The sequence below is a fragment of the Monodelphis domestica genome, chromosome 2, assembly GCF_027887165.1.
Source record: "Monodelphis domestica isolate mMonDom1 chromosome 2, mMonDom1.pri, whole genome shotgun sequence".
Classification (NCBI taxonomy): Eukaryota; Metazoa; Chordata; class Mammalia; order Didelphimorphia; family Didelphidae; genus Monodelphis; species Monodelphis domestica.
In genome coordinates, this window is record NC_077228.1 from 324,593,361 (window position 1) to 324,659,605 (window position 66,245).

The 66,245-nt window shown below is 37.1% G+C and overlaps 2 protein-coding genes across 3 annotated transcripts; one reads left to right on the forward strand and one right to left on the reverse strand.

The window, feature by feature from the left end:
* The first annotated feature begins 2,888 nt into the window (after positions 1–2,888).
* Positions 2,889–19,467, forward strand: DDX43 (DEAD-box helicase 43). The gene is made up of 16 exons (XM_007484197.2): positions 2,889–3,339; positions 6,079–6,134; positions 8,062–8,191; positions 11,054–11,167; positions 12,226–12,307; positions 13,017–13,173; positions 13,270–13,388; positions 14,077–14,187; positions 14,295–14,436; positions 15,005–15,105; positions 16,093–16,180; positions 16,744–16,871; positions 17,080–17,189; positions 18,260–18,398; positions 18,676–18,763; positions 19,030–19,467. The coding sequence occupies exons 1-16, from the start codon at positions 3,072–3,074 to the stop codon at positions 19,141–19,143; spliced, it is 1,947 nt and encodes a 648-aa protein (XP_007484259.1). The 5' UTR covers positions 2,889–3,071; the 3' UTR covers positions 19,144–19,467.
* Positions 9,945–48,998, reverse strand: CGAS (cyclic GMP-AMP synthase). 2 transcript variants are annotated; one of them, XM_007484196.3, is made up of 6 exons: positions 48,219–48,997; positions 41,089–41,308; positions 29,792–30,034; positions 24,510–24,612; positions 23,334–23,517; positions 9,945–10,100 (listed from the first exon to the last, which is right to left on the reverse strand). In XM_007484196.3, exons 1-6 carry the CDS (start codon positions 48,858–48,860, stop codon positions 10,080–10,082), a joined length of 1,413 nt encoding a protein of 470 aa, XP_007484258.1. In that variant the 5' UTR covers positions 48,861–48,997; the 3' UTR covers positions 9,945–10,079. The 2 variants fall into 2 exon arrangements, with proteins under 2 accessions (XP_007484258.1, XP_001373479.1); XM_001373442.4 differs by lacking the exon at positions 9,945–10,100 and having other exon boundaries at positions 23,150–23,517; positions 48,219–48,998.
* Between the last annotated feature and the right edge of the window lie 17,247 nt (positions 48,999–66,245).

Below are 66,245 nucleotides of genomic sequence, written 5' to 3' on the forward strand. Positions count from 1 at the left end.
AACTACATGTAAATTATACTTCATATGGGAAGAAAAAAATGGAAATGTCTTTTCCTCAAGGACCTTACATTTTACTAGGAAGGTAAATCTTGTTCATAATCACATAGGATAAAAGATCATTTAAGAAGGGAAAGAGTATTCACAACTGATGACTAGAGCAAACATTTGAGACAGTTCACAAAGGAGTTAGCTCCTGAGCTGAGCCTTGATAGAATAAGAAATGGAGTTAAAGATGGACCTCTTTACAAGTGTCCACATGTTATGCAAATGCATGGAGGTGGGAGATGAAGTGTCAAATCTAGGAAACAACTAGTAGTACAGTCTGAAACTCAGAACTCCTAGAGGGAACTACTATGAAATAAGTTTAGAAAAATAGGTTGGCATTACATTGTAAAAGGTCTTTTTTTTTTCAGTTAAAATTTTCATTAAAAAAATATTTGTCCATGTTTACATGATTCATTTTCTTTCCCTCCCCTTTTTCCTCCCCCCCTCCCCAAGCTGGCATGCAATTCCACTGTGTTATACAAATGTTACCTTTTGATACCTATTTTCACATTATTCATTTTTACCATAGAGCAATCTTTTAAAATCAAACCCCTAAATCAGATACCCATGTAAATAAGTGATAATTCATAAATTATAAGTTTTTCTTTTGCATTTCTACTCCCATAGTTCTTTCTCTAAATTTGGATAGTATTCTTTCTCATAAATCCCTCAGGAATGTCCTGAATTATTATATTGCGACTAGTAGTAAAGTCCATTACATTGGATTGTTCCAATGTTTCACTTTCAGTGTACAATGTTCTCCTCACTCTACTCATTTCACTCTGCATCTTGAAGGTTTTTCCAATTCATATAGAAATCCTCTAGTTCCTCATTCCTTACAGCACAATAGTATTCTATCACCATTATATATCACAATTTGTTCAGCCATTCCCCAATCAATGGACACCCCCTTATTTTCCATTTTTTTCCACCAAGAAGAGTGTAGCTATGAATATTTTTGTGCAGTTTTCATTATTATCTCTTTGGGGTACAATCCCAGTAGTGGTATTGCTGGATCAAAGAGTATGCATTATTTTAAAGCCCTTTGTGCATAATTCCGAATTACTTTCCAGAATGATTGGATTAACTCACAACTCCACCAGCAATGCATTAGTGTTCCACTTTTGCCACAACCCCTCCAACATTTACTATTTTCCTTTAGTGTCATATTGGCCAATCTGCTAGATGTGAGGTGGTACCTCAGCATTGTTTTGATTTGCATTTCTCTAATAATAAGGGATTTAGAATAGTAAAGGGTCTTTTTAAAAGGAGGAGTAAAGAGGAAAGAGGGATAATTTTTCCCTGAATCTTTCTCTTTCACTTCATCTCACCCAGTTCTTCTCATTTCTAAATATACCAAATATGATCATTTCAGTTTTTAACACGTGAGCCTGGGTGACAACAGGGTATTCAAGTAGAAATCTCTTGTAGGCAGCTGAAGGTTTAGGAATGGCCCTCTAATAAGAGGATAACAATCCAGAAAAAGAAGTATGGAAATAGAAACACAGAAGAAAAACATTTGCTTGATCACATGGTTCAATTGGGGATATGACTGGGGATATAGACTCTAAACGATCACTCTATTGCAAATGTTAATAATATGGAAATAGGTCTTGATCAATGATACATGTAAAACCTAATGGAATTGCTTGTTGGCTATGGGAGGAGGAAGGGAGGAGACTGGGGAAAAAACATGAATCATGTAACCATGGAAAAATATTCTAAATTAAATAAAATAAATTTTTAAAAAAAGAGGATAATACTTGTTGATAGTCACCTAAAAGTCAAAAGCATAAAAGATGCCACTGAAATAATGTATATGGATAAACTGTTGGACAAAATTTCTTCAATGTTGTTAATATACACAGATGGTATTTGGGAGGAGGGAATCCTACCCACAAAGTTCTTTTTGAACTTCAGTAACTAATTCAATTCTATTCAAGACATAAGTAAAAGCTGAAATTATTATTCTGTAGAGATAAAATAAGCAAGTCCCTTACAAACCCAGAGAGATATTTTTCTACCTGACCCTTTTCAGAAAAGATCAAAGGCCATTTATACATTCACTTAGAGTATTCTCCTGGAGAGACACAGATACTTTTGATATAAAGAGTTTCAATCCTCAATAATAATAGTTAATAAACATTATTTTAAGGTTCCCTTTCCCTTACTCTACCTTCCCAAAGGGGAATAGTATAAAAAAAGGGAAAATAGAGGTACATTTGTTTCACTCATTTTCCTCCTCACTCTAACCCCAGCATAACTGTGAGGAAAGCAGTGCTCAAGGGATGTGCCCCTAAGAGTACCAAAATAATTACACTTGTCATCAATATTCTAAGAAACTGGGGTTCCCACTTCAAGCCAAGATTAGATTCCATTCTTTCCAATTGTTTTCTTATATTTGTAAATAATACTTTGGAGATGCAGGAAAGGTTGTTGGAAGGAAGAAAAAGGATCTGCTGAATAGACCATTAAGAAGTGTGGTGATGGAGAAAACAAGACAGGCCACTTACACTAAGTGTTTCCTGCTCTGTGGAAATCCTATTCACATACCTCATTTTATAGGGCCTCTATAGGAAGAAAGGAAAACCCTAAAAGTCTCTTTAGTCAGAGCTGTTATCATCAAACATTATCATTATCTGGTTCCAGATACACAGGTTAGAACTCTTAACTGCAGAAGAGAGGTTCTAATGCGCCTGCCCCACACCTTACAGGACAACTTTTAAGGGCCACCGAAGTCTTCAAGAGAGGGGATTGGCCATGCCCCCAAAGCACCGCCCTTCCTCACCCTCCAGCCAATCGTTTTCTCGAGCGGCATCCAGGCCTCAGAGGGGCGGAGCCAGTCTCGGGTATGTAAGCGCAGGGCCTCGTGTCGGCAGGGCCCCGCTCACTGCTGGACAGAGTTTCAGTTCTCCGGCTCCTCCACCTCTGGGAGGGCTCCGACCATCAACGACGGGAGAAACCCCACGCCCCGCCTTCTAACTGCTCCACCGCCTCGCCTGCCCTCCACCCCCCTGCCCTCCACGATGTCCACCAAAGAAACCCACAGTAACTGCGCCTCCCGCAACCCAAGTGCCGCCTCTCGGGGCCCGGCCCCTGACAAGAAGACTCCCACAGCGCCCCCTCGGGCGGCAGGCGGCAGTGCAAGGGGGCGGGGTAGCGGCAGCAGCGGCACCGCCCGCGGAGGCTCCCGTGGGCCCTCAGGAGTCCTAGAGTACCGGGCCCGAAGCTCCTGTTTCAGAGAAGCGCCGCTCTGTTTTAAACTCGACAGCTCTGTCGTCGGGGCGGTCATAGGTAAGGAGCAGGAAGGCAAGGACTGGTTTTTTTATCCTCATCCTCTGGTTTGGTGGTTTCCTTGGTTTCCTTCCCTAGCTCGGGTCATGTACAGTAGGCTCGTAACATGCCTTCGTTGATTGAAATGGAATTGACTTGGAAAGGGTTTGCTTTGACTTACGGCGCCAGGCATGCTGCAGGAGCGTAATAAAAATGCTCGTTGACTTGGCGTGATAGGCACAGCTCAAAAAAGGTGTGGCCGCCCTCCCCCATTTACCCCCACCATCCCCAATGCTGTGAACCCGCGATTCCCTTGACTCCTTTCTTGGGCCAGGGCCCCACTTCCTCTTGGGATGACCCAAACTTTAAGTTATCCCCCGTCTGTGCCTTGGGAGCATTCCTCTCTTCCCAGACCCTTTTACTAATTCTCTCCCACTTCTTTAGGGTGGGAAGGGAAGAGAGAAGGGAGATGCATACCCAGGTGAGTGGAGAAGACTCCATCTCCTCTTTTTAAGACAAGGCCTATAAACCTTTGAGGCTGGCATACTTACTGGTCCTTGTTGTGTGTAAACTTTGAGCCTGGTACTCTTACAGGACCCTCTTGCCAAAGGAGTACCTTCCTCAGAGGTTGGGCTTAATTGGTCATCATCTGAGCCTTTCCACAAAGGTCTTATATTCTTATTTTTACACACAGAAGGTGTTGGCTGTTAACAGAAAATGGTGTTTGCACACCCCAGGTGGTTTTTCTCTCTTAAACCTAGAGACTTAAAATCTGCGGGCCTTGAAAAGGAATTGTTCAGTTGTAGGTAAAATGTTATCAAGCAGGGGAAGATCTGGTTTGGTCAAGGAGCCAAAGATGAAATGACTGAGGAAACAAAGGTTGCATCTTTTGAACATACCCATTTATTAAGCAATGTGTGCAAATCACCTAAAAAATCAGAACTGGACCCCTTCTTCACCTTAGGGTCAGACCCCAAATATGAAGAGAGACTTTAATACATGAAAAGCAGTCACGTAAGACCAATTAGTTAAAAAAGAAACAATACATTAGGATCTGATTTCTAAGTGGAAGAAAGGTTAGGACCTTTCTAAGTTGGGAATAGGAGAGTGAACAGGTACAATTCCAGGAATTCAGGAAAAGCAATATCTCACTCCTCAAGTATCTATAAACAATCAAAGGAACATGGAAACAATAACTGACTGATCGATATGAGGCCAGATTTCAAGAAGAATGTATGAGTTGTTTGAGATGCACAGTTATTAGAAAACTCCTTACATCAATCTTAGGTTCCATTTGCAAATCTGATCAATATAACCTAGGTCTCTGGTTAAGGGTCTCAAACAGCAGGTATAAATAAATGGTCTGGTTTCCCAGTCATGTAGAGATAGGTTCAAACAATGCAGTAAGATTTTCTCCAAATTCCCAGAATTGAATAACCTTTTCTCACAAGATAGAATTTGAAATAGGCTCATAATTGAATAGAAAAGGAACTGAGCTAGCTCCAGAACTGAGTTACAAGATGCACTGTGGTTCACTCAGTTCTCACAATTAACCTCTTGCTGTCTTACTCCCCCTCAATACAGCTCATTTCCTTACCACCAATGTGACTTTGGACAAGGCATATAATCTCTTACCCTCAGCCTCATTATCTTAAGAGAGAGAAAGAGACCATTAGACTAAACAAGCTCTAATTTTTTTTTTCAACAAAAATTTAATTCTCTCCTACATCTCTCCTATTCTTCTGCCATTGAGGAAGCAAGAAAAACAAAACTTACAAACATGTATATAGTCAAGAAAAACAAATTCTCACATTGACAAGTGTCCAAAAACATCTGCATTCTGAGTCGAAGTGGTAGACAAGATCCAAATCTATGATCTTCTGGATAGGAAAAACAAAAATAAAAATCTTTCTATTTTAGTAGGGTAATCTAGTATCTTTACCAATCCAATCCAACTAGCATTTATTAAGCCCAACAATTGAAGAAGGCACTCTTTAGGCAATAGGAATACAGATTATAATTTTCATTGCATTATGAGCTGAGAAAAATTGCATTTCTGCTTTTCTGTATTTGGTTGTGAAGTTGTTATGCACTAGATATGTGGTCATTTTTTGTGTGTGTACTATATGCTGCTGAAAAGAAAGTATATTCCTTTTTATCCCTATTCAGTTTTCTTTAGATAACTATTTAAGTTTAACTTTTCTAAAATTTCATTCATTTCCTTTACTTCTTTCTCATTTATTTTTTGGTTTGATTTATCTAGTTCTATTAGGGAAAGATTGAAGTCCCCCACTTGTATAGTTTTACTGTGTATTTCTTCCTTAACCTCCTTTAGTTTCTCCTTTAAAAATCTGGATGCCATACCGTTTGGTGTATATTAACAATAGGGATACATAAAGAAAAGTTCCTGTATTTATAGAACTTAATTCTTCAGGGCTAAGGGAAGGGGAGGAGAACATACAATATGTAAACCAACCAGAACAGCAGTCAATTCCACAAATTCCTCAAGTTTGATCTTTATTTCAATTAGTCCTGTTTTGAGACATCAGAGCAATGTTTGTTCATTCTTCTCTTAAAAAAAAAATAGCTTGTATGGGCAAAGTACTCAGTTAGGCATAAAGGTGGAGGTGGGAAGAAGGATAAGGTAGAGAATTCCTGGAGTTTAGTATAGTACTCTCATACACCTGATATTTAACCCAACAAATTGTTCAAACCATATCCATCATACTTATTTTATATAACTTATAAATGTTTTAACAGGTCGGGGTGGAACAAAAATAAAGGAAATTCAAGAATCAACAGGTTCTAAAATTCAGGTAAATGCTAATTTTGATCAACTTGAAGTGAAAGCTCTGAAACTAGCCATGAGATTTCATGAAATCTAATCATCATAGGTATTTGAAATGTGGATTACCACATTGACATAAAGTTGCTGGTGAGCCTTGAGCAAAGTATAAACTGGCATCCTCAAATTCTACTTTTATGTCTGGCTTTGCTGCTTTTAATAATTTGTAATGCAATTCCTTACATTTTTATAGCAGTCTGTAGGCTTCATATTGCCTTCATATACATTATTTCATTGTGTTCTTCATAGGTATCCTATGAATCAGAAAAAATTCAACTCATTTATAGGTAAAACTTAAAAATTTGCCTAAGGTCATAGGATTAGCAACTACATGAAAAAATGCTCCAAGTCACTAATAATAAGAGAAGTGCAAATCAAAACAGCTCTAATATCAACTATCCTGCAAGTTGGAAGAAATTACAAAAAATTACAGTAGTCAGGATTGGAGGGGTTATGGGAAGATAGGGACACTAATATATAGTCTTTGAAATGGTACAACCATTTTGGAAAACAATTTGGAAATATGCAAACAAGTGACTAAAATATTCATACCCTTTGAACCAGAGACTTCATTACTGACCATGTACCTCAAGGAAGCCATTGATAAGAAAAAAGGCCCCATATACTCCAGAACATTTATAGTAATGCTTTTTGTGATAGCCAAGAATTGGAAACAAAATAGATGTCTTTCAGTTGGGAAATGGCTAAACAAATTGTGGCATATGAATGCAGTGGAGTAGTGGTGTTAAGGAATGATGCATATGATAAAGCCTGGAAAGATCTATATGAACTGATAAAGTGAAATATGCAGAACCAAAAAAACACTGTACATAGGAACAACAGCAATGTAAATGGAAATACCAGTGATGTACCAAAAAATAAAAAGTAAATGTACAAAATTATAAAGATCAACTAGGAATTGAATAAAGAAATATTAGAAGACTTCCCCAACCTGCTCCTTTGTGGAGATGGGAGTTCCAAGATGTTACACATTCCACATATTTTTTAACTTTCTCAATGTTTTTTTCAGTTGTGTTGACTTTATTTTTCTGTTGGAAAAAAATATTCTTTTTGTCATATGGGATCATTCTTGAGGGGAAAGTCAGGGGCAAAATACATGGAATAAGGTCCTATGGTGATATAAAAAAACAAAACATCAATAAAAACATTTTTTAAGATTATAGGTTTAGTTAGGTCCTCTGCCTCAGTGACACATTGCATTTCTTGGAGGATGAGCAGTGGTCCAACTTTGGAGAAGAGATTTGGATGATCTCTTTTCCCTTTATCCTATCTTAAAAGATAAAGGCCCTTTGAGAAAACTTTTATCCTTGTCTTTTTGTTATTGCCTTTTCAACTGAATTTGATATTCTTATCCTAATTGACAGTTTTATTATCCAGATACTCTTTTAAAAATTCTGTTAACATTTGCTTTATTAGAGGGTTTAGATCTTATTCTAGGATCTACCCTGAGTAGCTAGCTACCTTGTTCACTATTAGTTACATCCCTTATGAAATTAGAAGGTAGATCCAGGAGATGAGCCAAACAGTTTCTTCAGCTTGATAATCCATATTATTAACACCTCAATTATATTTACTTAAATGGGGCAGCTAGGTGGCTCAGCAGATTGAGAGCCAGGCCCAGAGAGAGGAGGTCCTGGGTTCAAATTTGGCCTCAGACATTTCCTAGCTGTGTGACCGTGGGCAAGTCGCTTAACCCCCATTGCCTAGCCCTTACCACTCTTCTGCCTTGGAATCAATACACATTAATTCCAATATGGAAGGTAAGGGTTTATAAAAAAAATTTTAAAGTATATTTACTTAAAAGTTTTACCATTCCAAGTCTGGAGATTTGTGGATATAATAAAACTATGATTATTGATGTCTTTTTGTATTTTTAGATAATAAAAGGAGATTCCGAGTCAGAAACCAGAATATATGGCAACAAGGAGAACCAGAAATCAGCTAAGCTAATGATAGAGGAAATAGTAAAAAAAATAGAAAAGTATTCTAAAGAGGACACAAAAATCGGTGAATAATCTTATTTTATACTGCAAATGTGTGTATGTATATTTTTTATAATCTGTACCTTCCATCTTAGAATCAATACTATGTATTTGTTCCAAGACAGAAGAGAGGTAAGGGCTAGGCATGAGAGTTAAATGACTTGACCAGGGTCACATAGCTAGGCAGTGTCTGAGGCCAGATTTGAATCTAGGATCTCCTTTTTCTAGGCCTGATTGTCAGTACACTGAGCCACCCAGCTGCCCCCATAAAAATATATTTATAAAACAACTACTCTAGCAGAATCTTTTATGCAAAAGCCATTAAGTGAATTTTTACTTGTCACTGAACATTAACAGCCATAACATTTACTCTTCCCTTTCAACACTCCTCTTTTTTTTTTCAGTTTAAAAATATTTTATTACAAACTTCACAAACATTGACAGACACAAATACCTAAGTATCTATTAAATAAGATTCTAAAAGAAACTAGACTGATGTTATTTAGATTTTTCCTCATTTATACCTTTTCTGGTTTATGTTGGGGGGTATAATAAAAATTTTCCATGATCATCCCCATACTGCCATGCCTTCCTTTCAGGCCTTTCTTCATCTCTTATCATTGACATTCTTCTTTATTCCCTTCAACTTTCTTCTTCTCAAAAAGAAAAGTAAAAGCCCTCTATTGTAACACATATGATCACACACAAACTCATAAGATACTTCATTTGAGACCTCTATTTCATCACCTTTCTTCTAGGAAATGGGAGGCAAGATTCCTTTCCAATCTTCTGGAGTAGTAATTGGGCATTGCATCAATCAGAGGTCTTGAGTTTATCAGTCATTTTCCTTTGAGGTCTCCTCTTGTAATGAATCTCTCTAGTCTCCCAGATTTTCCTTTTGACTGGCCTGTACCACTTGCCTCAGGGGTGAGGGAACAAATATTTAGATGTCTGCTGTATGCTAGTCACTGTGCTATGTGCTTAACAGATATTACCTCACTCAATCCTCACAACTAGCCTGTGAAATAGGTGATCTTGTCCCCATTTTACAGTTGAGGAAAATGAGGTAGCATGACTGCAAGTACCAGAAGTCAAATTTTAATCCTAACTCCACTGTGCCACTTAGCTTCCTATCATGAAAAACATGACATTTGTCACTTTGTAATTGCATCCACAACTCCTCCCCTAAATTCTGATTTGAGCATATTGACTTGGTCTTAATAATGTTAATGACCAGGAAGCAAAGGAAGCACAACTAAATTCATGTGATACATAAACTTGTAAAATTATATGTAATATAAACTACTCTTTAATACAATTTAATCATTTGTTCAATAAGAATTAATTGCATGATACATAGTACTGCTTTATGCTTTTAGAGGATAGAAAAGTAGAAATATGTTCTGTGATTATTTCCTGGGTTTATGTTCTGCCTTTGAGCTAATCACCTGAATGACCTCAGGCTAATCATGTAGGCTACCTGAGCTCAGTTCCCCAAGAAGGGGCTAATCTTGTTGACCTCTAAAGTCACTTATCATTCTAAAACTATGATCCTATGATGAATATAAAAGTAATATTTGTACAGTTCATCACCAGGGTTCTTATGAGCATATTTGGTTATCTTTAAAATGTTATAGAAATGTGTGTTGCTATTATGTTTTTTTGAAGGGTTTTCTGATACCATGTTATTCTTGGAAAATACCGTGAGTTAGGTAGCATGTACAGAGTATTAGCTTTGTTTTCTTGATGAGAAAAATAAAGTATATACATAATTAGTTGATAGCCTGATTTTATTAGACATGTATGTTTAACATGACAAGTACAAAACTAGGTTCACTTATTTAAGAAGAATTGTTCCTTGGTTCCATTACAGTCGAGGAAGATGCCTCTACCAGGTCTGTATTCCAAAGAGATCACAAAAAATGGGAAAGGACCTGCAAATACAAATACAAAAATATTTTTAGCAGTTCTTTTTGTGGTAGCAAAGAATTGGAAATTGAGGGGATGTCCATCCATTAGGGAATGGCTGAACAAATTGTGGCATATGATGGCAATGGAATACTATTGTGCTATAAGAAACAATGAGCAAGATGATTTCAGAAAAAGCTGGAAAGATTCACATGAACTGATGCAGAGCAAAATAAATAGAATCAGGAGAATATCGTATCTAGTAACAGCCATGTTGTATGATGATCAACTGTGAAAGACTTAGCTACTCTCAGCAATGCAGTGATCCAAGGCAGATCTGAAGGACTTGTGACAAAAACTGCTATTCATCTCCAGAGAAAGAACTATTGGAGTTGGAATGAAGATCAAGGCATACTATTTTTCATATTAGTAATATTTTTATTTTGGGGTTTTGACTTTATATGAGTATTCTCTTATATCAGTGACCAATATTGAAGTATGTTTTGCATGATAATACATATATAATGCAGATCAGATTGCTTACTATCTCTGGGAGGGAAAAGGAAAAGAGACAATTTGGATATCATAATTTTGGAAACCATGTTGAAAATTGTTATTACATTTAATTAGGAAAATAAAATATCTGTTAAAAAAAGAATGGAGAAAGATGCTACCATAAAATTCACATTTAAATCATAATTTTAAAGATGTGCAAAGTGCTGCAATTCATAAATAACATGCTACTAACTTCTTGAAAAAATCATAAGGAATGTTTGTTATTCTTTTAGTATTACCTACTTTTCAACATTAAAAACATATCTTAGAAAACTATGATCAGTTCTTTATACTGAACTAGTAAAAGTATGTTCAATAATCTCACTAAATGGAAGATGATGTTTATGAAAGCAGAAATTGTTATGAAAAATTTTTTTTAAAACTCATTATGACTTTGCCTTCTTAATTTCTCTGTACCCTGAAGGAAACACTTTGAAATCATCTTGTAATGAAAATGGCCCAGATAAAAAAGTACCAGTGATTGATTGGGAGGCTATTAAACAAGACCACCTCCACTACATTAAAACAAAGTGGGACGGTTAGTACAATATAAGTATTCTTTGTGATTTTTGTCTTAAATGTAAATAATAATATCGATAAAGTATACTCCCTCACTATTATTGAAGAACTCTTTATTGAAAATGAATATAAACAGTTTTATAGGAGATGGATGATTTTAACCCTTTTCACAAGTTGCTTACTAAAAGGCAAGGCAAGCAGTAACTGACTATTGTGTGTACCTATGTCAGTTCTCTCTTAGTTCTTTTTCATAAATCATCTTAAGATATGTATGTGTGCTTGTGTCTGTATATTATTAATGAATGAAGATAGTAATTATATATATGAGGGCTTTGGGTAAGCAGACTTGTGATTTCTAGTATTTCCAATTTATGATCCTAAAGAGCTGCCTGAGGTATTGGGAAGGTTAAGTTGCCTTCACAATTCAGGTCTACTCTGTCCAGGGTAATACTTAGACCCAAATTTTCCTTAGCCTCTGGCAGACTTTCTATTCAGTACTCCATTGGACCTCTTAATCTTATGTAAAACTAATAGATTCCAAATAAGTAGGAAATTATCCTATCTTTAGTTTGGTTCTGGTATTTGAGATCTGAGTTTGAAAAGGTAAGGTGACAAGAATAAAGAAGAGTCCCAAAGCTATGTCATGGGTAATACTGAAAGAGCCACAGAAGAGATTTACTGAGTTTGACAAATATTGGAATATCAAAGTGAATGCCCTTAGATATACTAGGAATGTCAAGTAGAAGCTAGATGACCATTTGATATGATTATTGGAGAGGTGATTTCTGAACCAGGCAGATTGAACTGTGTTAGACTAGTTGACTTCTATGACCAATTCCAATTCCACGATAATTATGAAACTATTTATTTTGTAAAGTTTACTGACTGTGGTTGAATCAAGTCATAATATGATTGAAAATGTCAAAATGAAAAAAATTTATTTTCCTTTAGTGAGCTTATTGTCCAGTTGAAGCTGTGGTTATCTGCCATATATTTTGGCACTTGTATTTATAAACATCTTAATTCTAATTAGAGTTTCCATGTTCTTTAACTAATGGAGTTTTTTTTTCCTCCAAGGTCTTCCCCCAATTAAGAAAGATTTCTACATAGAATCTTCAAAAACAAAATTAATGTCCCAAACACAAGTAGATAAGTGGAGGTAAGTAATTTATATATATTGAATTACCCAGAGTGAAATCACTGCATGGTTGTTTGCAGTTGGCTTAAATGCAATAAGGAAGAATCAAGGTGCCAACAAATTGGAACAGAAAATGTGGTATAATCTCTCTTCTATAAAGATTAAAACTCCTAGACTGAGGCTAAAGTAATAATTACCACATGGGCTAATAAAAGATCTTATCTCTACCCTGGATTACTTTAGCAGTGAAAGTTCTATGGCATCCATTTATGGATTTTTAAATATTTGGCAATATGCCAGCTCTTTAGGAATAGGTATAGCTTTCTTTAAAAATATCATTTATAAACACAGCTTTCATTCTGTCTATTTTATTCTCCTTTTTGTCTATTGTCAAAAAAGATGGGAATTTATGGCTCTTTATGTAATCTCTCACTTATATTCATTTATTATAAATATTTACATTTTCTTAATGGAGTATAATTTTTAAAATTTTATTTAATTGATTAATTTAAAGCATTTTTCCAGGATTACAAAAATCATGTTCTTTCCCTCCTCTCCCTCTCAATCCTCTCCCATATCCAACACACAATTCCACTGGGTTTTACATGTGTCTTTGGTATGGAGTATAATTTTTAAACACAAGAGAAGGTTGAGTCCATGCTTATTCATTTGTCAGATAAGTAAGCTCTAAAATGACTGTGTTATTACTCTTTCTCTTTTTCCTTTAAAGGGAAGAAAACAATAATATAATGTGTGATGACTTAAGAGAAAATGAAAAACGTATAATTCCTAATCCAGTGTGTACATTTGAAGATGCATTTGATCATTATCCTGATGTTATGGCCAATATAAAGAAAGTAGGTTTCACAAGACCTACACCTATACAGGTATGCTATAAACTGCTCAGCATAGTGATTGGAGTAGAATATTTGAGGGAAGGAGAGGGTAGTTTGGGTTTTAATGATTGTCATTTTTTTTTTCAGTCACAAGCATGGCCAATAATATTAAAAGGAATTGATCTAATTGGCATTGCCCAAACCGGCACAGGAAAGACCTTGGCCTATTTAATGCCAGGATTTATTCATCTTGACCTACAGCCAGAGTAAGGATTCATATTTTTCTGCTTTGATAACATGATGGGTTTTTTGTTGTTTTTTTCTAAAGATAGGATTCATCTTTCCTGAGGGATTTAAAAATCTTAGATAATTTGTGAATTAATCTAAAATCAAGCCTTAAAGCGCACTTGCATCTCTTGCTAATAGATTTCAGCCAGATTTAATTTTAGAGCATTTGTTAACTAAAACATTTTTGACCCCATGGAAGTAATTACTTAAGTACTTGCAATATTTTGGTAAAATATTACCAAAAAGGCATAATATATTCTCAAATATCCACCATCTATGACCCAAGTTAATATTTGGCATTAGATCCTAGTCTTAAGTTACAGACTTTCCCCAAAGTTTCTTCTCATATCTGATAATCTTCTATTCCCTCATTTTTGACTCTCACCCATGCCTGTGACTCTTAATATCTTAATCTTTATTCCCAAACTCTTAGCTGATGTTGAATAAGTGTCTCTAATACTAAAATCTTCTGCCTAACTTCTTGTTTCTGGATCCAGCCACCATTCTCTCACATCCAGGTTTGTACCTTTAGTCAGGTTAGATTTCCCTGGCTTCCTTCCAAGCTTCCACCCTCATTTTACTAAGATTTGATTTTTAAAAAAATTTTAGTAGCAAAGCATGATTCCTGTCCAGTATAATTAATACTTCTTGATCTTCACTCTAAAGAACTAGGGAAAAAAGAGATGGTCCTGGAATGCTAGTGCTGACGCCAACCAGAGAATTAGCTCTACAAGTTGAGAGTGAATGTAAAAAATATACCTATAAAGGAATTAAAAGGTAATTTGTATTGCTGGTTAGATTTTAATAGTATTTCTTTTCACTGGATATTTGGTGTGATTGATGGGGAGATTTTTTGTAACTAAATCTTATGTAACTTTTGCCAGCATTTGTATATATGGTGGTGGAGACAGAAGAGGTCAGATTGAACATGTTACTAAGGGTGTGGATATTGTCATTGCCACCCCTGGTAGACTGAATGATCTTCAGATGAATGAATTCATCAACCTGAATAGCATCACATATTTGGTAAGCCTTATTACAAACTGGGGCAGGAGGTAGAGGGAAATGAAAAAAAAATAGCCTCCCTGAAACCAATTTTAACTTTTATTTATGTAATGACCTCAACAAGCATTCATTTCATCTTCAGCAAAATACATATGGTCGCAACAGGCACATATGTATTTAGTGTTGGGAATTTAAGTGAATTACAAAATCAAATTCCTAGAAACCCAAAAGAACTTTTTTGGTATATTACTTGAAGTAAGCAGAACTTTTGTGGAGAAATTTTCTTAAATCAGAGGTTCTTAACCTGTGATCTATGGATAGATTATCATGTGGTTCATGAATTTGGATGAAAATATACATATCTTTATTTTTACTCATCTCTAGCAGAAATTTAGCACTTCTTTGAATTTGAAATAAACATTATTCTGAGAAGAGATCCATAGGTTTCTTCTGATTGTCAAAGGGGTCCGTGAAACAAAGGTTAAGAATCACTGTTTCTAATGATTAGTTATTTTAGTTTTCGTTTAGGTGTGGGAGGAAATGGAATCTAAAAGATTCGTTTGAAATAGCATTTCTTATTTTAATATAGGTTCTAGATGAGGCTGATAAAATGTTAGATATGGGGTTTGAACCACAGATAATGAAGATTTTATTGGATGTACGGCCAGATAGACAAACTATTATGACCAGGTATGTAAATGATATTATTATCATTTGTAACATGGAATTTATAAAATCTATAGGCCCCTTCTGATTTCACAATTTTCTAATGTACTGTGAGAGCCACTTTTTAAAGTTCTAAGTTATTTTTTTTAAGGTATTAACAGAGTTAATGCTAAATTTAGTTTAACAACTATGTAAGGAAACCAGATTTTGGATTAACTGCAAATTCTTTTCATTTTCTCTTGATTTCCCTTCTTGACCAAAAATGTAATAGCTCTCAAGTCATCCCTTCTGGCATTCTGTCAGGGGCATTACCATTACCAGTCATTTCTGCTAAAAACCTCCTTTTACCTTCAACCCTTGCCACTCTATATTCTATGTCCATTGCTGCTGTGTGTATAGAGAGGAAGATGGGGTACCCTAATATTAATCCTTTTAGATAGGTGCCTCTGTATTCCCATTTTACAGATGAGGAAACTGAGGCCCAGGTTAAATGGTGTTTACAGGGTCACAACTAGGAAGTATCTGACCTAGAATTCAAACCCAGGCCACCTTAGCACTTTATCCACTTCCTTTTTAAGGCTCCCCACATTCACCCTTACTCCCCTAAACCCAAACCGCCCATCCTAGGACTGCCAGATTAAACCTTCTCATGTGTAGAGGTCTTTGCTTTTTCAAACCAGTCACTTGTTGCTCACCTAAATCCTTGTCCTTTTCAGCCCCATGTTTCTTAAATGAGATAACCGGTCAGCTGTTGTTCCTCGATGCCCCGTATTTTATACACATCCAGCTAACGTGGCCTGAGACTGCCCCGCCTTGCTTGCTCTTTCCCTACCCCTCAGCCCGGGGAAGCCCCGGCCTAGCCTTCCCCTTGGGGCCCAGAACCCGCGAGTACTGCATTGTGGCCCCTCGTGGCTCTGTAGAACACAGCCCGGGCTTTACATCGGCACACTTTCGTCTAACGCCGATAGCCACAACGTAACGTGTGTCTGTATCTCGCTTTCTTAAACCCAGCGCTACGTGGCCTGATGCCGTGCGCCGCCTTTCGCAGAAGTATTTGAACGACCCGATGATTGTTTATGTTGGAACCCTGGATCTCGCCGTAAGCTTTCTCCGCTGAGGTTTTCTGTCCCTTATGTAGCAAGGGGAGAAGGCGGCTTAGGGGGCAAGCTCTCGAGGAGAGTGACAGCTTCTCGTCAGCGCTGCCATCCCTCTCCTGTCCACTAGAGGGCAGGCAGAGCACGCACGGCAGCCCGGCGGCTCGGGGGCCCTGTCCTTTTATAATAGCTCTGCCTCCTGTCCTTGGAATTTCAGCCTTTGGGACGCCTAACTGGCAGTATTAAAAAAAAAAAAGGATGGACAGGGCCTGGTCTGACCAATTTTTAAAATATAGTACAATGATTGTTTCTTAGTTTGGGAAAAAGAGGGGCATAGTTTACCTGTTAGGCCCTGTTAAGTGGAAATCAAGGGCTAAAACATGCTTTTTATTTTTCAATGGGAATAAAAAACAGCTCTAAGAAGCTATGAAACTGTTCACAGTAATTTATTGCTTATGTTTTGAATGAATGAAGGCTAATGGGAAATAACATATGAAGCCAATAACATTTGTATCTTGTTTTACATGTCTTTCTAAATCTGAAATATTTGTTCCTTTGAATGCTCTAGGCCGTAAATACTGTAAAGCAGAAAATAATCATAACCACAGAACAGGAAAAGCCAGCTCTTATACATTCCTTCATTGATTCAATGAAGCCAGAAGATAAAGTAATCATTTTCGTAGGCAGAAAACTTATGTACGTACTATCTTTCATTTGCTCACCTGTCTCAGAAACATTAAATTTTACTCATATTATTTGTGTCTCTTTGGGCAATAGAAGCCAAAATCTAATTGTGAAGTATGCCAGTGATAAGAATCTACCTCTTAAGTCAGTAGTTTTCTGCTAGAAATTCCTGTCATTTAGTAATTCAGATTGCATTTTAAATTGCCAATTTTATTTTTAGTGCTGATGATATATCCAGTGACTTGAGCATTAAGGGTTTACCTGTACAGTCGCTACATGGCAACCGAGAACAAAGTGATCGTGAGCGAGCTCTGAACGAGTTTAAAACAGGTATGTTTATACAATGATTACTATCCCACTGAATCATGGTTCAGATTTACTTTGCCTTTTAATTAATACCAGACTCTGGATCTTAAATACTATCGATGAGGTACAAGAGACTCAGGAGTTTTGTAAGCACCAATGAAAATAGTACCCATCTAAAAGTGTAAAAACATCTCAGCTGATGCTGAATAAATTGTGGCATATGAGGGTGATGGAATACTATTGTGATGAAAGGAATGATGAAAAGGATGCTTTCAAATAGAGCTGGAAAGACCTATGGAAACTGATGCAGAGTGAAATAAGGAGGACCAGAAAAACATTGTACAGAATAACAGTAATACTGAGGAATGGTCAGCTGTGAAAGACTTGGCTACTTTCAGCAATATGATGTTCTAGGACAATTCTGAGGGAATTAAGACAAAGAATGCTATCCACCTCCAGAGAAAGAACTTTTGGTATTAGAACGCAGAGCAAAGCATGTAATTTTTCACTTTGATTTACATGAGGTTTTTTATTTTAGGGTCTTGGTTTTATATGATTATTCTCTTAAAAATGAACAATATAGGGGGCAGCTGGGTGGCTCAGTGGATTGAGAGTCAGGCCTAGAGATGGGAGGTCCTAGGTTCAAATCTAACCTCAGACACTTCCCAGCTGTGTGACCCTGGGCAAGTCACTTAACCCCCATTGCCTAGCCCTTACCACTCTTCTGCCTTGGAGCCAATACACAGTATTGACTCCAAGACAGAAGGTAAGGGTTTAAAAAAATTAAAAAAAAAAAGAACAATATAGAAAAAAATGTTTTACAAGATAATACATGTATAACCCAGATTAAATTGCTTACCATCTCTGGGAAGGGGGAGGACAGAGAGGGAAAGAGACAATTTGGATCTTATAACTTCAGAAAACCTATGTGGAAAATTGTTATTACATGTAATTGATAAAATAAAATATCCTTATCAAAAAAAATCTCAGCTGTGATAGAAAATGCATCTATTCATGCTTAATAAGTTGAATAGCCTGGTTTGCATGTACATATATAATTTAAATCTGTGGTTTTTATTTTTCAATTTTTCCAGGAATAGTAAGAATATTGATAGCAACAGATCTGGCCTCACGAGGTCTTGATGTCTTGGACATCACCCACGTTTTTAACTTTGATTTTCCTCGAAACCTTGAAGAGTATGTCCATAGAGTAGGACGTACTGGAAGAGCTGGGTAAGAATATTATAGTCTAACAATTGTAACTTTTCACTTTTCAATACTTTGGCCAACCAAATCTCTTTACTGCTTCTTGCATGTAAATTGTCTATTCCTGCCTATAACTTTATAATAAGGCTCTTCTGCCTAATATTCTGCTACTTCATGTTCTTTCCAAATTCTCTGACTAACCTGAAATTTCATTAGTAAATCAATAAAATAATAATATACCTTGCTTCAGGATTAGATAGAAAACATGGTAAGAGTTTATTTACACAAGACTCTTCTCTTAAAGGCATACAGGGGAATCAATTACTCTGCTTACTAGGAACGATTGGAAAATAGCTGGTGAATTAATCAATATTTTGGAGAGAGCCAACCAGGTGAGGATATTTGGGTATTTCCTAATTTCTTTCATTTTTAATTACTTGTTAACAAATAGGAAACAAATGTCTTAGTTATGGGAGCAAATTTAATTTTTGTTAGATTTCATGATAAAACCTATAAATTTACTATTCAAAAATTAGTATTTTTGTGCTTTTGAGCTTAGCAATTAATGTCTCTTTAGATAATCACCCTTAAATTACTCTTTGGTCAGAAAGCAATTTTTAATAAAATTCAGCTAACCTAATACACTTAATGATTTCAGGAAATTCCAAATGAGCTTATATTAATGGCTGAACGATATAAACAGCACAAGCAGAAAAAAGATGAAGAAAGAAACATGGCAAGAACTCGTGGAAGGACAAGAAACATTTATTGATCTTGGGAGCACATACAATCCAGGGAACAACTTGCTTTTGAGGTTGTTGCCTTTCAGCTTAGCAAAAGCCAAACAATTAGCAAGTTGGAGGACATGGGAGGAAAGATGATTCTGGGTTTTTTTAAAAATATATTGTCAGGAAAAAAAAGTATTACAAATTTCTGATTGGCTTTAACATTCAAAGTTCAGATCCAAATGGAAATAGAGAAAAATCTGACCTGCATATGAAGGAATTGTTCAATTGTCAATATAATGTTTAAAGATGTAGACATCTTAGAACATTTTTGTACTTTGTTTAATAAAATCAAAAGTATTTCAAAAACATTTGAGTTCTTTGTAATCTTTTCTTTCCCTTGATTCCCTTCTCCCTCTCCCTCCTCCAAAAAAAATTACCAGAACTGTTTCTTGCATAATTAGATTACATATACTGAAAGAATTAGTAACTTTCTTCCTTGTCATGATGCATCTTCATTTCTGTTGTCCTGTTCCAGCTGTGGCCAGACCTATGGCTTTAATTTTTACCAAAGGGCCTTCTCCAGTGCTCTGAAAGCAGTTTTTGGGTTAGCTCTACCTCAAATGACCAGTTCCTGCTTTCTTTCAACTCCTCCCAGGCTGCATCTTTGCCTGTTCCTGCATGGAATCATGCGTCCTGGGCCCCACAGAACACAAGATTGCCACAAGGTTGTAGGTTTTTAACAGTAATAATGGCCTTCTTCCCTCAATAAATTCTCTCCAGCCATTAATAATGTTCCTGAACTAAGTCCTCATTGGTTAGCATACCCCCATCTTCATCATCCTCTTTCCCATCCAGTGATTCTGAACTACCAATTTTAATGGTACAAATCTCATTCTCCATCCTTCACCGTCCCCTTCAAACTCACCTTATTTCCTGGCACACTCCAAATCTACCCCCTTCCACTGTGCTTTCTGTTATGACTGCTCCATAATTAACAAATTTGCTTTTATCTTAAACCTTTTCCTTTTCCTTTGCATCTTCTTATATTCAGAGCTGCCTCATTCCTGATTTGCTGCATCTCTGGCCACCCTTTTCAGTACTCATTGCACTCTTCTCTCACACACATACTGCTTGTGGTGAGGGAGTGAGAACACTCCTTGCTCTTTACTACACTGAGACTTCCCCTCTACTACCCTCACTCAGTAAAATTTTCACCAAAGTTGAATCAATCCATAGTTATCCCCAGTCAAGATTCTGGTAGCTATTATCTACTCTCTCTCAATGCATTTAGCCATTTACTTCTTTTTCTTAACAGTCTCACAGAATTTTTTAAAAAGGGAAAAGGACCTGTTTGTACAAAATTATTTATCATTAATATTATTGTTATTATAGCAGCTCTTTTTGTGGTGGCAAAGAATTGGAAACTTAGGGAATTTCCATCAATTGGGGATGGCTGAACAAGTTGTGGCATATGACTGGAATGGAATACTACTCTGCTATAAGAAAGGATGAAAAGGATGATTTAAGAAAAATCTGGAAAGAGTTACATGAGTGGATGAAAAGTGAAGTGAGGAGAACATTGTACATAGTAATAGCGTTATTATATGATAAACATTGATGAACGACTTTGCTATTCTTAACAATACAATGATCCAAGGACTAACGATGAAAAATGCCATCCACCTCCAGAGAAAGAATGCATAGAGTCTGAATGCATCCTGAGATGTACTATATTTCACTTTATTCTTCACTTTTCTTTGTTCATGTTCTCTTTCACAAAAATGACTAATATGGAAAGATGTTTTATACTATTACACATGGAAAATCTATATCATACTGTCTGCTGTCTTAGGGAAAGAGGAGAAAAAGAAGGAGGGTGAGAATTTGGCTCAAAAAAGTTTTTAAAGGTTAAAATTTTTTTTCATGTAATTAAGGAAAAAATATTTTAAAAACAATTAAGTTGTCCTTTATAATTAATCTTAATCACTTTATAACTCTTCTTTAGGGCATTGCGGTCATCTTATATTTTTGCTCTCCTGCCGTCTCAGCATTGACCACATAATACATAATTGATTTAAATGGATTCATAGTCTTCATCCTAATTGGACAGCATATGGATTTTTAAATTTAAACCTTACCTTCTGTTTTAGAATATATATTGATTTTAAGGCAGAAGAGCAGTAAGGGCTATGAAACCAGAGTTAAGTGACTTCCTCAGGGTCACATAGCTAGGAAGTAAATGAGGCCAGATTTGAACCTAAATCCTCCCAACTCCAAGCCTGGTGCTGTAAATCTTGAAATCTCTCAGACTTGTGAATGTTAAAAATTTCCCCATTGGGGAATTCTTAATTGGAACAAATTCCCTACTGAGAAACATTCCCCATTTTGATGTGAGAACTCCACCCATACTTAAGACTGCTTTAGGGGAGAAAACTCCTTGCTATGGGAGGACCCCTACTCTACCCGTACTTAAGACTGCTTTAGGAGAGAAAACTCCTTGCTAAACAATGAAAGTACTTGGACCCATGCTTATAATAAGGCAAGGAGTTCTTTGAGCCAGGCCTGTTTTTAGAATTGATACAATGGGATGCTAGGTACCTAAAAGGCTTGGGCAAATTTTCTCTTAATGAGATTAGTTGGCTCAGCTGTGTTTTCTCTAGTTCAGATTTACTGAGGAGATTGGTCGACACAGCAGCATTTTTTCTGATTCAGACTTACTGAGGAGATTTGTCGACTTACCAGGAATTTAGATGGGCAGTCCTTTGGAAAGCGTCTACAGTGATTGGTAGATGTAGGGACTTAGGGGAGGTGACATGGGAGAAAAACCCCTATATAAGAAAAAGCAGAATCTCTTGAATAGATATAGATCCTTTTGGAGATATCCTTTTGGAGGAATTCCTTTTGGAGGATCTCTGATGAGGATTGATTGGGAAGAATCTCTTGAGAGAGGCTCTGGAGAAGGGAAGCTCTTGGAGGACAATCTCTAAGGAGGTCTCCCTGGAGCTCCTCTAAGGGGACTCTGTCCCTCTGGAGGCTCTGGAGAGAGGCCTTTTGGAACAGTTTCTGGCTGGAAGGCTCTCTGGTGAAGTCAGCTGAGATGGAGCTGGCCTGGTGTCACTAGAATCCTTGCTTAGGCAGATCTTGTGGTGAGTATTAAAAAACTGACTGATTTCTCTCTTAAGACTCAGGTCTAGGCCATATTGGCTTGAGGCCCTTCATACTTATTTCCTTTTTTCTCTCTTTCTCTCTTTTCTTTAATTCCACATTTGTATTAATTAAAATCTCTATAAAACCCAGTTGACTTGGGTATTTGAATAATTGGGAGTATTTCCCTGGCGACCACCTTATATTTGATTTTAAAACCAAGACACTGTAGTGAAACATATTTTCTGCGGTCAAATTTACTCACCCTCTCTTATATCTATCATAATTTATATCTTCCACCATTTTAACTCACTACAGTTTAAGACATCAACCATTTTAAATCTAACAGTTTATGGCGACCTCACGAAGTTGGTGAGAAACCCTCAAAAGACTTCTGTGAAATCTCTTTCCTTTATCTCTTTGCTTTATTACTTGCCTATCAGTCAGTTTTGTTTTCTTTTTTAACTTGTGCTGCCTAGCTGTCCCTAACATTTGGATTTTAAGTATGACTTACTGTTTGCTAAATAACTTGTAAAAAATTCCATTTTAGAAGTAGCTACCATCTTAAAGATTAAATTTTTGAGCCTTTATTGATTTTTGTTTTTTTATTCCATTTTGCAAAAAAAATCTTAAAGATTAAATTTTTGAGCCTTTATTGATTTTTGTTTTTTTTTTATTCCATTTTGCAAAAAAAAAAAAACACCCTTTCCCCTATATTGGCAAAGTCTGACAGAATATAGAACATTCTGCTTCTGCTTTCTTTGCCTCACCTAACTCATTCTAACTCCCCATTTTTTGCCCTATTCTACCAAGAGAATACAGAATGTCTGTTCTCTGAGGAGAAAAGTCAATGACAATTAATTTCAGAAATTATGTTATTAAGGTGACAGAAACTGGAAGTCTTGATTCTTTTCCAAGCATAATTTTATTCATCAAATAATGGAAACATATTGTTTCTTTGAAATTCAATTTGCCAAAACAGAAATGATTGACTGTTTGTGTCGATGAGGTCATGACTAAACAGATTATATCTAGGAATAAAAAAATGAAAAAGTTGTTCTAACTGGAGACATTGAAGAAAATAACTCACACAGTCATCAAAACACCGTTCTAGGTCTCCTAATTGCCATTGACTGTCATTTGGTTTCTGGGCACATACGTGAAAGAAGGCAGTTTTCATGTGGTAAGAATGGAACTTGTCTAGTTCCTTCCGGTTCTCAAATTTTTTTTTCAGCTTTTCAAGAAGATACTTCATCAACTTTAAACATTTTTTCCTGTTAAAGAAAAAATCTGTTATGAGACTGGCATTTTTGCTATCTTGTATTCTAATTGTTCTGAGCTAATTTTTCCAAAACATTACAAATATGTGGGTGGAAATTATGGCAGGGTTTTCATATATTGCTGGAAATGTAGCAGATATACAGAATACCATATTGTAGGGCGTGGGGTTCTTTTGTTTGGGTAAGGGGGCGGGTTCCGAGAGTTTCTTTAAACATTAAAGCCTGGACAATCTTTCTGACAGCAAGTTAGCCTTTCTGATTTAACACTACTCTGTGCTTTATTTAAAATCTTTAAACCTGCTTTATTTACTTGTTTATTTTTCTATTAAAGGCAAGTGAATAATTCTTTTATACCCAGGTTTAAAATATGCTGACTTAACACTGTGGAACACACTAACACTAAAATTTGTGGGGAGACCCTTAACAGGCTTAAAAAAAACCCCAACCTTCACCTTCTGGGTTAGAACCAATATTAAGTTTCAGTTCGAAGGCAGAAGAACAGTAAGGGTTAGGCAGTGGGTATTAAGGGTCTTATCCAGGGTCACACAGCTTGGCAGTGTCTGAAGCTATATTTGATCTAGAACCTTAATAGATTTTTTTTTAACCCTTAACTTCTGTCTTGGAGTCAGTACTGTTTATTGGTTCCAAGGCAGAAGAGTGGTAAGGGCTAGGCAATGGGGGTCAGGTGACTTGCCCAGGGTCACACAGCTGGGAAGTGTCTGAGGCCAGGTTTGAACCTAGAACCTCCCGTCTCTAGGCCTGGCTCTCAATCCACTGAGCTACCCAGCTGCCCCCTGGAACCTTAATAGATTTTTTAAAAATCATTCCAAGAACTTATTAAGCATTTACTACTGAAAGGTACTGCTTGCTAGCCTCGGCAAAATGAAGGAACAACAAAATAAAGTAGTTCCTGCCCTCGACAAGCTCCTCTTCTATGCTTTCCCGGCCATCTGACAAACAGCATGAAAATCAGCTGTGGAACTCACCGGCAACACGGCACGCCATTCATCTCACAACACGTTTTTTCACTTCCGTGATTCCTTATTATGTCCTTCTCGATGTGTGAGAAGGAAAGCCGCCAGGTGTTTGCTGCATTTTTTAAACAGTAAATAGAAAAGTGTCATTTTACCAAAGAATCATGTTCCATCCATACAGGGCAATAGCCAATCCACGGTCCCCAACAAAACGCCACTTAATGTGAGGAAATAGCCATCACTTTAATTGACTGGATTTCATGTACATCATTAAAAGCTTCCATTCTAAGATGGAAGTAAAACACTCAGAATAACACCTGGTATATAGATTAATATATATTGATTATATATGGTTATATAATTAATAATAAGTGCTTAATAAATGCACTATTGTTGGTAAGATGCCCCTGTAGAGATAATTAGGTAAAAGAGACTCCTCTCCCTCAGCCTAACCAAGCCATTCTTTTTTTTTTAAACCCTTACCTTCCATCTTGAAAACAATACTGTATGTTGGTTCTAAAGCAGAAAAGTGGTAAGTGGCAAATGGGGTTAAGTGACTTACCCAGGGTCACAAAGATGGGACGTATCTGAGGCCACGGTCAAACCCAGCACCTCCCATCTCTGGGCCTGGCTCTCCACCCACCGAGCCATCCCATCCCACTACAGCATGCAGGACCCACTGAAGAATAAATTCAGTCGTATTGTAGAGGTCTAACATAGACGCACTTCCTACCAGCCACAGAAAAGTGTTGGCTGCGTTATTGGAAAAATCTGAATAAAACATGAACTTCCCTGAAAGATGATTTGGACTTAAAGTGCCCTGACGGTGGCATCAATCTAGCCGTTCAGCGCGGGGCTCTGGTAGCAACTTCCCACAAGAGGAAGAGGTTAGTAAAGGGAGTCTAGAGCAGCACTTCCGGGTGGTGTAACAAGCTGAATCGCTTAATGTCATTCATTAAGCCTCCGTGTCTCCCGCAGTAAAACAGAGAACACGGCTTTCCTCATAGGGCACAAAAGTGAGGTATTATGGGAGAGCAGCATTAAGGTGAAGATCGGAGAAAAATCAAAGGACTCTATAAATACACGTTATTAATAGTATTCTTTTAATTTGTATTTTGAGAAGAAATTGGATTTTCATCAGAAGGAAATGTGTGGTGACCCTTCGGCGATTATATCACACTTCATGTGGTCATATGATTTCCACATAGCCGCTAATGGCACACACAAGGCATTTTAGCCGCTTCTCTACCCCAAAGCATTTGCTAAGTAGCAAACGGGATTATCAAATTGTTTCTATAGTTTTCTTTTAGTCTAATCAGAAGAGAAAGGTGGAAAACACCTGAAGTGTCTCTGGCTCTGTTTTCATAAAAATAGATGAGTTTTTTCAGCAGAAGAAAACGGCATTCGGACTGACGCCAGCACTGAAAGGACAAGCGATTGCGCCAACACTGCTGGAGCCAGAAGTTTTAGCCTTCTTGGGGCACAGACTCCTTTGCTGAGGCCTATGGACCCCCTCTCAAAATCATGTTTTTTGAAAAATAAACTGTAATCTATTGAGATATAGTTATCAATCTATGCCTTCCTGACCCAGAAATACCCATTTTATTTCCAAAAATGATCAGGGAAAAAGGGAAAACCTATGTAGTCTAAAATATTTATAGAAGCTCTCTCTGTGGTGGCAAAGAACTGGAAATTGAAGGGATGTCCATCAACTGGAGAATCACCAACCAAATTGTGGCATGTGATTATGATAGGATACTACTGCATGGTAAAAAATGATGAGCAGGTTAGATTAAAAAGACATGGAGGTGAGTGCTGGGCAGCTCAGTGGATTGAGAGCCAGACTCTGAGGTGAGAGGTGCTGGGTTCAAATCTGGCCTCAAACACTTCCCAGCTGTGTGATCCTGGGCAAGTCACTTGACCCCCATTGCCTAGCCCTTACCACTCTCCTACCTTAGAACCAATAAATACTATTGACTCTAAGCCAGGCTGTTTGTTTTTTTACATTTTCTTAAGAGTTTTTTACATGCAAGACTCTGAGGTAGATGCTTGAGATACAAAGACTAAAACAAAAGAATCTCTACCCTAAAATAGTCAGTCAATAAACATTCATGACAGAAGTACAGGCAAGAGGTGATAGCTGAACTAAAGTACAAGACTGTGAATGAAAGATGTTGTGGAGACACATTTGATGAGATTCCCCAGAGCTCTGGTCCTGTATTTACAACTTCTTGTTGTAATCCATACCAGCAACTCAGTATATGGAACACTGGACTCATCTTCCTTGCTATAGCCAGCCCCCACCCCACCCCCCGGCCTTTTTCTATTAATGGCATCATCATCCTGCTGGTCTCTCATGCTCGGCCTTGGAATTATCTTTGATCTAAAAATCAGTTGGTTGCCAAGTCGTGTCATTCTTTTCCCTCCACTGTCTCTCTCACATCCCCCTCTTCAATTCCCACAGTAACCGTTCTAATTCACAACTTGATCTCTTCTTAACTAGTATAGTGTAACAGCTTCTTTTTAAAAATCTTATTTAATTAATTATTTTAGAAGATTTCCCCATGGTTACACGATTCCTGTTCTTTCCTTCCCCTCCTCCCATCCCCCTTCCGTAGCCAACGCACAATGCCACGGGATTTTTACATGCAATCGCTTCTTAAATTGTCTTTTAGCTTCTTTTCTCCACATTATCCTCCACCCTGCTGCCCAAGAAATGCTTCTAATAAATTGTTCCAGTCATTCTAATTTCTCTAATACAAAGCTTTTCTCTGTTCCCAGTGGCCTGCCTTCCAAATAAAGATTAACCTCCTTACCTTGGCAATCAAGACCTTTCAAAATCTGACTCTACAAAAACACAGAAGAAAAACAACTGCTTGATCACATGGGTCGAGGGGATATGATGGGGGATGTAGACTCTAAACAATCACCCTGGTGCAAACATCAACAATATGGAAAAAGTTGTTTTTTTAAATCCTTACCTTTCATCTTAGGATCAATGTTGTGTATGGGCTCCAAGGCAGAAGAGTGGTGAGGGCTAGGCAATGGGGGTCAAGTGACTTGCCCAGGGTCACACAGCTGGGAAGTGTCTGAGGTCACATTTGAACCCAGGACCTCCCCTCTCAGGGCCTGACTCTCAATCCATTGAGCTGCCCAGCTGCCCCCTCACCAGTTTTTTTAATGGCTTGATCTCCCTTGAAAAATGTAGAGCAGGGTTCTTAACCATGAGTCCCATCAACTTTTTGAGAGAGAGACTAAGAGAGAGATAAGATAGGTAACAGACGAGAGAGAGAAAGAGAGAGGGATGGATAGATGGATGATAGAGAGGTAAATGTGATACATAGATGGGTAGATAGACAGATAGATAGACAGACAGACAGACAGATAGATAGACAGACAGACAGATAGACAGATAGATAGATAGACAGAAGATAGACAGACAGATATAAAAAGAGGCTAATTTTATTTCATTATCGTTGGTTTCCTTTTTATCCTATGCATTTTAGTGTATGATTTAAAAACATTCCTCTGAGAAGGGGCTTCATCAGACTACCAGAAGGGTCTATGACACAGAAAAGGTGTGAATGTGAAACCCCCTTTTATGACTATAATATTATTAGCTTTTATGGTTGTTTTTATAGCAATCATTAGTTCTGAGTCAACAGTCAGATCATACAGTTAGCTTTATACGAATTATAAACATTAGCTAAGAAAAGTATAGCTTAGGGTGGTACTGACGCTTGCTGACAGGCCCTTTGACCGTGAGCCCGTTACCCAAGGCCTCCGCCCTGCTGCGGCGTGCAGGACACAAGACAATCATTCAGGAGACGGAAAGCTGCCTTTGGGTGCGTGACACAAGGCAGTCAGTCAGGGGCTGGGGCTGCTTTTGGAGGTTTGACATAAGCCATTCGGTCATGAGGACAGGATGCCCATCTACTGGGTGCAAAGGCCTAGATCGGATATCCTTCGGTGTCATTTTTAGGTAAAAATACAGTAAGTAACTAACTCCTGACAGGAATAAGGATTATCAGCAAAAATCAGCCCATGTCTCCTTATTGCAGAGGCCTTGCAAAGGCCAGGCCTGATCACAGATATTAGTTTCCACCCATAGGGTTGATTTTTGTCATTTCCAGCTTATTCAGCACTTGCATCACTAATTAAGACCTGCCCATGTAGAAGATTTATGTCCATTTTAACTGTTTCTTTTAATCTGACATTGAATCATCAGATTTCAGTGCTTAAAAAAGGCCATCTCCTAAGGCTTGGTGTCCTGTGTCTTGACCTGAGTCTGGCTTTATTGTGAGCCCGGCCCTCTCTCAATAAACCTATTTTCTACTGGCTTGGAAACCTTGTTTCACTTATTGGCATTTCTGCTGATAGATAATTTTTACCACAAAGGCTAAAAACCTTTGACAAGGAGGTAGCTGGGTGGCTCAGTGGATTGAGAGTTAAGCCTAGAGACAGGAGGTCCTGGGTTTAAATCTGAACTCAGACACTTCTTAGCTGTGTGACCCTGGGCAAGTCACTTGACCCCCACTGCCTAGCCCTTCCCACTCTTCTGCCTTGGAACCAATACTTAATATTGATTCTAAGATGGAAGGTAAGGGTTTAAAAAAACAAACAAAAAACACCTTTAACAAAGAGTCTAGAGCCCTAGAAACTGAATCAGGATCCATCTGAATATGGACTGCCTACCTCAATTTCCAGGTGCAATGAATGCATGGATAGCAGAGTCCCTTAGTCATTCTCCATCCATAGGCGCCATACCCCGCCCCTTCCCACCATGGCTTCCTAGAACTTTTCCAAGGGCAATAGAGAGCACGAGGATCACATCGGGCTGGTAAGCTCCAACAGGACTATGCCGTGCTTTCCTTACCAAGGCATGGGGATAGGCCTTCTTCTATGAAAAAACTCTTCTAAGATAAAATTTACAAGAAGACTTTAGAGTGCTGGACGTCTTGACCAATGCAGAATACGGAAAGATAAAGTAAAGGACATAAGAAATGAGGCTATAACATCTCAGTCTATAACTATTTCTGTTCCGTCTATACAACCCTTTAAAGCAACATTTCAATAACTTGGAAGTTGCTTTGAAAAGTCAAGCACTTTCAGTTGGGTCTGAATTATTTTGTATTGCATCATAAAGACACATTAACCATCATCTCTTCAAAATGTGTGCATTTTATATCTGTGGCTGGATGTGTATATATATGATGGATAGATATAGATTATAAATATAGATAGGATTTATATATGCATGAACTCATTTTAATAGTATTTAATATTCAAAATACCTTGAAGACCATTTCCTTCCTTTACAGACTTGGGTACGAGGTAAACTGGCCTGTATTTAAATTCCATCTTTACTTTTCTTCCTAGCCAGGTTTCGATCGTTAGACCCCCTTGTGTACTTGGGGGCCAGCTGCTCCGCAATTCCAAAGCTAGGACTATATCCACTGATATCTCTTCAGGTTTTCTAATTAGAAGGGTTACCGCTGGGCTCTTGGGTTTTTTCCTCTCCACAATAATGTCCATTTCTGTTTAAAAATTTAAAAGAAAAATAAAAAGTTTATATCATTTAGTTCAATATTTATTTAGTGGCTGAGCATTATGATAGGCCCTGGCAGAGAGAAAGAGTTCAGTGAATTATGGTACCTACCCTTGTAGATCTTGCCTTCTCTTAAGGGGGCTATAGCACATATCAAAACAAGTTATTTTATATTTACATTTATACTTATATACTTACATGGAGCTATGATTGACAAACGTGCCACTCCCTGTACTAGGGAAAAAACACAATTTCTCTGTCCTATTATTCCTGTGCAATCCTAATTTAACCTTGCTTCTCAAAACTCTCTTAAGAAGATTCACTCAAGGATTAAAAATGAGAACCCCATAATATACTGTCTACAAGAAATACATTTAAAACAGGAAGACACAGAGTAATGGTAAAAGGCTGGAACAGAATTTATTACACATCAGCTAAAGTAAAAAAAGTAGTGGTAACACTCATGATCTCAATCAAGCAAAAGTAAAAACTGATCTAATTAAAAGAGATAAGGGAAGAAAATTATAACTTGATAGAAGGTATCATAGATAATGAAACAATAACAATACTAAACATATTTGGGCCAAATGACAAAGCACCCAAATTCCTAAAGGAGAAATTTACATGCGTTACATGAAGAAATAGATGGTAAAACTATATTAGTGAGGGACTTCAATCTGTCCCTCTCACTCCTAGACAAATCCAATAAATAAAAAAGAAAGAAAGAAGTTAAGGAAATAGATACAACTTTAGAAAAGTTTGCCATGATAGACCTCTGGAGAAAACAAAATGGAAATAGAAAGTAATATACCTTTTTCTCAGCAGTACATGGTACCTTCACAAAAACTGACTATATAACTAGGTATAAAAACATCATATCCAAATGTAGAAAAGAAGAAATATTAAAAGCATCCTTTCCAGACCATAATGCAACAAAAATTATATTCTTTGCAGAGAAAGACAAAAATTTAATTGGAAGCAAAATAATCTTATCCTGAAGGATGAGCAGGTCATAAAACAAGTTATGGAAACAATGAATAATTTCATTAAAGAAAATGACAATGAGGAGATAACATGCCAAAATTTATAGGATGTAGCCAAAGCAGTACTTAAGGTGAAATTTATATATCTAAATGATGATGATCTAAATTTATATATCTAAAGATGTTTTGTGAGAAAAAAAAACAATAAAATAAACTATAGGTCAATGTGGTATACAAAAAGAAAAAAATCAAATTATAAATATTAAAAATGAAAAAAGTGAATTCACAACCAATGAAGAAGTTAAAGCAATTATTAGGAATTATTTTGCCCAACTATATGCAAATAAATATGACAATCTAAGGGAAATAGATGAATATGTAAAGAAATATAAATTGCCCAAATTGATAGAAGAGAAAATGGAATACTTGAATAACCCAATCCTCCAAAAAAAGAAATTGAACAAACCATCAATGAATTCCCTAAAAAAAATTCCCAGAGCCAGATGGATTCACAAGTGAATCCTACCAAACATTCAAAGAACAATTAACACCAATACTATATAAAGTATTTGGAAAAATCGATGTAGAAGGAATCAATTGGGGATTGTCTGAAAAAATTGTGGTATATGATTGAGATGGAAAACTACTATGCCATAAGAAACAATGAATAGACTGATTTTGAAAAAAACTTGGAAGAAACTACAAGTGAAATGAATAGAAGCAGGAGAAGAGTATACACAGTCACAGAACTAATCCTGGAAGAATAAATTGTGAATGTTACCTCCAGAAAATGAATAGAAAAATAAAATATGAAAGATTTAATTAATTGTCTGTGATGCTGGGAGCATGGGAAATGACTGGAACATTACTGGACAGGCTTTATAATGTAGATATGAAGAAAAGTAAGCCAAACATATAGGAGATTTGTGATTTCACTTGTGTACTATCTTCTTTTTCTTTGTATATAGAAATGTTCACTTCTTTTGGTTTTGTAAAATTTGGAATAAAAAAAAAAGCATGTATGTCATTCCCCAATTGATAAATGGTCAAAGGATATGAACAAGTAGTTCTCACATGAAGAAATCAAAACCATCTATAGTAATATTTTAAAATGCTCCAAATCACTGTTGATTAGAGAAATGCAAATGAAAACAACTCTGAAATACCACCGCACGTGGCAAAAAATTGGAAAATGAGGGGATGCCCTTCAATTGGGGAATGGCTGAACAAATTGTGGTATATGTTGGTGATGGAATACTATTGTGCTAAAAGGAATAATAAAGTGGAGAAGTTCCATGGAGACTGGAACAACCTCCAGGAAGTGATGCAGAGTGAGAGGAGCAGAACCAGGAAATCATTATACACAGAGACTGATACACTGTGGCACAATTGAATGTAAGGGACTTCTCTACCAGCAGCAATGCAGTGATCCAGGACAATTCTGAGGGAGTTATGAGAAAGAACACTATCCATGTCCAGAGAAAGAACTGTGGGAGTAGAAACACATATGATTGATCACATGGTTCAAAGGGGAAATGATTTGGGATGTTGATTTTAAATGATCACCCTACTGCAAATAGTAATAATATGCAAATAGGTTTTGAACAATGATACATGTATAACCCAGTAGAATTGCTCACCAGCTCCAGGAGGGAGGAGGGAAGAGGGGAGGGAAAAAACATGAATCATATAACCATGGAAAAATATTCTAAATTGATTAATTAAATAAAAAAAGAAACATATAAAGAAAAAAAGGAGTGGCTGCCACAGCAACAGCAATAGTAGTTTCAGGAGCATTTAGACCAGAGACAATAAGAATATTGGACAGCTAGCCTGAAAAAGATTAAAGGGGACCCTGAGATGATCCTTGGCACAGGCCTGAGCACTGCTTGGCAACTCCATAACCTTTATGCTGTTCTGGGTTACAGTTCCAGGGTAGAAAGGCGTGCTTATGGTCAATCACAATAAAGAAGCAGCCCTAGTACAGATCTAAGACTGAGAAGGGTATTTACCCTTCCTGGGTAGAGATCAAAGCGCAGTCTAGGAAAGCAGTGACCACACCATCTTGGAAACATTGAAAACTTACAGACCCCAAGAACTAGCTTTGCAAATGAAAAAGCCCAAAGCTTGGGACAGTACCTCCTGATCCCAAGGAGAGCAGAGCCCAGCTTTAACTTAAAGTTCAAATTCAAGAAAAAGGCTGGAAAAATAAGAAAACAACAACAACAACAACAAAAAGACCCTGAACATAAAATCTAATCTGGCAACAGGAAAAATCAAGACACAAAATTCAGAAGAAGACAACACTATGAAAACAGCTATGACCAAAGCCAAAGAAAACTGTGAATTGGACACAAGCCTAAGAATTCCTGGAAGAACCCAGTGGAATTGCTCATTGTTTATGGGAGGGGGTGGGAGGAGGGGAGGGAAAGAACATAAATCATGGAATCATGGAAAAATATTCTAAATTAATTAAATAAATAAACTTAATTTTTAAAAGTACTATTTTAAAAAACCCAAATGGGGTTTAAAGAACTCTTTAAAAAGCAGAATTGGGCAAGTGGAAGCTTCTGATCCCACAAGACATCAAAAAACATGGCTGGGTCAGTGGGTCATAGATAGCTATTAAGTAACTCACCGAACCTTTACAAGTATTAGTTTCCTCATCTGTAAAATAAGAATGCCTCCCAGGGCCACTGTGGCTCAAATAAAATAATGTATATAAAAACTTTTCAATTTTAAGGTAGTCTAGAGATTTAAAAGATTATTATTTTCTATAGTTACCAGTCAAGATTAGACCAAAAAGATGTGGTATGTGGAAAACTGAATATGAAAGAATGTTCATCTCCTCTTCTTGTTTATATCTAAGATAATTTTAGTGTGTGAAGAGACCATTTTCCCAAAGATTTTATAGACCTATAAAAGTAGACATATGCATTGATAGTTGCTGATGTCACTTCACCTCCGTAACCTATTTGGGTGGGTGGAGATGGGAATAAAAGCATTGTCTATGATCTTCTGCATTTTTTTGGTATCTCTCCTTTATTGAAATAGCTTTAAAATGTCACTTCCAGAATAGATTTGGTCAGGATAATGTACTCTGACTTCCTGACTTCATTGTTTAAGTGCCATTTACAACTTCTTCATGGAAGGAAGTTGGTCCTTGAAATCCCAGGACCTAAGCGCAGAAGAGGGCAACCACGAGGCAATAAGCTAAGTATAAAAACTGAGCTACATCCAATAAACTGGAAGCAAAGTAGATGCCCACTGGGGACTGGGGAATGACTAAACACAATGTGGTACATGAATGTAATGGAATGTTACTGTCTTATAATAAACAGTAAATACACTGAACACAGAGAAGTATGGAAAGATTTATATAAAGCAATTCAAAGTGAAGCAAGCAGAGCCAGACAAAGAACATATATAATGACTACAACATTGGAAACGGGAAAAAAAAGCCACAAGAATACAACTTCAGAATGTTGTAAAATTACAAAGCATAAGGCTCTAAAGATAAAATATGAGAAAAAATATGCACTGGTGGATGGAGTTCTATGGGTTGTCCTTCTAACTGTATGCCATAATTTGGAAAATAGTTCTTTTTTTAACATAAAAAGACAAAATTTATTTATACAGCAATCATGTGGCTGGACAAGAACCTTAGTTGTTGTTTTTTAACTTCTCCTTTTTGAAAAATTATTTTTTCTTTTCAAGAGAAAAGGAAAACCATCTATGATAGAAAGGGAAATTGAAAAGTTCCATTAATGACCCCAAACTCCCAGTAACAAAAATCAGTCTTTTTAATACTAATATTCTACTGACAGTATTGAATGGTTGTAACTCATAGAATACTATAGTCTGTGAACATTTTTAAAATAAGCATCACTCAGAGATTAATGGAGAAGTACTTATGTTAGGCAACATAACAACAGAGAAATATCTGGAGTAAAGAATGGCATCCCAGAAAAAGTATGATCAAAAAAAGAAGATGGGCTGATCACAAAGTAAGAGGTAAAACCAAAAGACATTCGGGGTGCACCACTGGAATCTTTGTGATGTCAAGAGACAGTGAAGAAGGCCTTTAGTGTGTTTGATTTGTACCTATACACACACACACACACACACACACACACACACACCTATACTTAAGGGAAAACAGGGATAAGAGTCACAGAGATCAGGCAAACATGGATAAATTGTACTACCCATTTCTGGAGGTAACATGAAAATCAGTATGATCTCGTTCAGTGTCTACCATATGTAGAACTTCTTTATTCTTCTGGAATAAAGTAGCCATGATGCATAAATATAGTGTTTCTGAGTAGTCTACATTCTTTTGAACCCTTTAATTTCTTTATCTTGAGCCATATTATATGTCTTTATTTGAACTTTATTTGCTAGGAAGAAGGGTTTTAAACTGAAGAATGACAGGATCTAGACTAATAATAAAAATTCGTCTGGCAGTAATATGAAGAACAGATTAAAAAAAGGAAAAGATACTCAGTTGGATATAGAAATCTAGCTTATCCTATAAAGGAGTAGAAGGGGAATACAAAAAGAGGGAGGCTAATAGAAGGGAGAGTAATTTAGAGAGAGGTAGTGGTTAGAAGTAAATACTTGTGAGGAAAGACAAAATGAAAGGAAAGAGAAGGAACAAATGGGGAAAGTAGGATGGAGGGGAATACATGGTACAAGAGGTAACAAATAATTTTGAAAAAGGAAAAGAATGAAAATAGGAAATATTCTTGGGAAGTTTTTTTGGTGTTCTAGGCAAGTAGTAATTAGGCCCTTTACTAGTATGGTGGTAGAGGGAGAAAAGAGGTAGTGTGAAAAATAATGTGGAGACAGAATTGCTAAAATTTAGTAACCAATTAGCTATAAGAAGTATAAAGTATAAAGGCAATGGAAACATCAAAGATTTAATGCCAAAGTTTCATCAGACATGGGAGACTGGGTGAATATGGTACCAGTAACCAGAATGAACAAAAAGTTATTAGCCCCAGCTTTGGGGACAAGAACTCACTATTTGACATAAACTGCTGGGAAAATTGGCAAACAGTATGGGAAAAATTAGGTTTAGATCAATAGCTTACACCCTGTACCAAGATAAATTCAAAATAGGTAAATGACTTAAATATAAAGAGTGAAATAATAAGTAAATTAGGTGAACATAGAAGAGTATACTTGTCAGATCTCAGGGAAAGGAAGGAATTTAAGACCAAGCAAGAGCTAGAGAACACTGCAAAATGTAAAATGAATGACTTTGATTATATCAAATTTAAAAGGTTTTGTACAAACAAAACCAATGCAACCAAAATTTGAAGGAAAGTAATAAACTGGAAGAACATTTTTATAACAAAACTATCTGGCAAAGGTTTAATTTCCCAAATATATAAGAAACCAAGTCAAATTTACAAAAAATCAAACCATTCCCCAGTCAACAAATAGTCAAAGGACATGAATAGGCAGTTTTCACACAATGAAATCAAAACTCTCAATAAGCACATGAAAAAGTGTTCTAAGTTCTTTCTGATTAGAGAAATGCAAATTAAAACAACTCTGAGGTACCTAGCAGACTGGCTAATATGGCAGCAAAAGAAAGTGATACATTTTGGAGGGGATGTGGCAAAATTTGGACCCTAATACACTGCTGATGGAGTTGTGAATTGGTCCAACCATTCTGGAGGGCAATTTGGAACTATGCCCAAAGGGCACTAAAAGAATGCCTGCCATTTGACCCAGCCATACCACTGCTGGGTTTGTACCCCAAAGAGATAATAAGAAAAAAGATGCATACAAAAATATTTATACCCACTGGATCTTTGATATTCAGAGCACTGGAATTTCAGGGTTTTAATCTGGTATCTCAGTACAGACTGAGCCTGGGATGTTCGGTATGAATGTATTGGTCTGAGCACTGGTCAGCATTGTCCTGGCCCTCTAGTCATTGTGTAACAGCTCATTGATGCTCCCTAGGGCTTCTAAGACACATGGGTGCTCCCTTTGCAGGAAAACCCCCATTTTCTATTGCCCTCAGGTTTCCTCTGTCTGAACTGCTGTGCAGTTCTAGTGTGGAAGAAGTTACTATAGTTTCTCAATTTTTTTTTTATCATTATTCAGTTTTCTGAAAACTTCAGGGTTCTGCTGTTGAAATGCCTCCCATTCAGACAGGCATCTAAACAGGAAATCTCCTACAGACAACTTCTCTCACTTTCTCCCTCCCCTTAACGTCTTTGTTCTTCTCCCCATTCTGTGGATAAGGCCTGGACCTTTTAGGATGGTTCATGACTTCCCCAGAGTGGACTTAGTCAGGACATTGACCCCTCCCTTCCATACATACTACACCCCCCTCTCCCCTCCACCCCACCCCCCACCTCTCCACTTCACCCCCTTCCTGCCAGTTCGAAACTAGAGGGAGGGAGGCAGTCATTCTGGGAAGTCTGGGTTGCAGACTTTCTAGTCATCCTCAGGTTCCCCTTCCCCTACCCAGACACAGGAAAAGTTTCTAATAAAAGTCCTGGCTTCTACAATGAGCCTTTCCTAGTCCTCTTTAATCTTAGTGTTTTCTCTAAAATTATTTCCAATTTATACTATATATACATACACACACATATGTATGTGTTTGTAGATAACTGTATGGGTTTTTTCATTAATAATCGATAACTAAATATTATATGTATAAAGTTTTATTAATAATAACTAAAACAAAAGAACTGCCTAACTTCAGCCTAGTTGCAGATCCAAGAGAGGAAGGGAGGAGTTACAGCCACTTAAATATAATCCCAATGCTGGAAAAGGGAATTTTTGGAAATTCTAAGGGACTTCTGGGGGATGAAGTCTAAAGGCTCAAAATCTCCATTTATACAACTGTTAGCATGTTGTCTCCTCCACTGGACTGTGAGCTGTTAGAGAACAAGGAATGTCTTTTGCCTTTCGTTGTATCCCCAGTGCTTAGCACAGGGCTTGGCACGTAGAGAACTTAATAAATGCTTGCTGATTTGACTTCTCAAAGAGAAGGTATGACAAGGGAAAGAGACAGGAGAATAGCTAGATGGACTGGGTTTTTTTTTTTTTAATATATGAGAGACCTTATCAACTGATAAAGTGTCAAAGGATGTGTTTCAGTTTTCAGAAGAAGAAATCAAAGCTATCTAGTGGTCATATGAAACGAAATCACTATTGATTAATAGTTAATTATGGCATACCACGACGATACTCAGATTATCCAGATGCTTACACTATATGAAATGTTCTATCATCAACTGGATCATTTATTTCATTAACGGCTGTTATCCTAATAGTATTTATTATCTGAGAAGCATTTGCATCCAAACGAGAAGTACTTAGTGTAGAATTAACAACTAACATTGAATGACTTTACGGATGTCCCCTCCATAGCATACATTTGAACAACCAGTATTTATCAAATCTTAATTTAAGAAAGGGAGGAATTGAACCCCCTTAGATTAATTTCAAGTCAACCTCATAACCTTTATGACTTTCTCATAAGACATTAGTAAAATAATTACATAACTTTGCCATAGTTAAATCACAAGTTTAATCCTTGTATGTCTTAAATGCCATATCCAATACAAATAGGTTTTCAATTCACCACATCTCCAATCATAGAAGAACTCATAGATTTCCATGACTGTAGTAAACCCAAGCCCATGACTATTAACAGGAGCTCTTTCAGCTTTACTTTTAACTTCGTCTATTAATAGAAATGCAAATTAAAACAACTCTGACGCACTACCTCATATTTATCATATTGGCTAACATGACAAAAAACAGAAAAGATAAATGTTGGAGGGGACTCGGAGAAAATGGGACAATAATGCCCTGTTAGTAGAGTTGTGAATTGTTCCAACCATTTTGAAAAACAAATTGAAACTTTGCCCAAAGGGCTATAAAATTGTGCATTCTCTTTGACACAGCAACACCACTACTAGGTCTGTATTCCAAACAAATCAAAGAAGAAGGAAAAGGACTTAAATGTACAAAAATATTTATAACAGCTCCTTTTGTGGTGGCCAAACATTTGAAATTGAGGGGATAACCATCAATTGTAGAATGGCAGAACAAATTGAGGTATATAATTATAATGGAATACTGTTGGGCTATAATAAATGACAAAGGGGATGGGTTCAGAAAAACCTGGGAAGACTTATTTAAACTGATGCAAAACGAAGTGACAAGAACCAAGGGATCCATGTACATTGTACATGATGTGGTTTATTTCTGTCTTAATGATTTTCCTAAATTAAACCGTTTAGAAGCTGATAATATTTCATTATCTAGAAAACTGGTCAGAGAGTTTCCTTTTGGATTTCTCATTTATTTCTATTTCTGTATCATAACAGCATTATTGTACAATGATTAACTGTGTAAGGTTTTGCTATTCTGATCAATATAGTGATTCATGACAATTCCAAAAGACACATGATGAAAAATTCACTTCCAGAGATAGAATTAATGGAGTATGAATACAGGATGAAGCATAATTTTTTTCACTTTATTTTTCCTGATATTTTAAAAATATAGCTAATATATTGTTTTGCTTGCTTTCACATGTATAATTGATATATTTCTTGCCTTCTCAGTGGATTAAGGTGAAGTAGAAGGAAGGGAATTCTGAACTCAAAAATTTTTTAAAAACTAACATTAAAAATAAATAATTTTTAAAAATATTTGGGAGACCTGAGCATGTTTATAGACAAATGGGCAGAATATGAAAAAGGGAATGAGAAAAAAGATTCAAAAAAGACAGATAATTGCTAGCATAGGATCAAATATACTCAGAGAGATCAGAGGAGGCCTTTTCTACCCTATAATGGAAGGCAAGGAAGAAAGAGTGGACAATGTTGCTAGGAAGTTCTCAGTGTAGGGAGTTTGGGAAATTCCCATCAGAAAGTCTCATTCTTTTCAGTGAAGTAGGAAGCCAAGTTATCAGATGTAAATATGAAAAGCTGAGATATGTTTGGGGGTAGTATAGAGAAAAAGGTTTGAAATGATCACTGCCAGGAAAATAGACAGGACTGTCACAGAGGAAGACAAGATAAGGCAGCATCAATTCATAGTTGATGAAATTCAATCTGATTGTTGTGACTTTTCTCCAGTCACACTGGCAGCCTTAGAGAAGGAACAGAGAAACTAAATGGACAGAATATACTTGTTTGAAGGTTAGTAGACCAAGAATGGCAAAAAAAACCTGAGAAAAAAGAGATCTATGGTTGTGGTTAAGAAAACATTAAAATGACAAACAGAAATGAAGCCAGAACAGAGAACTGGGAGAGCAGAAAACTCTGCACTTTTTTTTTTTTTGGACAAATGGGTTTAGTATGATTGGGAGGGTAAGAGCAGAAAGACAAATGAATACGGTCAGAGAATAGAATTTCCAACTTCAAGATCTCAGAGGGAATGAAATTCTGTGAGAAAAGGAGGCCCAGGATGTGACTGTGCTGGTATGTGGCTAATGGCTAGAAAAGGAAGTTGAGGAATTATGAAATCAGAATAGGAGAGGCCTCATAAACATGCTAAAGGCTCTTAAGGAAGAAAAAAATAATAATAAACCAATGCTGAAGACATTGAGAAATATATCCAACCAATTTCCTGTAGAAATATAAAAAGAGGGTACAGCTGAATGGCTCAGAGGATTGAGAGCCAGGCCCAGAGACAGGAGGTCCTGGGTTACACTCTTAGACTCAGAAACTTGCTAGCTGTGCAACCCTAAGTAATTCACTTAAACTCCCACTGCCTAGCCCTTACCGCTCTTCTGCCTTGGAATCAATACTCTGTACACAGTATTGATTCTAAGGTAAGGGTTTAAAAAAAAGAAAAGAAATATAAAAAGAAAAACAACCACATAACCAATCCATTTTTGTAATATTCCCAGGCAATCTGTGAAGATTAATGAGTTAATATTTAAGTGTTTGTGTTCTATAATCTTATATTTTATAATTTATGTATTTATAATTCTGTAATCACAATAAAAGGCAAAGAGCCAATATAATCTATACAAACAGATCTTTAAGAATAGAGAATATTAACTTCTTACCTTTAATATGGCTTACTTCTGCCTTAATGATTTTCCTAAATTTAGAAAGCAGTTTAGAAGCTGATAATATTTCATTATCCAAAAATTTAATCAGAGGGTTTCCTTTTGGATTTCTTTTAAACTTCACGAAGTAAAAAGCACCACTTTCATCATATTCTTCTAGTTCAACTCTGGGAACTTCTAGTTTAAGCATGACATCAAATTCATTTGGAACAGAAATCTGTGGAACAGCAAAAAAAAAAAATTTACACTGAGATGTGCAATATTTTTTTTTGTTTGTTTTACTGAGTTGCCAAAATTAAATTTTCCCTGGAAAATTTGCAAAATTCCTAAAATTAAAATCTTATCGGGGGAAGATGGCGACATCTGCGGTGATGGTGGTGGCGTTTGTGACCTTCGGCTGCCTTCTAGGCCACAGCCTCGGGGCCAGCCGGGTCCTCCCCGTGGCTGCTAGATGTTTTGATGTGCAGATGTCGCACACGAGGAGAGAAAATTACCCACACGGGCCAGGTTTATGATGAATATGATTACAGGAGGATTCGCTTTGTTGGTCGCCAGAAAGACGTAAATGAAAACTTTGCAATTGATTTGATAGCAGAGCAACCAACGAGCAAAGTGGAAAGTCGAGTGATAATCATGTGATGGTGGAGGAGGAGCCCCGGGTCATCCAAAAGTGTATATAAACTTGGGCAAAGCGACTAAAACTGGGGCTTGTGGGTATTGTGGACTTGAGTTTAAACAACATCACCACCCCTGAAACCAGTTATATTCTTTGGACCTTGTACAAGTTAATGCATGTAAGAATTTTGGTGTTTTTTTTTAAAGTGTATTTAAGAATCACAAAACATAAGCTTTGTTTAAAAAATATTCCATGAATAGAACATAATTGTTGAGTATAATTTAAGTTTAAAGTGACTTTTTCCCCATGAAATTCAGCCCTTGAATTGCATTATTTTTTATGAATGTATGGTCAAGTCAGTCTTTTAACACATTGCCTTGGTCTCTTTTAAGAAAAATCAAAACCTTTCTGTTAGCAAATATTAAAATAAAGTTACTTTAATCTGTTTATATGTTGAATTGTTGATGATATTTTAGAGATTATAAAGACAACCTTACATAGATTAGAAAATGAACTGAACTCTTAAGTCAAAAAAATGAATTTCCCTTTCAGTTCTGATACTAGCTTTAAAGTCATTTACTGAATGTGATTTGTTTTTCAGGCATTCAGTAAATACTTAGTCTCCCTGCTCGAAGACCTGTAATGTGGGATAAATAATTGGACAAGATATTTCCTCTTGATATTTATGGGCTGCTTAGAGCTAAGTGACACAATGGTTTCAGTGTCCCGCCTGGAGTCAGGAAAACCTGAGCTCCAATCTAGCCTCAGTTCCTCTTATTAGATGTGTGACTTTTGTGACCCTGGGTAGCTTACTTAAACTCTGTCTGCCTCCATATCACAAACTGTAAAGTGGAAATAATAATAGCACCTACTTTGGAGAAGAGAGGGTCAAAAAACCCACAGTATTTACAAAGCATTTGGCACAGTGCCTGGCACTGGCACTGGTAAACACTATATGCTTATTCCTTATCTTTCCCTAGTCCTCCCAAATTGGGAAAATGAGGAAAAAAAAACATAAGAAAAGTCATTTCTACCCCAAAGTAGGACAAATTAGTTCCTTTATCATGGATATCCAAAAATTCTGACTTGCTTCTCTTTTGAAAAGACAAGTGTCTTGGGACTTCTCATTTTCAATTCATATTTTAGGCACCCCCCAACCTAGTTTTAAGATTTTCCAGTGTGTCAGAAAAAAATAGTTAATTATTGAAATTTAATTATATATTTTTAAATTGTCAGTGAAGAATAATCTAGTTGCAGTACAAGTTTTAATATTAATAATTAAAATATTATTTTCACCCCAATATGTAATTTGTAGGATATTCATTCTACCAATGCAGTTTAGAAATTGCTCTGCTATTTATAGTCAATATATGTCAAAGGGTACTTGAACTAGAGGCTTTTAACTACAGGGTCAGTTCACTCTCCACCATATCTCACTGACTCTTTTTTATAAGTCTAGAAAGACATGTTATCAATCTCTATATTTATTTTATATTTAAGCTTCATGTTATGTTAGTCATACTCCCAAGAGATGAGTCCACAAGAAACAGGAAAGGATATCAAATCATGTTCAATATTCAACCTACAGGTTGTCTGTCCCTAAATAAACTGGCATCAGATAATTTCACCTAGATTTTCATTTACATTTAAAGAACTATTAAAATTATTGAACACAAGAGAAAAAATCAGCAAAGGGAGTATCAATTTTGATGCCATCATGATATGTGTGTAATTTATTCTCTTAATATTATACTCTCTCTCTCTTTGTCTTTTTAACATCAACATTTTTGTTGTTCAGAGGACCTAAATTCAGATCCCACTTCAGACACTTAATTCTGTGATTTTTGTACAAATCATTTAACCTCTCTGGAACTCGTGACGTTTTGGTTTGGGTTGTTTTTTTTTTAAAATTAAACAAAAAAAGGAGAGATTGGATCACATGAGCTCTAAAGTCTTTCCCAGTTCTAAATTTATGAAAGCAGATCCTGTTTGGGATTTACAAGTTTTCTTCTGCAGAATCTCTCACCATGTTTCTTCTCAGAAATGTCCTAAAACCTATTTGTACAAAAATATTTAGAGCTCCTCTTTTTGTGGTGGCAGAGAATTGGAAACTGAAGGGATGTCCCTCAATTGAACAATGGCTAAACTAATTGCAGTATATGATGGTGATGGAAGACTGTTTTGCTATAAGAAATGATGAACAGGATGACTTAAAAAAGAACCCGAAAGACCTTCGTGGACTGATGCAGAGAACCAGGAGAACATTGTACACAGTAACAGCAATATTGTAGAACGATCAAATATGATAGACTTTGCTACTAACAGCAATACAATGATCCAGGAAAATTCTGAAGGACTTATGACAAAGAATGCTCTTCACCTCCAGAGAAAGATCTGTTGGGAGTAGAAATGCAGGGGGAAACATATGATTTATCACTTTTTTATTTGGATATATGTTTTGGGATTTTCATTCTAAAACAAAAATGAATAATATGGAAATATGTTTTGTGTGATAATACATTTATAACCCAGATTGAATTGTTTATCAGCTCCAGAAAAGGGGAGGAAAGAAGAGAGGGAGATAATGTGGATCATATGACTTTGGAAAACCTAAGTGGAAATCTGTTATTGCCATAAAAAAATTACATAAAAAAGAACTGTCCCCATACACACTTTCTGATTACTAAACATTTTTATTCCTTAAGTCTGTAAATCCAAAGTGCCTTATACATCTTAAGACATCCCAGAAATGTTTTTTGGATAATTGAATGAAAAAATGAACCTTCCTCAGTTCACAATACTTTACCATTGTTGGAACTCAATAGTAATTTAGTTAAACTACTATAGTTACAACTCTCAGTTTTATTTAGCAAAATTAACACATAGTTTCAGTTTTATTTTCACAAAATAAAATACTGTCTGATAGGAAATGCAAAATTATCCTGCAAAATCCCTTATGATTTAGGGGAAGTTGTCCACATAACCTTGATAGTCTTAGTTGGGTTTTGTAAAGAAGTAAAGCATTAGGGGGTAGCAAGGTGGCTCAGTGGATTGAAAGCCTGGCCCAGAGATTGGAGTTCCAGGGCACAAATCTGAATTCAGATACTACCTAGCTGTGTGATCCTGGACAAGTCACTTAACCCCCCATTGCCTAGCCCTTACCATCTTCTGCAATACACAGTACTGATTCCAGGATAGAAAGTAAAAGTTTTAATTTAAACAAACAAAGCAAACAAAAAAGTAAGGCATTAGGTTTCCTACCAACACAAATTAGTGTTTAAAAAGTGCCAAAAACTTTGGCACTTTTTAAAAAAAAATTGGAAGATGAGGGGATGCCCTTCAATTGGGGAATGGCTGAACAAAGTGTGGTATGTGTTGGTGATAGAATTCTATTGTGCTAAAAGGAATAATAAAGTGGAGGAATTCTATGTGAATTGGCATGACCTCCAGGAATTGATGCAGAGCGAGAGGAGCAGAACCAGGAGAACATTGTACACAGAGACTAATACACTGTGGTATAATCAAACGTAATGGACTTCTCCATTAGTGGCAATGCAGTGATCCTGAACAACTCGGAAGGATTTACAAGAAAGGACACTATCCACATTCAGAGGAAAAACTGTGAGAGTAGAAACACAGAGGAAAAACAACTGCTTGATTACATGGGATATGACTGGGGATGTAGACTAAATGAACATCCCAGTGCAAACATCAGCAACATGAAAATAGGTTCTGAACAAGGACACAAGTAATACCCAGTGGAATTGTGTGTCAGCTATGGGAAGGGTGGGTGGAGGGGAGGGAGGGATAGAATATGATTCTTGTAACCAAAGAATAATGTTCTAAATTGACTAAATAAATTAATTCAAAAAAATGAAGGTCAAACAACAATCTGATGGAGGATGGGAATTCAGATCTTTTGGACTGCAAGTTCACTCTGATACTTAAAGGGGTACCTTTCATCTGGGTCCTGATGCTCATTATAGACCTGACTTAAATGGTCTTCCCCCAAATGACATGCTTGTTTCTTTTCTCCTTAGCTGAGAAAGAGGAGACTTTGGGGGAAAAGAAATGAGAGAAGAACAATTCTCTTCATTCAGAAAGCCCTCTAAGAGTGGCTGACGTATGAGATAAGTGATTATGTTCTCTAATTCCTGAATTACGTAGTTTTCCAGATTTTGCATCCCCTCCACCAATTCTCCTCTACCCTAAGCTACAGATACCAATGAAAGAACAAAATAGAGGAGTCCTAGGCTTGTCAATGTTCTGTGAATCCAATCTGATTGTCCTAATAGTGAGAGCAGATGGGAGTATTAAAATCACTTCTAAAATCCAAAAAAAAATTTTTAATAATTTAATTTTAAAATAAAATAAATTAAATTAAAAGTGCCAAAAAGTTAAAGTTTACAAGTAGGACTTCAAAAAGTATGGGGGAATTGCTCCCTTTTGTCCTAAGGCTTCACAATTCTGTTACTGCTATCATTTTGATGATGGGCAAATTGGTAGGGGCAGTCCAACCTATAATCTGTGTCAAGTTCATTGTTCTTTTGTAATTAATTCTTCCACTTCTAAGTATGAGTCAAGGTAACTCTGCACCCAAGGAGGGTGGCAACAGAAGTATCATTGGCTCCAGAAGTAACATGCCACCGTTCCATCCCCACCCTCCCAGCTCCATACTACCACCCTCAAGGCTTAAGATCATAAAGCTTCGAGCAGGAAGGATTCATTCCAATCTCTCCTCCAATGCAGTGGGAAAACTGCAAGCCTAGGAGTCAGGGGAGACCCGGCTTTGAATCCTGCTCCCCAGGATCAATAGCTGGATGACCAGAAAAGCTCCTTCACCTTTCAGTGGTCCCAGGTAACTAACTCCCTCAAACTCTAAGTTGGACAGCAGTTTGTCAAACTGCAATTTCTCCACTAATGAAATCACAGATCAGGACAAAACTAATAACAAAATATAATCCTATTTCTTTTAGTCTACACTGAAGTTTTATTATAGTTTTCTGCTTTCTCTCCTACATTTTTGCATTTTGAAGTGCTATATAGATGTCAATTATCAGAAATATTTTGGGGAAGGTAGGTGGCACAGTGGATAAAATGCTGCAAGTTAGATTCAACTTTGTAAGTTCACATATGACCTTAGTTGGGAGACCTTGGACAAGTCACTTAACCCTCAGTGGATTGAGAACCAGTCCTAGAGATGGGAGGTCTTGGGTTCAAATCTGACCTCAGACACTTCCCACCTGTGTGACCCTGGGCAAGTCACTTAAACCCCACTGCCTAGCCCTTACCACTCTTCTGCCTTGAAACCAATACACAGTATTCATACTAAAACGGAAGGTGGGAGTTGGGGGGGAGAGGGGGTCAAGGAAGAAGGAAATATTTGAATTCCACCCCTGTCCCTTGACCAAGCACTCCGCTTAACCTTTGGGGACCTCGGTTTCCCTAATTGTAGAGTGGGGTAACCTACTCTCCCAAACTGTTTCAGGGCAGATTCCAATGAAATGTAGGCATTTTAATGTTATATAATTGCATTTCACATCTGAGAAAACCTAAGCCTACAAAGCTTAGAAGACACGCTCAACAGGTGGGGATGTGTAGCATCCCAAGCATATTCACATCTATGAAATATAAATGACTGTATGGCGACTGTGTCTCCAAGCATAAGGTTATACCAATGAGGCTTGTGAATGTAACCTTGAACTGGCCAGGCGGCCCTTGGCTAAGACAAACTCATTAACATGCTCGGACTCAATTACCCGGGAAAGCACCAGGGTTTGCAATCTACACGCCCAAAGGTCTACCTTGCCACCCAATCTTAATTGTCTACACTTTGTGCTGTGGTTACTACGTGCTTGGGAGTCCCGCCAAGCAGGACAGGAATAAATTCAGAGGCAAACCCATGAACTTCCTCTTGGCCTTTCTCCCTTCCATGGAGCTCCACTGGGCTCCTCAATGACTGTCTCTCTCCTCTGGACCTTCTCCTTCCCCAGGCTGTAACCATCTCGGCCTGCATTTCCTACCTTAATCTCCTCCTCCGCCTCGTGTTCCTTTGTTCTCATACTCTCCTACCAAAGGGAGTATCATAGGGATTGCCTGCCCTATCCAACCACTGACTTGTCCGTGTCTTTCATTTCCACCCTGGTTCTCGGTTCCTACCTCTCCTCGGGTCCCATCACAAAGGTGAGCCCCTTCCCTTGTGGGACCCTGCTGGTCAGGGAAGTCCATTAAGGAAAACCCCACAGGGATGCAACCCTTTCCGTTCCAAATCCAGCTTTCTTTCTCGGATTCCCAGGAGAGAAATGAGAGGCTACCTCGCCAAGGAGGCGAGGGAGATGAGTGTGAAATGTTGGTGGCAAGGGGCCTGCAGAGAAGCAGAGGTAACGGAGGTAAAGCTTAAAGATCCCACAAAGGAAGCATTCTGCCAACGTTACACCTTTAGAGAAGCCAGCTATTATCCTTCGCACAGCAGAGACGGGGAGGTGGGAGTGGACACACGTAGTCAACTCACCTTCACTTGCTCGTAGTAGCTGCCTGTCCCCAGCGCCACGATGCCTTTGAAGGCTGGGTCGCGGAGGGGCAGCTGCCGTTGCAAGTGGTCCAAAACCTTGTTCACCAGCCCGCAAGCTTCGGACCTCTCTTGACGCCGCAGCCTCAGTTTCTCCACCACACGCTGTAGCCTCCTCCTAACCGAGTTCTCCCGTCCCGCTGGACCCCTCTTTTCCTTGGGCAAAATTTCCGGCTCGTAGGATACAGCTGTCAAGGCTCCAGAAGGGCGATCCTCCCCGAGATCCGGTCTCTTGTCCCTCTGCGTACCTCCGTCCTCTGGGTGGGGAGGCTCCTTCTTAGCTGGCAGTGTTCCGGGGGCTCTGGCGGGGAGCTTCTTAGCTGGCGGAGTTCCGGAGGCTCTGGCGGGGAGCTTCTTAGCTGGCAGAGTTCCGGGGGCTCTGGCGGGGAGCTTCTCCTGGAAATCTAGGGGTTTCTTTTCTCGCAGAGATTCCGTCCTTTTGGAGTGAGGGACATTCCCTGGGACCGCGTCTGTAAGATCGGGGACAGCCTGAGAGGGGAGACGGGGAGCCGGGGTCCGTGCTGTAGACTTCTTGGCAGAACCTTGGCCCGAACTCCTGCGCCGGGTGGCTGGAGCCTTCTCCATCCCGAAGCGCCCGAACTCTCGGTGGCTCTCTCCTCAGCGGTCTCAGAGCTAAAGAGAAGGTCCAGGAAGAGGTGGCGTGGGATAAAGAGTGGGGGAAGAGGCAGGCAGGAGGTGGGGATCGAGGGAGGTGGAATTCTAAGGAAATGAAACTTACAAATCAGGCGGGAAGTTTCCCGCCTCAAAAACTAGATTGAAGGGAAACTCCCAGTTCTTCTAAGGTTCTCTCTTTTAGCCAATTAACTGGGACAAGGTAAAATAGTTCAATGTATTAACTTATACAATCAACTTTATAACTTTTCACAGATCAAAAAAAAATCCTTTTAATATGCAATATGTCCTTTGTATGAAATCACTTGCTTTGTACAATTTGGCCTTAATTGGTAAGATTTCAATACAATTTTTCATCATAAAACTACACTTTATCATCCCAAGAGCTTATTTTTCCAAGTCTACTCTAGATTATAGTCCAAAGATTTTTTTAAAGTATTTATTTATTAATAAAATTTATCCACAAATGTCCCAGACCCTCCTCACCCTGTCACATCACAGAAGGTATCCTTGGAGAGACCAGCATGCTCATACAAATTAAGTCTTTTGTGTTACTACCTTTGTGGTCAATCTCTGAAGGCAACATTCATAATTTATTCTTCCAATATTAATTCTGTAGCTATATATGATGTTCCCTTGGTTCTACTCATTTCACTGTTCATTATCCCTCATAGTTTATTCCAAATTTCTTTTAATTATCCTGATCATCATTTCTTATGACGTAGTAGTGTTCCATGAAAAGCAAATAATACCGTGATTTGTTTAGACATTCCCCAATTGATGGGCACCCCCTCAATTTCTAGGTCTTTGCTACCAGAAAGAGAGCTGCTACCATTGGGAGAGGTAATTCTGCTCAACAAAGAGCTTCTTCCTGAACTCACCCAAGAAAGAACTTACTGAAATCTTTAAAAAGTGTAGCAAGCTGGGCTAGGAACATGATAGAAACTGCCAGTTCCTCTTCATGTCTTCCAAGTCTTTTTTTTTTTCTTTCAATACCTGAAATAAGATTGTCCTCTTCAATCTTTTTTATTGAAGCCCAAAGTCAGAAACATTCCTACTTGATGCTTGAAAAGATCTGCCCTCCCAATGTCCCGAAAGGCATTGGTTGAGAACTGAAGCTCTCTTGTCTATTCAACTCTGTCCTGCCCATAATGAAGGCACGGCATTCATCTCCTACAATAGAAGAGAATCCCATACCAATGGGCCTTGAGACAGTGTTTACACGAGTCCAAACTTGTTTAGTATTAATTTCCAGTGCCCATACATTTTCAATCCAGTTTAAATAAGATGAAATTCATTGAATGCCAAATTGCTGAGAAGAGGCAAATCTTTCACAGTTGATCATGTTTTCGTGGTTCTGCTTATTTCATCTGGCATCAGTTCATGTGGGTCTTTCAGTTTTTTCTGAAATTATCCTGTTCATCTTTTCTTATAGCACAATAATATTCCATCAACCGTCCTATATCACAAATTGTTCAGTCATTCCCTGCAGTGAACCTTTCATGACTTCATGGAATGGAGTTCCTCTTCCCAAGTGTTTGTGGCATACCATTCCTGCTGAGTACGCCAAAACATAGTAATCTCAGTTCAAGGCTGCATAAATAGTTCCAAGAAATCCTGGGGATGGGTTAACTCCCCTGTTCACATTCTGGGGAGGATAGATTGTGTCTCTCGAGAAGAGCTTTAAATCTGGTGTGCTGCTTACAATAAACGTTCATTATCCTTGCTTTGATAATGTTCCAGTCTTTCTTTCTTGCGACTCTGTAGCTGTCCCCAACAAGTGGCACCCAAACAGGGACCAGCCTCCAGTTCTTTTATTGGTTCTTCTATGAACCCCCCTCGGTTCTTTTTGGAGAACCCCTGACTTCTCCAGTTCTTCCATGAACCCCCTCGGTTCTTTTTGGTGAACCCCCTCGGTTCTCTTCCGAGAACCCCCGACGCTGTGTGCTGGTCATGCAGAGTCCCAATGCTACTGAGATCCCCTCGGTGGTGAGTATATGAGATACTCTAAGGGTGAGAGGGAAATTATATTTCAGTTCTTCTAATTTGTATTTTAATAGGAATAGGTATTGGTCTTTTCCTAGTATTATTTTTTGTCATTGTTGTTATTTTTCCCCTGATAATTGCATTTGTTTGGTATAAATAAGATGGGTAATATTCCGGTATTCATCTCAGATGAAGATCAGGTTGCAGGAATGCTACTTAGAACAGTCCTAGGGTTACAAGGAGATAAAAGTAAAAGGGAGGCAGTTAAAAGATTTTGTCCAGTATGTCCGGAAATTAGCCCCGTGGTTTCTGGATCAATATAGAGTGACTCCAGAAGATTGGGAGTGGATTGGATCCAAATTTAATGGCAATTAAGAACCATAGCCTAAATTTGCATTAATTTACAATGTTGTTAAGTTATATTTGGAGGATAAAGAGGCAGAAAAGAAAATTCTGTTGAGTAGAAGAGGATTTAAAGTTCTTTCCTTGAGAAATCCAGTCAGCCTCATGAACAGTTCACCTCTAACCCCAACTGGGAGTAGATAGTAGTTTTGTCCACATACTACAAGAGTATTTTGTTAGAAATCATAAGTCAAAAGAGAGAAAGTTTAGATAGATCAGCATGTAGAGTTCAGGGAAAGTTAGGGAACCAGAAAGTCAACTCAGCCACTCAGATCTCAGTAATCTCAGTAACTTAGTTCAGCACAGCTTCTTCAGTTAAAGGCAGTACACTGAAACTGTTTTAATGATTTTTCTCCCTGCAAATATTTCTTCTTTAGAATGGATCCTAAAACACTGATTTCTTTTTCAAAGCACGCTTGTCACAATGTTGTATGTTTCTGTTATCATTGTCTTTGTCACAGTCTCGTCTCTATGTATTCTTAAATTGGACACTCACAAAAAGAAAGAAAAAAAATAGGATAGTTGCAAGATTGAACTTGTCTGTCAAAAATCCTCAGCAGAGGACAAAAGCAAATACCTGTTCAATGATTTTTTCCTCTTTCTTCCTTTGGATGGGCCCCCAAAGGAGCGAAAAAGAGAAAAATTCAGAACAGAAAAAAGGAGATTTTCACTCCATAATTAGAGGCTACTTTTCATTTAAGATTAATGGTTTGATGTACACAATTTGGGAGGATTGTTAATGATTTTGATATGATACAAATATAATTTCATGTATAATGGTAACTATTTGTCAGTTAAATGTGAAATATTAACCAGATTTTATTGAGCACAACAAAACTCATGGTTAGAAGTTTGTTTTGTTAGATCTTGCTATGCATAATGGTTTCAGTGAATTTGAGAATTGTCTAAATGCGACTGATAGCCAGTCGAACACAGAGAGGGAATGTTTTATTCTATAAGGACAGAAATTGCACTGGCTACTTTATAGATGTAAAAGTCATCCAGAAAAAGTTGTTATGTTGTTGAGAAGAACTTATTCTAGAAATTAAATTTGGGATTTTTTCAAATCAGATTTATTTTCATGCATGTGCTGTCAGGAGTAGTAAGAAGAAATCATATGACACACAAGAAGCTTGCCTTTGTGCGTGACGCCCCCAAAGCTAATTGGTTACATTCTGTTAATTTCACACAGATTTTGACTGATTATGGAAAGATAGCCCTGGCATTGGATAAAGTTTATATGTCTCAATATGTTAATGTTACTAATAATGGGAAAGTTCAAAGACCAGTAAATAGAAGTGTTACATTAGGCATTCAAGCTTGCCTAACAGGGGAGTATGCTTTTATAACTACAGTAAAAGATCATCCTGAAGCTTTGAACATTGCTGAATTAACACACAAAGGAGTTAGATATTGGAATGTAACCTGTAGCAATTGTAGGGTCAATCATTGTGTAGGATCACAAGTGGACGGGCCGGTCTTAATCATCAAGCGACCACACATGGTCCTTTTTGCCACTGAACATAAAGATTCATGGTATGGTCATCCAGGGGATCAAATTCTTCATGTATTACAACAAAAAATAAGACCATGACATAACGATGTATTACTTGTATTGCATTAGGCGTAGTAGCATTAGTTTCTGCATTGGCTTTTACTATAATAGGTTCTGTATCTTTGGCACAAATAGTTTCTAACTTACATACTCCTGAACATGATGTCAATTATTTGAAAGCATTGACTACTAATGTAACTTCAGCATTAGAAAGACAAAAAGAAATTGATATAAGTTTTTACAAAATTATTATGATGTTACAAAAAATATGATTGATCTAATGAATGAAGTAAAATATTTGTCATCGATAACACACATTAAAAGTGATTATAGGTATACTGCATTTTGCTTACTACTCATAACAGTAAATAATAATACAAAAACATTTGAAAAAATAAAATTACAATTACAGAGATTATGGGACCATGAAAACATCACCAAAGATATTAATGATTTGGGTATATTAATTCAGAATATTGATTCATCTTTATAGGAAAACCTTGTACCACAGCATATTGCAGATTCTTTGTATAATTGGATTGAAACAAAAAAGGGATTGTTTTCCTCCTTATTTCATGATATTACTCTTCTTGTAGTTGGTGCGCTTGTGATTTTGTTTATCTGCTTATGCTTGCCTTGTTTACTAAAAGCTTTAATGACTAGTTTTGCTGTATTGCAAAAAACTATTAATCGGACCCTGTACCAAAGGGAATTGGATGGCATAAACAAAAAGGGGGAATTGCAGTGAACCTTTCATGACTTCATGGAATGGAGTTCCTCTTCCCAGGTGTTTGTGACATACCATTCCTGCTGAATATGCCAATACATAGTAATCTTAGTTCAAGGCTGCATGAACAGTTCCAAGATCTCCTGGGAATGGGTTAACTTCCCTGTTCACATTCTGGGGAGGATTGGGGAGGATAGATTGTGTCTCTCGAGAAGAGCTTTAAATCTGGTGTGCTGCTTACAATAAACGTTCATTATCCCTCTTTGATAATGTTCCAGTCTTTCTTTCTTGCGACTCCACTCCGTAGCTGTCCCCAACAATTCCCCAGGTGATGGGCATCCTTCACTTTCAGAAAGAGCTGGAAGGACCCATATGGATTGATGCAGAGTGAAATAAATAGAACCAGGAAAACACTAAACACAGAACAACATTATTGTATGATGATCAACTATAAAAGAATTAACTCATAGTAATACAATGATCCAGGACAGTTCTAAAGGATTTATGGCAAAGAATGCTACTCACCTCCAAAGAAAAAAACTGTTCGGACTCAGAATACAGATCAAAGTATGCAACTTTTCACTTTAGTTTATTTGTGTTTTTAATTTGGGATTTTGGCTTTATATGAATATTCTCTTACAACAATAAACAATATTGAAATGTAGAAATATTTTTGCATGACAAAATATGTATAAATTGTTTGCCATCTCTGAGAGTAGGGAGGGAAGGGAGAGGAGACAATTTGGATCTTATAACTTCAGAAAATGTATTTGGAAAATTATTATATGTAATTGGGAAAATAAAATATTTTTTAAATGATGCAAAGGGAATATGTATGTAATTTTTTATCAATGAGAAGAAATCAATCTCTACTTGTGTTTCTTCAGTAGTCAAATCTTGCTTTAATATGGAAGATATACTAAAACTTTTTTTCTTCTTTCCTATCCAAGTTTAAGTTTTTGTACTTTTTTTGGCAAAATGTCTTCTGTGCCAGCATTCTGAAAGCAATTGTTTCCTTCCAGAAAAGAAAGTAGTGAAATTCAATGGAAAGTCCAATTGGAATTTGGAGACCAAGAAGTTTGCTTTTAATTTTGACTGTCTCTTACTATGGGGGTGGGAGAAAACTTTGAGTGAATCACCTAGACTCTCTGGGTCTCAGTTTCTTCATCTGTAAAATGAGAAGTCTGAACTAGATGAATTATAAGATCCCTTCCAACTCTAAATTGTATTTCTATGAAAAGTTCCTATGTCAGCATTTATCATTAGCTCCTATTATATATTTCCTTCTTAAGCTCCTTTAGTTTCTCCTTTAAAAATCTGGATGCTATACCATTTGGGACATATATGTTTAGTACTGTTATTACTTCATTTTTTTTTAAGCAAGATGTAATTACCTACCTTGTCTCTTTAAATCAGATCAATTTTTGCTTTAGCTTTGTTCCAGATCATTATTGCTATTTCTGCTTTTTTTACTTTAGATGATGAGTAATAAGTTCTGCTCTAGCCTTTTACTTTTACTCTGTGTGTGTCACCCTGCCTCAAAGGTATTTCTTGTAAACAGCATATAGTAAGATTCTGATTTTTAATCCACTCTCCTATCCACTTCCGTTTTATGGGTGAGTTTATCCTATTCACATTCAGTTACGATTACTAACTGTGTATTGCCCGCCATCTTATTTTCCCCTTTTGATCTTGCTCTTTTCCCTTTCACTCTGTTCTCCCTCACCAGTGTTTTGCTTTTTATTACTCCCCCATTTCCCCCTCCCTCTAATTATGCCCCTCCTTCCTTTGTCTTATTCTCCTTGTACTTCTCTGTAGGGTAATATAGAATTTTATACCCCCATGAGTATGGTTGTTATTCCCTCTCTGAGCCAGTTATGATGAGAGTAAAGTTTAAGCATTGCCCATTACCATCCTCACCCTCTCCTCCCGTGCAATAATTTTTCATGCCTCTTTTTGTTATATAATTTACCCCCGTTCTATCTCTCCCTTCCCTTTCCTCTCAGTGCAATCCACTTTTTCACCCCTTGATTTTTTTTGTATATCATATCATCATAATCAGCTTACTTACCCACCCTTGTAAGGGGGTAGGGGGAAAAGGGATTTATTTATATAAAAAGGTTTGGACTGGATTATATTTAAAATAGGGTCACCAGGAATTTATGTTAATTCCAAAGAGATTTATTTACATTTTATTTACAAAATATAGAAAGAGTGAAGAAAGAAAATCAGAGAGAAGTTAGGGTAAGATATCTAGCCTAAGCACTAGTAATTTATTCCTGGCCTCTGGCTCAATTGGGGCAGGGAGAGTTAGTCCTTGGGCCTCGGAAAAGTCAAGGACCTGGGGAAGTCTCTCCTTAAGCTAGTCTCTTCAGAAAATCTAATATGAAAGGAGTCAGCCTTTTACTCACCACATCTTGGGTCCAGTCAGCTGATTCTCCATTAGCCTCCACTCCAAAGAAAGAAAGAACTGCCAGTAGAACTGCCTTCAGAAAGTTGTAACTTCCTTTTAAAGGCACTTTCTCTTGTGTCACTTCCTGTGCCTTCCCCTAATTCTATGTTTACCAATCAGTTGAAGTCCTGCTTTAGGACTGCCCAGGGGCAGTCATTTTAATTCTGATTCATCGCACACTATTGCACACATAGGTCACAGACCTCCCCCACTCAAGTGTGAATGGGGTGTTTACACCTTTAGTGATTAAATCTAAAAATGGGCAGGGGTTACAATTTAATCTTCATAACCAGGGGGAGAGTTAATTAATTTTCATTTTCGCCATCAGGGGAGAGGTAAATTTAATCTTCACACCCTTTGTCTAAGTATACTCCTTCTATCTGCTCTACTACTAAGAATAATGTTTAATTATAAATTATATTTATATATATATATATATATATATATTTATAAATATCCTCTTTCTATGTAGGAATACATACAGTTTAACCTTATTGAATCCCTTAAATTTTCTCTTTTTTATTTACCTTTTTAGCTTCTCTTAGATCTCATGTTTAGATTTCATATTTTTTATTTAGGTCTGGTTCTTTCCTAAGGAATGTTTGGAAATCTTCTATCTTAGTGAATAACCATTTTTCCTGACCTGAAAGAATATGCTGAGTTTTGATGGATAGATGACTCTAGGTTGTAAACCTAGATCTTTCACCTTCCTGAATATCAATTGCTATGCCTTCTGATCCTTTACTGTGGAAGCCTCTAAGTCCTGTGTGATCCTGATTGTAGTTCCATGATATTTGAATTTCTTCTTTCTAGCTGCTTACAGTATTTTCTCCTTGACTTGGGTGCTCTTGAATATTATATTCCTGAAAGTTGTCATTTGAGACTTTCTTTCTGGAGATGATCTGTGAATTCTTTTAATTTCAATTTTATTTTCTTGTTCAAGAATATCTGGGCAGTTTTCTTTGAAAATTTGTTTTTTGTTTTTAAACCCTTACCTTCCATCGTGGAATCAATACTGTGTATTGGCTCCAAGGCAGGAGAGTGGTAAGGGCTAGGCAATGGAGGTTAACTGACTTGCCCAGGGTCACACAGCTGGGAAGTGTCTGAGGTCAGATTTGAACCAAGGACCTCTCATCTCTAGGCCTGACTCTCAATCCACTGAGCTACCCAGCTGCCCCCTCTTTGATCATTTCTTATATAATGATGTCCAGGTTTTTTTTTTTTTTGATCATGGCTTTCAGGTAGTCCAATAATTCTTAAATTGTCTCTCCTGGTTTTCCAGGTCAGTTGTTTTTTCAATGAGATATTTCATGTTTTCTTCTGCCTTTTTAGTCTTTTGATTTTGTTTTATTGTATCGCTGTCTCATGAAATCATTAGCTTCTAGTTGCTCAATTCTAATTTTTAAGACTTGATTTTCCTCCATCAACCTTTGAGCCTCCTTTTTCATTTCTACTTGCATTGTTTTCATTTCTCTTCTCTGTTTTTTCCTCTGCTTCTCTTAATTGGTTTTTGAAGTCCTTTTTAAGCTCTTCCAGAATCTGTGTCAAATTCATATTTTTCTTTTGGACTTTGTATATGTTAACTTTGCTTTCACTATCCCCTTCCGTGTTTGTACCTTGTTCTTTGTCTCCATAAAAATTCTCTATAGTTAGGTACTTTTGTTGTTGTTGTTGTTGTCTGTTCATTTTCCCAATCTTTTTATAAGTAAGATCTGGTACTGGCTAAGAAATAGAAGAGTGGATCAATAGAATACAGTAGGGGTGGGGGCAGCTGGGTAGCTCAGTGGCTTGAGAGCCAAGCCTAGAGATGGGAGGTCCTAGGTTCAAATCTGGCCTCAGACACTTCCCAGCTGTGTGACCCTGGGCAAGTCACTTAACCCCCATTGCCTAGCTCTTGCCACTCTTCTGCCTTGGAGCCAATACAGAGTATTGACTCCAAGATGGAAGGTAAGGGTTTTTATTTAAAAAAAAAGAAGAATAAAAAAAAGAACCTCATCAATCTTGTGTTTAATAAACCCAAAGATCCCAGCTTTTGGGATAAGAACCCACTATTTGATAAAAATTGCTGGGAAAGTTGGAAAACAGTACAGCAAAAATTAGGTTTGGAACAATATCTCATATCCTATATTAAGATAAGTTCAAAATGAGTATATAATTTAAACATAAAGAGTAATATTATAAGTCAATCAGGTAAATGTGGAATAGTTTACCTATTGGATCTATGAGGAAAGAAAGAATTTAAGACCAAGCAAGAAATAGAGAACATGGACCTAAAGATGGGAGGTCCTAGGTTCAAATCTGGCCTTAGACACTTCCTAGCTGTGTAATCCTGGGCAAGTCACTTAGCCCCCATTGCCTAGTCCTTACCACTCTTCTGACTTAGAACTAATACATAGTATCAATTCTAAGGTGGAAAGTAAGGGTTTAAAAAAAAGAAATAGAGAACATTACAAGATGTAAAATGAATAATTTTGATTATATTAAATTAAAAAGGTTTTATATAAACAAAACCAATGTAGCCAAAATTAGAAGGGAAGCAACAAACTGGAAAAATATTTTTATAACAAACTTCTTTGATAAAGGTCTAATTTCTCAAATATATAAAGAACTAAGTCCAATTTATAAGAAATCAAATCATTCCCCAACTGATAAATGGTCAAGGGATATGACTAGGCAATTTTCAGATTAAAAAATAAAAACTGTTAATAATCATATAAAAAATGTTCTAAATCCTTCATGATTAGAGAAATGCGAATCAAAACAACTCTGAGGTACTACCTCACACCTAGCAGAGTGGTCAATATAACAGTAAAGAAAAATAAATGTTGGAAGGGATATGGCAAAATTGGAACACTAATGCATTGCTGGTGGAGTTGTGAATTGATCCAACCATTCTGGAAAGTAATTTGGAATTATGCTCAAAGGGCTTTAAAAAGAATGCATGTCCTTTGATCCAGCAATACTACTACTAGGTTTGTATCCCAAAGGAATTTTTTTTAAAATGTGGGGGATGGACCTGTTTGTACAAATATATTTAGAGCTGCACTTTTGTGGCGGCAAAACATTGGAAAATGAGGGGTATCCCTCAATTGGGAAATGGCTGAACAATTTGCGGCATATGATGGTGATGGAATACTATTATGCTATAAGAAATGATAAACTTAATGCCCAGTGGACTTACGCGTCGGCTATGGGGGGTGGGGGGAGAGGAAAAGAATATGATCTATGTCTTTAACGAATAATGCTTGGAAATGATCAAATAAAATATATTAAAATAAAAAAAAGATTCAAAAAAAAAAGAAATGATGAACTGCTTGATTTCTGTAAGAATCAGAAAGATTTATATGAACTGAGATGGAATGAAATAAACAGAACCAGGAGAACATTATACACAGTAACTGAAACATTGTGGGATGATCAAATGTGATTGATTCTGCTACTAAAAGCAAAGCAATGATCCAGGACAACTCTGAGGGACTTCTGAGAAAGAATGTTATCCACACTTGGAGAAAGAACTGTGGGAGTAGAAATTCCAGAAGAAATCATACAATTTATCACTTGTTTATATGGATATATTATTTGGGGTTTTGGTTTTTAAAAATTACTCTATTACAAAAATGAATAATATGGAAATAGGATTTGAATGATAATATATGTATAACCCAGTGAAATTGCTTTTCAACTGGGAGGGGGAAGGAAAAAGGGGAGATAACAAGAATCATGTAACCATAGAAAAAAATAAAAAATAAATTGTGTATCTTCAGAGGGGAAACAAAAGGAAAAAAAACCAAAAAACAAAAAAACCTTACCTTCCATCTTACAGTCAATACTGTGAATTCATTCCAAGGCAGAAACGCAGTAAGACTAGGCAAGATTTGAACCCTAGACCTCTTGTTTCTAGGCCTGACTCTATCTACTGAGCCATCCTGCTGTCCCCTACCCATCTCTCTTAAAATTAGAAGCCAGAAGTGTCCAAAGTGACTACAGAACCCAAAGAAACTGAAGAGATTCAAATAGACTAAAAAGTCTCTCCTCTGTCTCACTCTCTAAAATTCCACCTGCTCCTTACACAAGAACAGAGCATTGATTTCCACCAATGAAGAAATAATCCCATATTAATGGGCTTTGAGATTTGAGTCAAAAGTGTATTAAGGAGAAAAGAACGATCAGTGGTGCCAAAGGGTACATAAAGAACATGAAGGATGAGGATTGGGAAAAGTCCATTAGATTCAGCAATTGATTATGCTAGAAGCAGGAGTTTCTATTGCATGATGAGATTGGAAGCTAGACTGCCAAGGGTTTAGAAAATAGGAAGAGGAGAAGTGGAAGCACCAATAGTAGGTCACTTTTCTCTAGGAATTTAGGCATGAATAGAAAGGTGATATGGGATGATAGCTAGCAAGGAGAGACAGACCAAAAAAAGTATTTTAAGGATCTGGGAGATGTTGGTATTTTTGGAGACAACAGAAAAGCAGCCTAAAGACAGGAAGAGATTGAAAATTAGTGCATCAGTAGGGAGGAAAGAAGGGGCAATCTTCTGGAGAAGAGAGGATGGAATGATATCACCCATGCAGGTAATAAAGTTTACCTTAGTAAGGAGAAGGGCAACCTCTTTGTGTAAGACAAAGTAAAGAACCCTATCTATATGATCCTGGACAAGTCACCTAACTTCATTTCCCTAACAAACTCTTGCCTTTCTGTCTTAAGAGTTGTTACTAAGACAGAAAGTAGAGGTTAAAAAAAAACTGTGAATAAGAGAGTGGAAGAAGGAATCTGAGTGATTTGAAGAGGAAAGAAGTCTCTGCTCAGAGGGTGGGGGTGGTGAGCCATGAGATATTTAAAGAAAAAGAAAAATGGTCTGGAAAGACAGATTATAGGGAGCTATAAAAGAATGGCCTTGCTGAAATTAAGTTTTAATCGAGATTATGTAATTTGTACATTGTATGTATAATTTATAAATTATGTAATTTGAAGTATTCTGGTGCCTGCAGAGTTTGGTGATTGTCTCAAGCTTCATAATACAACAGGAGAGAAGCAGCAGATTAATGGTAAATAATCCAAGGCTGAGGTTTGGATTAAAAAGCTTCAGATGAACAAAACTAATAGTACACATTATTATATATATTAGAAGACAGATTACCACTTTAAATCTTTTTAATATATCAGTAAGGATTAATCAACATGGTTTAACAAGTTCTGAAAATATTTAAGTTGAAAAGTTACAAATACCAATTATGAGATTTTACAGTTCTTTTTCTCATGAGGGAGAAAGTTTGTGTGTGTATGTATGTAGGAAATATAAGTAATGGCTTTCAATCATTTAACTAAAATTACAGAAACTATTTTAGTCTATTTTATTTTTAAATAATATTTTATTTTTACCCAATAACATGGAAAAAATTTTTAACATTCTAACATTCATTTTTTTTGAGTTCTAAATTCTTTCTCTCCTTCCTATCCTTCCTGTCTCACTTCCTCCCACCCCTCCCCCTTCCCTGAGATGGTATGCAATCTGATATAGATTTTACATGTGTAATCATATAACTTTTCCATATTAGTCTTTTGGGGGAAGAGATAGGAAGTAGGAAGGAAGGAAGGGAGGAAGGAAGGGAGAAAGGAAGGAAGAAAATATGTTTTGGTCTGCATTTAGACTCTAACAGTTCTCTATGAAGGCAGATGGCATTTTTTTTTAAATCCTTACTTAGAATCTCTGCTAAGTATTGGTTCTAAGGCAGAAGAGAAGTAAGGGCTAGGCAAGGGAGGGGTTAAGTGACTTGCCCAGGGTTACACAGCTAGGAAGTGTCTAAGGCAAAATTTGAACCCAGGACCTTTCATCTCTATACCTGGCACTCTATTCACTGAGCCTCTTAACTGCCCCCCAGATGGCATTTTTCATCCTGTGTCTCCAGGATAATCTTGGATCACTGTATTGCTGAGAATAACTAATTGTTTATCAAAAAATGTTGCTTTTACTATAAACAATGTTCTTCTGATTCTGCTCATTTCATTTTGCATCAGTTCACATAAGTCTTCCCAAATTTTTCTGAATCCATCCCTCATCATTTCTTACAGTACAACAGTATTCCATTACCATCATATACCACAGCTTTTTCAGCCATTCCCTAGTGTGAACCTTGAAAATTCTCAGACCCTACTTCATAAGGTTAGGATTGTGAACCTTAAAAATTCCCTATTGGGACCATTCCCCATTGGGACCATTCACCATTTGGGCAGTGAAGGTACTTAGATCAGGAATGTGAGAACTCTATTTAGATCAGGAATGTGAGACCTCTACTCCACCCCTACTTAAGTCTGCCCTAGGGGAAGATAAAGTTGTAAACTCCTTGCTGAACAATGAAAGATACTTAAACCCATGCTTATAGTAGGACAAAAGTTCTTAAGCTATGCCTATTTTGGGTTTATTGAATAATTGGGACAAAGGGGTGCTAAGTACCTATAAAGGTCAGACAACTTGTGAATTTACAAGGAGCAAAGAGGTAAAAACTTACTCAGAGATTCTAGTCTACTCAGGTGTGAATTACTCAAAGGATTAGTCTACTCAGGTGTGAACTAAGAATGGTCTGTCCTTTGAAAAATGTCTACTATGATTGATAGATATAAGGACTTAGGGGAGGTGACATAGGAGAAAATGCCCTTTAAATAGGAGCTCAGATTCATTCAGAGGCAGATACATTCAGATTCAGGATTGAGCTGGTGACAGTCAGAAGAATCTCTCCCTGGAGAAGGATGGCTGGCTGAACTGGTGTCTATATTCTTGCTTGGACAGATCTTGTGGTGAGTGATTAAGGACTGACTGATCTCTCTCTTAAGACTCAGGTCTAGACCTTTTGGCTAAGGCCCTTCATACTTATTCCTCTCTTACTCTTTCTCTCTTTCTTTAATTCCTCATTTGTATTAATTAAAATCTCTATAAAACCCAATTGACTTGGGTATGTTTCATAATTGGGAATATTTCCCTGGCGACCACCTTATATTTGATTTAAAACAAGACACTGTCTTGAAACCATATTTTCTGCAGTCACAACTTACACATCCACTCTTTTATCTACTACAATTTAGTCTTCCACTATTTTAATCACTACAGTTTATGACAACCAACTATTTTAATTATTACACTAGTTGATGGATAACCTCTGGATTTCCAATTCTTAGCTACCACAAAAAAAGAGCTACAATAAATAGTTTTGTACAAATAGGTGTTTTTCCCTTTTTTAAATAATTTCTTTGGGATACAGATCTATTAATGGTATTTTAGAGACTTTTGGACATAGTTCCAAATTGCTCTCTAGAATGATTGGATCAGATCACAATTCTACCAACAATACATCATTGTCCCAATTTTTTCACATCCCCTCCAACATTTATCATTTTCCTTTTCAATCATATTGACCAATCTGCTAGGTGAGGTGATCGTTTTTTAAACCCTTACTTCTGTCTTGGAATCAATACTGTGTATTGGTTCCAAGGCAGAAGAGTGGTAAGAGCTAGGCAATGGGGGTTAAGTGTCTTGCCCAGGGTCACACAGCTGGGAAGTGTCTGAGGCCAGATTTGAACCCAGGACCTCCCATCTTTGAGCCTGGCTCTAAATCCACTGAGCCACCCAACTGTCCCTTTAGAGTATTTTTTCATATGACAATACATGCGTTTAATTTCTTCATCTGAAAACTTCCTTTTTATATCCTTTAACCATTTATCAATTGGAGAATGACATTATCTTTTGTATCCATGTTGTGGGAGAAACACACCCAAATTTGTAGCAGAGTTTCACCCTAAGAATGAGAGACTCAGGGGACAGCTGGGTGGCTCAGTGGATTGAGAGTCAGGCCTAGAGATGGGACGTCCTAGGTTCAAATCTGGCTCAGACACTTCCCAGCTGTGTGACCCTGGGCAAGTCACTTGACCCCCATTGCCTAGCCCTTACCACTCTTCTGCCTTGGAACCAATACACAGTATTGACTCCAAGATGGAAGGTAAGGGTTTAAAAAAAAATGGGAGACTCAAACTCCTTTCAAATCCAGAAGTAAGAAAAGACTTTTATTTGAAGAAGGGATTAGTAGAGTAGCCTCTCTGGATTAGATAGAATTGCAGCTCTCCAGATGGGTAGTAGCAGCTCCAAAGGTAAAAGTTGTTCCATAGTCCTGGGCTGATGAAGTGGAGCTCTCAGGGTGATGGAGCAGCCCAAAAGGTAATGGAGTAGCAGCCCCAGCTGTAGAGTAGCAGCTTCTACACTTCTGTGAATCAGAGTTGGCATATTTATTAGGGGCTGGGGGCTAGTCATCTCCCATTCCAGAGAAATATTCACCTCTCCCAAAATCCCAGGAAAACAGACATGGCCAAATTCAGGTGGAGGTGTTTTTGGGGCTTGATATGTACATCATAATGAGTAAGTGGCATGTGTAGTTTGGGGAATTCTTCTCGAATGCCAGTCTCCGGTGCTCAAGTCCCTTGTTCCCCAATGTCCACCCTGTCATCATTTATCAATGTGGGAGAGGTCTTACAGCTCTTCTGGAATGAAAATATGGGAGCAGGTGGTGTGTGTGTGTGTGTGTGTGTGTGTGTGTGTGTGTGTGTGAGATGTGGTACAATGGAGGACCACTATAGGTAATTAATGATATCTTACAGTTCTAAACCAAAGTAAATAAAGAATATGAGCAATTAATAAAACAGATTAGTCACAAAGCTGATGCCCAGTATAGAATATTACAGATCCTATACATGGAATGGGTAACTGATCAATCTGTAATTCATGCTTGACTAATGCTGAAACTACAGATTTTGCAGTTGATATTTAACTAGTACTAACTGGTGAGAAATATAAGATTTTAGAGTACGAGGGTCTTATTCCTATTACTATCCCTCACTGCCTGCTGTCTGCTACCATCACCCATGTTGACTTTTCTTGGTATACAGTGTGAAATGTTGGTCTATCCCCAGACTCTGCCATAGTAGTTTCTAATTTTCTCAACAGTTTTTGTCAAATACTGAGTTATTGTTCCAAAAACTTGGATCTTTTGATTTATCAAGAATTAAATTACTGTGGTAATTTATTATAACATATTGTATACCTAATCTATTCCACTGATCCACCATTCTATTTTAGTCTATTTTCTTACTTAGAAAATAAGCCTGATTTTAGTCCATATATATTTGCACTTTAAAAATATTGCAATGTTATTTGAGGCCAACATATTTTCCACAGCTATACAAACCAGAGGTTCCAAAAATCACAAGAAAAAAAAATATGGTTTTTAAAAATCACTTGACTTAGAATTTTTTGTTAATTATGAAATTTTAGACTACAGACTTCAAATCCTAACTCCTAATTTTTTACTGACATTCTCCATAGAAATAGTTAAGTAGAACCTCTTTTTATATAAACTCAACACATATTAATTCAATTTCAAGGAACTGGCAGAAGAAAAAAAATAAAGGCAGAGAAACATGTAAAATAAAAAATTTTTAATTATGCTGTGCTAAATTGCCATTTTCCCAAGCAGTGTAAAATCTCATGGAAATTCCCTCAATCATGCTCATTTTGGATTTGAGAAGTGTTAGTGTGAGATGTTACTTTTTCCCAAACATTAGTTCTTGCATGAGTCTTTGTAACAAATCATATCAGTGTCAGAGCAGTGCTTCTCTTTGTTTCATTAATGCTATTTAGTTACTTATTAATAAGGGCCCCAAAGTACAAGAATAGTGATGCTGATAGTTCTGATAATCCTAAAAAATGTCATAAAGGGAATTGGTGGGTTAGTATAAGAAATACTTATGAATTATGCATAATTTTCAACTTCTGTAAAAGAGCTTAACATGTGTTGGTCATTTATATCAAGGTCCAATTGTACATGATTCTAAAATAAATTCACAATTAAAAAAAAATAACTTGATTAGGCCTATTCAGCAAGTTTCTTTTTTTTTCTTAGAAACCCCAGTTCTGCAGAAGGGTTTGATTTTCAAGTCACAAGCTGGGTAACTAAATTTGATTGTATTCCAGCAGATACTTCTAGTAGAGTGTAAGACTTTGAGGGCAGGGACTTTTGTATACCCTGCCCCAGCTCCTAGAAGGGTATGTGGCAGGTAGTAGACATTAATTAAATACTTGCTATTGACAGGATGCTAACTAAGACAAAAGGAACGAGAGAAGTAGTTTGGAAAAAATACAATAGGGAAGGGAAGGGGAGGATGTTTTAACAC

What these genes read in the sequence shown, in the direction of transcription:
- DDX43 (XM_007484197.2), top strand. Translation starts at nt 3,072, where the DNA reads ATGTCCACCAAAGAAACCCACAGTAACTGCGCCTCCCGCAACCCAAGT. An exon ending in CATTAAAACAAAGTGGGACG is followed by an intron (nt 11,168 to 12,225) that starts GTTAGTACAATA and finishes TTTTCCTCCAAG; the next exon opens with GTCTTCCCCCAATTAAGAAA. An exon ending in ACACAAGTAGATAAGTGGAG is followed by an intron (nt 12,308 to 13,016) that starts GTAAGTAATTTA and finishes TTTCCTTTAAAG; the next exon opens with GGAAGAAAACAATAATATAA.
- CGAS (XM_001373442.4), bottom strand. Translation starts at nt 48,860, where the DNA reads ATGGAGAAGGCTCCAGCCACCCGGCGCAGGAGTTCGGGCCAAGGTTCT. An exon ending in GCTACTACGAGCAAGTGAAG is followed by an intron (nt 41,309 to 48,218) that starts GTGAGTTGACTA and finishes GCTGTTCCACAG; the next exon opens with ATTTCTGTTCCAAATGAATT. An exon ending in GGAAGGAAATGGTCTTCAAG is followed by an intron (nt 24,613 to 29,791) that starts GTATTTTGAATA and finishes TAAAAAATGCAG; the next exon opens with CAAACACCTGGCGGCTTTCC.